We start from the raw sequence: 71839 nt of genomic DNA, 5'->3' as shown, positions 1-71839 counted from the left end.
GTGTAAACAGTTGCTCTCTAAAAACCACACCACTGCTACCCCCATGCAACCATAGACTGAATTTGATTGTAAACATCACTCCCACTTGTGAGAATCAAATCTAAATTAAAACATCCTGAAGAACCAAGAAATAGTCTGTAAGGAAGGTCCAAAAGGAAGTGTTTTTTTGGTAGTACAAACATGCTTAACTAAATTATAACTATAATCAGTCTGGAATCAGAACATACCCAGGGTAAGTTCCAGATGATACAGACGTGCTCCTAGAAGAGACTTTTGTTTTTCTTTCTTTGTAATAGGGCATTACGTCTTTTTTTTTTTTGTCTTCAGAAATAATTTTAATCTCAAAAACTTTCTGAAGCTGTCCATTGTCCTAAAAGATGTCTATGTTAACTGTAGGAATGCTGCATTTCTAATAGTTTGCATACCACTATAAAGAATGTTAGGAAACACCCCGCGTGCTGCTGCCTTTGCTGTGTCGGGCTGCAGAACTCACGAGTAGTCTGATGCTTTTGAAGGCATAGGTTAACGGCTGCAGAAAAAGCTGTTGTCTTTTCCTCCCTCCACCTGTCTTGCTCGCCTGAGCTGTATGTTGCTGAGTAGGACAAAGACAGTTCTGCCTTTGCAAATGCTTCCACAGAGCAGAATTTTGAGGTCTAACAGAAATAGTACCTTTCCTTTAGATCCATTGTTTAGTAATCGGTAAAAGTGCAAGGCAGTGTGCATAATATTTAGTCTAGTGTGGTTTTTGCTTTTTCACTGGTTTACCATGATCTCAGAACCACTCTTTAAGCATTGACAAGGCTCAGTTGCTTTTTGAAACTTTCAAACTTCTTGAAACTTTTATGATTTAACTGTGATTAAAAAAAAAAAGTTAACTAAAAGCAAAACTAGCAATCTAGAGCCATCAGATTAGAAACAAATTTATCCAATAAAAGCAAAAAATCTGACACGTATATAGGAAGATCTTTTAGCTTTCAGGAATTGTCTGCTACCTTCTTAGAGCCTGTGCTTACCTTTCTCGTACGCCAGATGTTTCTCCTTCAGCATGCGATAGCCATCTCCACCAAAGAGCATATAGGACGGAAGAGTCACGTTGTATATTTCATCCATCTGCAGTGGGACGTAGGTTGGGACTCTGCAGGCTGTACAAAGCACTTCTATGCTAATAACTCTGTTTCCTGGGTCTCTGGAGAGATCATAGACTACGTGGATGCCTACAAAAAGATGCCTATTATGGATAATAAGCACTGTCCTGAAGGAAAGAAAGCTAAGCTAGGACTGAATGTTGTGGCTTCTACTCGCTGTAGAAGAATCAACATTTTTCACTGTGAACCTTCCTCGTTAAAAGCCCAGGGAGGGGTAGGCCCTGGGAACAGCACTGCCAAGAATTTGCTGCTCAGGAAGCCGCTAAAGCTAGCCCCAAGCACAGCGTCTCTTCCAACTTTGGCTCTCCTCCTCTGCATCTCCTGTCCTGAACCCCTTCCAGAGCTACTAGGTGTCTTGTCTTCTTTCTTTCTTTCTTTCTATGAGAAGGCAGCAGAGGGGCTGCTGCCGCTGCTTTATCTTAGTAACTTGCTGGTGAGAGCACTCGCTGCATGTGAGACGTGGGCTGGGTCCTTGGCAGGTGGGGTTCTGGATCTTGCAGGGGATAAAGTGCTCCCATCACCAGGCTACGTGGGGGGAGGCATGGATGGGGAAATCACTGAGCCCCTGCCCGCAGAGCCTAGCTTTTCTGCTAGATAAACAGAGGAACCCGCACAGCATCACAGGGAGAGCAGGAATAAACATGACTGTAGCCTAGCACACATCTGGATAAATATCTGGGGAGCTGTGATTCAAGAAACGTGTATGTTTTTAATATTAACTGTTCATCCCTAAACTATTTAGAAATTCACTGGAGCAATTCCATAGCCCTCTCAGACTAACTCTGAACACATCTCCAGCCGTTAGGCAATGGCACAAACTGATTTTGATAAACTGGAAATTGGTAACGACTTGGCAGGGAAGCCTGGTCTGGGATTTCAGGCAGGCTTTCAGCGAAGAACTGAAAACAGGAGCTTGCTGCAGCAATAACTTACAGCTCTACTTGACCGTCTCTTCCTGTAGATAATTAAACTGCTACCAATCATGGGTTACTGAAACAACTGGGAATCCCGTCTCTGCCGAAGGAAACAGTGATGGCCTGTGTGCTGCAAGCGCTCCCGTGGCTCAGCAAAAACATATTCAGGATAAATAGTGTCAGCTGGCACGCGTGAGGCACAGAGCTGGGATGCGTTGCCAGCTTGCCTTCCATTCTTAAGGAGGCAACGCAAATGCCTTCCAGGTGTCATGCAAGCAAGGCCCACGGAGGGGCTGGCTGTTTTGGAAAACCAAAATGAGGAAGGAAGACAGCATACCTCCAACCTGCAGCAGCTCTCCTGTTCCTTTTCCGTACCTGTGCACACTGTGCTCAAAAGCTTCTTTCAGCGTGGAGCCTTTCAGCTTTACCAAATCGAAACGACCTCCAAATGGCAAAACAGAGAGCAAATCTTCCATAGTAATGCTACCTGGGGGAATGAGACTTTATTTACATTCATTAAAAACAAAACAAAAAAAACCATGAAGTTCCCAGTACGATTTTAGGACTGTTTAGCAGTATGTTTTTGACAAGGGAAATGGCAAATGCAGTGTGAGAAACTGAGCACCAGTGTGCAGGTGAGGATCACGCGTATTGTCCCAGTCAATGAACCTTTGTCATTGTCATCCAGCTGCACAAGACAAATAAACCTGAGTGTGATGTAACTGCACATATTGTGTGCAATATTGTGTTCAAATACCTCTGCTAAAAGAGACTACAAACCACCAACCTAAGATGAAGAAAACCAGAAATTCATACTACAAGTCAGGCAGTTTTTCCAATCGTTTAAGATTTACTCATGTAGTCCTAGAGACGGATTTTGCTAAAAGGAAAAAATGTGTTTGTTTTTAGTTTTCATTTGTCTGATATCAGGCGAATAAGAACTGTAAAACCTTAGCATTCAGAAGAAAAACAAATTCACTTATTCTGTGGCAGACTATAGAAAGCTTCTAGCCATTGTAGCGTATGCCACTCTACAAAAGGAGGTAAAGAATAGCCACTGTCTTTCTTTGTTCCACAGCAGCAAGGAGAGGGAACAAAATGTTAAAAAGCGTTATGTACAACCAATAGTAAAAAATTCTAAGAATGTCAGCCTGAGTGCCATTGCGCTCCTATGATGGATAACTATTTCAGAGAGTTTGAAATAGCTGCCAAACACGATGCAAATCCCATCAAAACAAGCCCATACCTAACGCTGCGTTCACGCTTGCATGATAACTTGATTGCTCCTTCCTGATAAAGTTGTCTTTCAGCAGGCAACTTTACATACCATTAGCTCTCTGTTCATCAATGGACGACCGTATCCCACCTCCATTCAGGATGCACATCGAAACATGGTTCCACGACTTCCTATCTGGATGTCTGACGTTCTCATAAAGCTGCCAAAGGAAAATGTTTAAATTGATTTTTTAATCTTCACTTACTCTAGGCTGTGGAAATTTACACACAGTACTGAGACTGAAAACAAAGATTTTCTCTCTTCTCTAATATTACCTTCACATCCAGTGTAAAATACTGATAAAAAAAAAAAAAAGCAAAACACATTAAAATATGTTTTTTTTTTTTTAACTTATAAGAAGAAAAAGTTTTGTCTTTTCCTGTAGAGAACTCTCAAACTTTCCCATAGTGTCTGTGTATATGACATTATCAGGGCAGGCCAGCTGAAAAAAGGATTTGTTTTTACTATTTGGAACGCTCTTGGCAAACTAGAAAGATGTAGGAAAGTGGAGGAATATCAAACAGGCATACTAGGTCAGTCCCCAATCTCTGCTTTGTGCAGGAATTGTGTCTCCAACAGTGTCCAAACTCTGACAAAAGCAAAATGCAAGGACAAAATAATATTTGCTTGAGACATGCTAAGTAGTAAAGAAAATGGAGGTGAGGGATTTACTCAGTCGCATAAGGATGATGAGCCTACAGTGTCAACCCACTGAAATAACTGAGTAGAACAGGAAAGGGTTCAGCGTAAGGAAATAAGGATAATGGAAGGGATGGGCTCGTTTCCATACAGGAATGGCTGTGGTTATGACTTGTCAGTCTCACAAAGAGAAAACTACAGGAAGGGCATGACAGAAACCAATAAAAATCAAGAAGAGCATGTGGAAGTTTGATAGGAATCAGTGTGTTTTCTCATCTCAAGAATAAAAAAAAAAAATCTAGAAAAATGCAGAGAGGGGTGACAAGGATGGTCAAAGACACAGGAAAGCATCTGATCATAGCACGTTGATGTAGGGTAGGACTCTGTTCTGGTAAAGAGAGGATGGAAGGAAAACATTTGACACCTATAAAATCATGAGTGGTGTGAAGAGGTAGGATAGGGACCGAGCATTCCAGCGCAAGGGTGACTCCCTGGCCTCCAGCAGCATCCAGCCAGGGCACAGCAGGATGCAAACTGAAGAACGAGCACGGACCCTGCAGGTCCCCCTGTTCCAGTTCAGCCCCTTCTCCCCTGCACTCCTAGGCTAAGGGTTTTCAGCTTCTAACTTGCAGGTGTGTAAATCCTTTGTGCGTCCAGCTTAGTGCTCACTGGTGTTCCCTGAGGCCAGATCCATTCTTGAGTTTGTAATTCTTGTTTAATGAATGGATTTTTTTTTCTGTTTGCTGATTTTTCAGTCTGAGCTATACCCTCTAATTTAGCAATTGTCCTGGAACAGACATCAGGATTACAAATTGTAATTCCCCGGTACCCCACAAAAATATGCTTACAATGTGCTCCTACACTCACTACTCTCCAGCCCTGAGCATGGAGGCAGTTTGGAAACAAAAGCTTGCACACTGCAGTTAACAAGTCAGCAGTTTCTTATCTGAGTTCCTTTAAATTCCTTTGTAAATGCCATCTGCTCCTGTCAACCTGTTATCCTGAGATTTCAGGCTCCTGTTGGAGAAGCTCCACTGAACATGGACACCTCTGTTTTGACTCAGCACAATTGTTCAGTCAATTTTTCACTTTTCTCAATCTCCAGATTTCCCAGCACAGCTCTAAACATTCAAACCCGTGGTACAGAAAGGTCTGTTTTTTCCTTTAATACCCCTGGATGCACAGCACCAGACAGGAAAGCATGCATATAACTGGTATTGCAAAGAAAATATAGGGTGGTCCATGTGGATTTATGATGAATGCAGACGGTTGTCTACAGATACCTACCTAACTAAAGTAGAATTCGACAGCCCAAGACAAAATGTGTATCAAGAAAGCCTACAAACTTATGAAGGACAACGAAGTGACTTTCTTTAAATTTAAAAAGTGAGGAAATATTTGATCACATTTTTTTTTTCCAAATAAACATTCAAGAGTGGCTAGCAGGAAGAAAAAGCAAGGCAGTGCCATTTTAGCAGAACCGAATGCAGAATTCCCAGATCTTAACCTAATCTGGAAATTAGCCCACGAACTAAGAATTATCATGAGGATTACAAGAAAAGCAGTAACATGGACTGGATAAACAGCTTTGGGGAAATATCTAAATGAAAGCTCATGATCATTAATTGGAGCTTGATTTAGTGGCAATGCCGGAGGACATTTATGGCAATTCTCATTTTCTGGAAAGAGTTGTGCTGGTAAACCTTTCTGCCCAGAGCATGCAGGGGGGATGGTGCTACAGCGGGATGGTAAAACAACCCAAACCATTTGTTTTTAAATGATAAGTGACTTCTCATGCAGAGATCTTCTGGTGTGATGTGACTGATGAAGCACCACGATGCCTGTCGGGGTGCAGTGGAGCTGGTAACTCCCTCCAGGCTGGGGTGCCGGGAGCACCGGTGTCTCCCCGTGGGGATCCATCAGAGCAGGGCCACCAGCCAGGTCCCATCTCACCACCCTGGCCAGGAGCGGGGCAGCTGGGGGCACTGGGGCAGCCCCAGACACCCGGCACCTCCCTGGGGATGGGCAGGGCTGTGGGGAGCTGGCAACTGGCCCTGGGGCTGATGTGGGGTCCTGGGGCAGGTGGGCAGGGACAGTGAGGGCTGGCGGTGCCCTCAGGCCCTGACAATACCCTAAGATATTCCAGCCCCTGGGTCCTGGCTCTGTTTCATGAAAAGTCCGTAAAAGGGCACTGCCAGCACTGGCTGAGACAAAAGCGTTGGGCACGCTCACTTGTCAGAGAGAGAAGCGGGGCAGCAGCCTCACAGGCGACAGAGTTTAAAACTGCAGCCTCAGCACCTGCAGGAGCCAGCTGTGAACAAGCAGTTCTCTGTACGAGGACCTGTGCAGAGAATAAACTGCTCCTCACTCTACAAAGCAAGACTTGCTGTAGCCTTGCTCCTGCCAGGCCTTTCTAAGGAATCACAAGATGTTATAGTGATGGAAAGCAGCAGAGAAGCTTACACAGAGCTAGTTCAGAGCCTGGGAGCCCTTCATCTGATAGCTCTTGAGTAATTATGTAGATGTGATTGCCACCTGTGGTGGCAACTCCTTACCACAGCATCACAGAGCAAGTTTCCCATGTTGCATTCTTGGAAGCGACACGCTTCGCTCGTACCGTTCAGGTAAACACTAGTTTTTCCAATCTCCTGAGAGTAATTCCCCAGGTTCTTCCTCCATTTTTCCACTTCTTCTTTAATGTGCTCATCTATAAAAAGTAGGATAAAAGTGTAAAATAAGCAGTGCGGTTATTTTTAATGTGCAAAGCTTAGGAAAAAGCATGCTCTTTATGCTTCTAAAATGTCACACTTTCCCTAAGGGCTTTTCCAACAAGCTGGCATCTACTCTCGCTTTAAACAAGGCTTAGAGAGGGAGCCAGCGGAACCACACAATCCAGTGAAAACAAACTATTCCCTTGCCACAGCAAGGCTATCTTTCTATTACTCTTAAACATATTTTTGCCCAGCCCCATTGTAATCTCTGACAGCTGGGGGGTTTCTAGCCTCTGCCTTGATAGATGACAGCTACTGTACAAGAATTTTTAAAATATAAGTGAGCCTGGTTTTTATTTGGCATCATCCCTCTTTTTTTTCCCCTCTAAATATAGCTTCCTAGCCTTTAACACAGTACGAAAAGGAATACTAGCTCAAATATCAATGCCAAGGGGAAAAAAAAGCACATTATAAGAATTAATTCTATATGCGCATCTGTGCAAATCTAGTTGAAAATAAACAGATACAAAAATACTTGCATATGCAGACAGATAACGTCACGACTGCTTTTTGTCAGCTATTAATTTTACACTATCTGCCAGGTAACTTTGTCAGCAACAGCAACATTTATAATGGTATAATGTTGTGTTCAAATAATACATTTATAAAATCAGAGCACATATATATCTGAATTTTCGCTCTTACTGACATCAGAGCGCAAAGTCTCTTAACATCGTCTCATTAAATTAATATATCACTGAGAATAACGTATGATATCTCTGAAAACGTAATTTTAAAAATATTTATTTTATTAATACTCTGGTAGAATCCAGAAAACCTGGTGAAAGATCAGAGCTTCATACAGTAAACACTAGTGAAGAAACAGAGAACAGAGCATCAGGAACAGGCAATTGCAGAGCAGACAAGAAGTATGTGACTCAGCCTGGGCAGAGTTACGGACAGAAAGCAGCAGAGGGACTCTCCTTCCAGCTCAAGTGTTCCAGAGCTTAAACATCGAGCACCCTCAGCGCTGACAACAAGAAGCTGTGGGTTTTGTACATTATATTAGCACATTGTCAGAGTATTCCATTTTTTTTTTCCAAAATACTTCAACATTTCTCTCCTGCCCTGAACTCTGTTCTGAAGAACCCAGTCATCACAATATTTAAAATCAGAATTACAGGGCTGCCTACCATGGGACCTGCTGAATGGTAAGGTATAGTATCACCTGACTTCCCACAAAGGGGCTATCAGTGACTTTAAACAGGCAAAGACACACACTGCATTTGTGCATATTCCAAGACTTCTATATTTCATTGTTTAGAAGAGGAAATATGTAAGACAATGGGTACAAGAGTTACACAACCTGAAACTTGCACCGAAGTGAGCTGCAAGTGCAGGAAGCAAGCTGAATTCTTCCGCAACGTTGTGCTACATGTTTAACACAACAGCACTTGAACTGGAGTAGAGGGTTGCAGGCAGATTCAAGTTTCTAACTCACGTACCTTCAGGAACACTGTTGTCCAGCAGAATAGGGTTTCCAACTGCTTCGACCACATTTCCTTTCTCGTCGAATGTAACATTTAAGTAACCGAGATATTTTCCATAAGCGTAAGCTTGTACGACTGGCACCTTCCTCCCATCGTCTGAGTCAACCATGAATGGATATGGGCCATCTGGCTGTTCAGTAGAGGGTGGGGTGCCTGCACGAAACAACCATGTAAAGAGGGTCTTCATCTTGTGTGACCTTCAAGGAATTTTTAGAATGACAATTCAAATGCCTCTCATCCTTAAAAAAAAAAAAATGACCAGGATATCAAACAGAACCAGCTACGAATGTATGAGAAGACAAGCACACATTTAGTTGTTTTATGTTAATTCATAAGAGAGGACGTTGTTTTCAGCTCCAATAACCACCACAGTGTTTTTTAAGTTGTGACAGCACACTCCTCCATGACATCATGTCACAATAGCAACAAAGGCACTTTTCATTCTGATTATTCCAATCTAAACCTCTAAGTAACGCACACATACAAGCCTCTGGCTGAAAAGCCCTCACACTACTTTATTGTGTATCAGATAGAAAACAAGAATGTTAGTAAAACATAGGGGAAAAAAGTGTGAACTTTTTTTTTTTTGATAATATGCAGTATAAGCAGTAAGAATATTTACAAACAGTTCTGTAAATTTTTATGTACACCCAACTGACTTTTTTTTTTTTTTTTAACTGTACCAGACTTAGCCTCCAAAATTTCAGGCAGGCTGTAAACCTTCTGCAAAAGCAAACTTAATTAGCAAGAGAGTTAAGTAGTCATGGATTTAAAACACTTATCAACCTGCGAAGTTTGAAGAGGGATTAGATGCAGGACTTGGAAACAGATACATTCAAGCAAGATATTTCCAGAGAAGAGAGGTATTGGCTCAGTCGGCATAGGCTTCCGCAGGATTTAGAAACTATAAAGAGGAGGAAAGTGGCAAAGGAATCTGTGCAGCTCTTGCCCCAGGGGTACAAGCCTCCTCTGTGCCCTTGATAACGTTATCTGAGAGGCATCATACCTCAGATATTCCCGTCAGCATTTCCACCCCTGTCAGCAAAGACCAAGGTCGGGCGGCTCTGAGAGGTCCTGCATGCCCCATGACAGAGCCCCACCAAATCCTGCAGCTCTTTTCCCATTTTCCTGTCCACGGGACTGTTGCAGTCTGATGGGCAAGAGCTGGGGTGCCCGTGGGCTGGGGCGGGTGAGAGCATGTGCAGAGGACGTGAACTGGGAGGAAAGCAGGATCCTGGCTTGCACTGCTCACCGCACAGCTGGTTTCCTCTCATTTAAGGTTGTTTATGTAACATGAAATCCAGGGATGATAAGCATGACAAATGTTCCTTCTAGAACACTAATGCAATTCATATTTATCTCTAATCCCTTCTCTTGTCCAGTGAGAATGGCTGTAACAAATGACAAACTGAACCAAACTCACCAGAGGACTATTTTTTTTCTACTTTCACCCCGGCCAACAGAGTTGGTTTCTTGGTAGTGCCCAGGCCTCTTCACTATGTGATGTTTATTTTGGGAAGAATTTAAGAAATCCTGCAACTATGCATGCAAACGTGACTTTGGGGTTTTGGATCTGAAAAAGGAATTGGTTTTGATCTCTTGCCCTTGTTTAGCCCTTGAATGAATGGAAACATTAGCAGGAGGAAGTTATGCTTTCTGGTCTTCATTTTAGTTTCTATCTATAGTTAGTTTCTATTCATTTCAGTTGTGAACAGTGACATTTTGACTACTATGGCAAAGATTTGTTAGTCAATGCCCGTAGAGAGCTCGTGTCTCAAAGTGATGGCGGTGGTGGTCAAAGCACCTCACTGAGTGTGCCTCAAAGAGGTGCCACTGGTCACAGCTTGGAACTGTGAGGTGCCCAAGGGGCTGAGATCTCCGGGTTCACATCCCATCTCCATCTATGAGAGTTCACAGGCACACCTCTTGTCATCCCAGGCAGTGCGCCACTATCAGACTATGACAGCTGCCATTTTGAGGCACAAACTCTACAGGCATTGGCTAAACAGAGCTCCTCTTTGCAGAGGAGTCCGTGTTCTAGAGTGTAAATCCATGATGAATGCACACTTTGAGTACTGTATACACCCTTTGTTTTTCCATCTCCCAAATAGCTGAATAAAACTGCCAAAAAATGCCACCAGCTGGAAGCAGGCTGCAAACGGGGGAAAAAAATAAAGAGCAAGGTCCCTGCAGGATGCACAGGTCAGTGCTGGAACACCCTGCCACCAAGTGCTGTGAATGCCAAAAGGCTGCAAGGATTCAAGGGGAGCTGGGGCAAGTTCAGGTAAGAGAAGTTCCAGCAGGGACTAGGAAACACAAAGATGCTGCTTCTGGCTTGGGAAGCCCCTGAGCTGCAAGCTGCTGGGAGCATATTAGAGTACAGCATCCCCACGGGCTTGCCCGTGTGTATGCCCTTCCCTCACCATCACAACTTGGTCACTCTTGAAGACAAGACGTTGAGATGGATGGTCCTTTTCTCTGCTACGCTTCAGCCACTTGTCTCCTGCACCCCTTCACTGGATGTTTTGCAACGTCTAACTTGTAGGTGAGTAAATCCTTTGTGGCTCCAGCTTAGTGATCAAAGTTATTCCTGGAGGCCAAATTCAAGATGTATTTTGAACCCTGTAATGTGTAACTGTAGCCTGCAATGATTTCTTTCTAGCAAATGGGATAATAAGAGGTGAGAGACTGAGGGAGACAAGATCTGCAGTAAACATGGGACAAATCTGCGTGAGAAAGTGAAAGGAGGTGAGTGGGCAGAGGAGGGGATGAAATAGTGCAAACTCTTTTATGTGGTGAAGTACCTGGGGTACATGGCACTACCCTATGACTGAGGCACAAGTGAAATTTTGCTGAAAATTATAGAAAATTCCAGTTATACTCTCAATCAGTTGATGAAGTTTCTGCTAAATTTAATGCTCTATCTTCTATGCTTTTAAAAAACAGTTTTTGTTGTTGTTGTTTTTCCAGTTGTGGTACAGAGAAGGAAGCAGCACTGGAGAAGGAACGAGCTGCTGATGGCAGGCTCTGCCTACAGTAGCAGAAGAAATTAAACCTTATTGACAGTGTTCATCTCTGGAACAATGTTTATCTCTAGGGGAGAGAAGCATAAAGTCACATGAAAAGAGAGACTGAACAAGATAGAGGAAACCTGGGAAAGGGGAGAAGTACAGGCATTTTTTAGTGGCAAGCCTAAGATAAACTTATGAATGCAGAATCAGGCTCCACATAAGATCAGTGTTGGTATCACTTTGGAAGTTTTATATGATTGATTTTCTTGGTTTTGTCACAAATAAGGCTAAATGTAAACATATTGTTTACTCTTTTATCTATCTAAACTTGAAACACATACAGTATGTGTGGCCATTATTTACCAGTATTACCACCTGTGTGCTGCTTTGTCTAGGTCACCTTGCACATCTGCAGCAGTAAGGAACATTTCAGTGAGTTAGGGCACTTCTTGCTCAGTGACTGTTTAAATATTAGTTTCTTCTGTGGGAGCTATGGAGTGGTACCAGCAATGAAACTGGCCCAGCACTGCCAGCAGTAAACTACATCTGTGAAAGTATTCTGAGCTTAAGGAGAAACAATCAGTTTCAGCTTTGATTTAGAAATAACATTTCAGTAAGTAGTAAAATACCTGTATAGAGAAATGTGTTTGTATGTCCTCCGACTACAACATCCACTCCTTTCACTTTTTGCGCGATATTTTGGTCCACAGTAAAACCAGAGTGTCCTAGTGCAATGATTTTGTTCACTCCCATCGCAGTAAGTTTGTTCACTTGTATTTGTAACGCTTCAATTTCATCTTCAAAGATTACATCATTACCTTAAAAAAAAAAAAAGGAAGAAGCATGAATGTATTGACAAAGTACCTTAATTACTAGTTTTTCCAACAAATACTATGTGATAGTGCTATTATTTTATATAACTAATGAAACTTTGAATAGCAGTGGCTTTCAAAAGTCCTTAGTTGGCTCAAGCTCCTAACCTGATCTGATGTTCTCCAGTCTCTCAAGAGTCCCTGGGTGCTTAGACAAATTCATTATTTTTTTTTCCACTGAAATGTGTATACTTGCATATACTAATTGTTATAACTCCATTAAAAATAAATCCAATTATGCTGATTGTGGCATCAAAAATTGAATGGCTTTTACTATTAATATGATGATGATTATGATTGTTATTAAGCTAGGAGAAAGGAGACTATATATGTCAGTAGGCGCTTGGATATAAACACTAGTATAACACTATAAAGTTTTTTTCTTCCCATATTATGTTTCTTTGAGATCTTCCACCTTCTCCTGGGTTCTCTCTCTCTGCTTGTACTGTAGACTCATCTCATTTTTCCCTCTCTTCTGAGTCTTTAAACATCAACTTCTTCAAAGTCCTGCACTACAGTCTGAACTGCCTTTTTATACAAATTATCTCACCTAATGAACCGCTGTCAGTAATACCAAATGGCAGCACAGAACACAACTGAGCTGCTGTCCCAAAATGAGAACATAAAGAATGGAAAGTCTGGAAAGGAGAAAGCTCCTCTGGACTACAATGTTGGGAAACTCACAGTCTTTCCGAAATGTTTCTGTGCCTGCTGAAGTTACTCTAACATGACAAACGGTTGCAAGAACGCTAGACAAACATGCACTTTCAACCTGGCCACAGTGTTTATGGTTGCGCAAAAGGACTTCCTATGTGAGAGGCTAATTTCTTCGACAAAGATTTAAGAACAAAGTTTAAGAACATAGTCAACAAACTGTAATCGCAAGCTCTCCAGTGAAGACAGCTGAAAAACTGTTTCTACCAATTCTCCGTCTACCTAATGCCCCTCCTGCCTGCAGAGTTTTTTGATCAAACAGTTTTGAAATACGCCTTTAAAGTCAAAAGATTTACATTATTTCATAACAAAGGGAGGAGTGAAACTAATTCATGATTCAATGCAAAACGTCTCAGGAAATGAAGAGGAAACTGCCACAATTGAAGAGAGAAAAGAGGGTTATATAAATTGGTTAACCACCACACCCACTGAATAGTTCTACAACTGCCAGAGGGAATCTCTGTACTGCACATTGCGGAGTAAATTGTGTAGAGCATCCCCACATTTTCTTCCTGTGGACCTCTTCTTAGGATCAAAGAGTCATAAACTAATTGAGGTTGGAAGGGACCTCCGGGGGCCATCAACTCCAAAACCCACTCGAAGCAGGAACTCAAAGCCAGATGAGGCTGCTCACGGCCCTGTCCAAGCCAGCTGAAAATCCGCAGACTCACTGGGCAACCTGTTTCAGGGCTTAACCGCTCTGACCGTGACAAATCTTTTCCCTACGTCCCGCCATAATTTCCTGTGGTGCTACTTGAGCCCATTGTCTTTTGTCCTTTCTCTGGGCCCTTCTCAAAAGAGTGTCTTCCTGTCTTCTCAAAGACAGTGAAAGACTGCAATTAGATCCCCCCCTCAGCCTTTCTTCTCCAGGCCGCCAGCTTCAGCCCCTTTGTATGTCCTTGTGGTTGACAGAAGCTGGGCCTAGTTGATGGCTCCTGACAGAAAACAAAGTGCAAGAAGCACGCCTTGAGCGTAGGCCCGTCAAGGTGCTCATCTCACCACCTGTGGCCATGCACATCACGGTGTGGGGATCAGTTCTGTAAAGACAGCTGAGATCTCCAAACAAAGGGCCGAACACAGACTAGCTGTGACAGCAGGCAATTCTTTGAACCTCTCCTCACCCTCAAAAAGGGATTCCTACTTTGAGGATGCCGGGACTGCCCTCATACCTTCCCCTTGACCTAGTCATAGCATGCCACACAACTTGGTGTCTCTGCCATTGCAGCACCTCATCAAACTTAGCTGAAATTGGCCAGCAGGTTCAAAAAATGTACAGTGAAGGACCACAAGAGCAATTTAATTCCTCATTTCTCTAGAAATCAGGCAGAAAACAACATACGGCCTAGTACTCCATTGCCCATTTTTCTAAAACGTCTGAATTGAAATATAGGCCTTAAATAAGAGTTACCTGTTGCTTGTGTCAGTATTTCACTTCTCTCTCAACTTATTAAATTGAGGTGACATCCTCTTCTCTTTCTAGCTGGAGGTAGAGTTTCAGATAAAACATCCAAACAGAGCAAGAAAAAAGAACTGGCTGCACATTAAAAATGTTACGCAAGCCAGCCAGAACAAAGTGGGATAAATGGAATTTCAAATTCCATTTTAAGAAAACTGGCCAAGTTGATATTTTTAGTAAATATTTTGCTGCCCGTAGGGTTTTAGAGTAAGCTGCTTTGGGTTTCTACCTTACACAAAAAGACAGTGGACAAATCGAGATGTATTATTTCACAGCACCAAACACGTACGGGCACCTCTCAGGACAGATAAATATTTGCTATTTTGGGGGTTTACAGCATAATGTCAGAACAAAAGCAAGTGAGCCAGTAGCAGCAAATATGAGAAAGACAGTCTTGGGAGGGATTACCAGTGCAAAGCAAGCACATAGACAACTCTGTCAGTGTACCAAGGTATGAACAGCTCTCGCAGGACACGTGGCTGGGCGTTCAGCTGAGATAGTTGTATACAGCAACACAGAGGGGAACTTTAGAGAAACTGCCAATTGGCAGTAATCTATAAATTGTGCTAAGTGTTCCTCATCCCTATGGTTTCCAAACAGTAACATTAACAGTACCTTCAGCGGAGATTAATTTTTCCTTCATAATGGGAACACTGAGATTTAAGGACTTTTTAATTTTAGTATGTTGATAGATATTTTACACTATGAAAAGTACAAGCTGTAATTTCATAATTGTGTTGTAGTAATTGGGACTTAACAATGGAAGAAATCACACTCTCAAAAAAATTTCCATGGAAAGTAGTCATGTAGGAATTCACGTTTCAGCAACTTCAAGCTTCCTATTTTGAAGCCCTGAAAATGCCCTAAGAGCGTACAGCATGCCAAAGCAATTATTGCAGAGGCTGAGCAAACTGAATCATCTGGAAGAAGTGTGTAGAGATAACCAAGGTGCTGAGCTTAAAATTCATTGAATATCTTATTCATTGGACTGAGGAATTAGGTTGACAATTATTTTGCCACTGACCCACCTCTGCCATGATTTTATCCATCTGAATAACTGCTGGATCCTGGTGATATACCGTCTCTGAGCTACACTAACATGTCCTGAACTCACATTTTCAAAGCTTCCAAATGTTCCTCCACACACAATGAGTAGGCAAAACAGAACGTTATAAAAACCCTGATTGCTATAAATGGTAGCTGTTAGATTTTGCCCTGCTGTTCAGTTACGCTGTGGAATAGAAGTATTCCACTTAGCTTAGGGCTGCTTTAGCTGCGTATATGGAGATAACCAGCCTTCCCTTCTAATACTGTTTCTTCTAGTTGTGGCCACTGTTAAAACATCTCAGCATATTGAGACATTCAATATAATATTTAGATCTTACTGGAAGAGTATTTAAATGCTTCAGAAGATCACTCCAACACTATCTGGATTTTGCTCTAGTATAGTTATTTGCAAGAAAGCTAACCTGATGATCTCGCGGCACCAGCACAATTGTTTGGAAGAAGAGCCAAGATCTACTTTATTAACTCTTAGTGAAGAACAATACTGGACAAAATTGGCTATACATTCATTTCTCAAACTCAGCATGATGTCAGATGACACACTGCCATGCACAGGTGAAATTCTGTTGCCTACACAAAACGCCAATCGATTTTCTTTTTCACTGGGGGACAAATAAGACAGGACTCCCCAAAACACAGCATTGTAAAATAGGAGTCAGATACAGAAGTCTGTTCTGACCTCCGACACCCACTTCCTAATAATTTAAACAAACAGGAATTAAACAGAACAGAAGGAACAGTTTTACATCATAACACCTCCTGTAAGTACTGAATATTCCTTTTCTCAGGAACATTATACATTACTTATTTATTACCATGCAATGGAAAGAGATGTAATAATATGAAGTTCTTTTTCAGTCTGGAAAATGTTTTAAATCAATGTTTAGGGCACTCCAGTTTCTTTTAGAACCTACTGCAAAAAAAGCAGGAAAGAAAGTCTGATTTTCTCAGAGGGGCACTGAACTGTGAGCAGGCAGTGACTCAGATCTGCTATGGTTGATTTAAATGTTTTCATTTCATTTTATTTATAATTATTTGTTTCCATTTCATTTTATTGAAAACAAAAACCCTTAAATGTTGGAATAAATAGTCAAAAATGGACAAGTCTCTTCCTCATCAACTCTAATTTTACTCATGAATGAAGCAATTGTCGTAAAAGTTGAATGGGTGTTCCTTCTGTAGTCTAAATTCTGGAAATATCCGAGAGGCCAAAATCATCTTGGGCAACTTCTGCTTCAAAAACACAGAAGCAGCTCTCCTTGCTTTTACTGGTGCTTAAGCACAGATGCATCCACGAGCAAAATTTCAACACAGTGATGTCTTTGTTTCAACACACATCACTCTAAAGGTAAGCTGTATTCATGACTTAAAACTTATTTAAATGGATAAATAGCAGAATGAATATAAATTAGAAACAAAAACACCAATAACACTCCCAAAGCACCCCCCCCGCCCAGGTTTCCCACAATCTAACTGGCCTTCTAAGAATATATTCTTAGATAATTCAGTGACGCTAGATAATTCAGCTCTGTATGAAAAGATCTGTGACAACAAGCCTTCACCAGTTTAATTTCAGGCAGTTAAAAGCCTCAATCATACAGGGATATCCTGAGAAAACAACAAATTTTCAACTGAAACCATTCATCATCTTTTGATTCAGTCAAATAGGTAAGTAATACAATAGCAATAAAGGGTATAGACTTATATACTAAAGAAAACATACCTGGCTGTGAAAGAAAGGAAGTTTCTTTTGTTGTATAGCCAACGATGCCTATTTTTTCAGAGCCAATATGTATTATTTTATAAGGATAAACATATTTCATCATTTCATTTCCTAATGGGGTGTTTCCCTTAATGTTTGCACTCAGGATTGTAAAATTAGCATTTCGAAGTAGAGGATCCAATAATCCACTCACACCTTCATCAAACTCATGGTTGCCCAAAGCCTGTGGAAAAGCAAGAAGAAAATCTAAGACCCTACCTCCAATACTCAGTGTAAGTACTGTCATAGATGACATACGAGGTATGTTTGAGAAAACAAAGTCTGGGTTCTACTGAAGAATCACAGAATGCTTTGTGTTGGAAGGGACCTTAAAGCCCATCCAGTTCCACTCCCCTGCCATGGGCAGGGACACCTCCCACCAGCCCAGGTTGCCCAAAGCCCCATCCAGCCTGGCCTTGAACACCCCCAGGGATGGGGCATCCACAGCTTCTCTGGGCAACCTGTGCCAGTGCCTCACCACCCTCCGAGTGAAGAATTTCCTCCTAACTGCTAATCCAAATCTCCCCTCTTTTAGTTTAAAACCATTCCCCCTTGTCCTGTCATTATCTGCCTGAGTAAAAAGTTGCTCTTCAAGAACACCATAGCTTGTTAAAAACAGAACATTCCTGTTTCTCACAAACACAGAAACGTTACTTTTTTTAGGTTTTTACTTTTCAGATGCTCTTATATCAATACAGATGTGAAATTCAGAATGTAGAACTATCTAAACACAGGTCTGTATTCATACACCAAATTAGAACCCAGCGGTTTTTCATCCTGTAACTGCAAGAGGGAGGTTTAACAATAACCATCAAGGAAAACATGCATTTTGCATAAGGAAAACACATTGAAGAAAAGAAAAGAAAAGAAAAGAAAAGAAAAGAAAAGAAAAGAAAAGAAAAGAAAAGAAAAGAAAAGAAAAGAAAAGAAAAGAAAAGAAAAGAAAAGAAAAGAAAAGAAAAGAAAAGAAAAGAAAAGAAAAGAAAAAAGAAAAGAAAAAAAAGAAAGTGCTACATGCCAATGACAATATATTTTATCTCTAAATAAAACATGTATTATAAGAGCTTGTGCTTGGAGCACAGTTTATATTTACACTAACATTTAGCAAGAGTTTTTGTGCTCTAACACAACAGGAAAATGTAATTTTCTAGCTATCATCCATATGCAGAAGCTCTAACATGCAGAAGAAGATCTAATATCAGGCAGTGAGGGTCTCCGTAGGCAATCTGCAGTAGATGTGTGTGCATACAGGTTTAGCGTCCTCAACACTGTGAAGTCTGAAGAGTATCACAGAAAATGAGCAGCCCAGTTTCTTCAGTAGCAAGATAATACTACTGAGAAGAGGATGTTCTGTTGGGTTAGGTTGCCAAACAGAAAATAATGGACTTACCTTAAAAGACCACAGAATCGCTCATCCCCGCCCTGTTTTCGTGCTCAGCCCAAGTTGCCGCATGCCTGTGACTGCAAGTTTGGCAACAGCCAGCAAATCCCTGCAGAGAGCAGCTACGCAGAAGCTCAACACACACAAGAGCCTTGCAGCACATTTTGGTGTGAGGAAAGAAAAGGCTTTCTCTATGGAAATGTGGTCATGGAGTAAGTTGGCACATGTAACGATTTCCAGGTGGGAACTGGAGCAGAGCACGAAAGGGGTGCTAGAGTCAATTAGCCAGCTCTTCTAAACAAAAGCTTGCTTGTAATTTCATCCCGAAGATTAAGTTGGGAAAGCTGTATTCATCATCTAAGAAGACTGATATACCTCTCTGCTCTACTTAGACACAAAATCCATGTGTTTGTTCCAGTTTTTAGTCCCCAAACAGACTACATCGCGTGGCAGCCCAGGAAGCCCCTGAAGCCACTACAAGCACGAAAGGCCAGCAATTTTGATCACTGGTGTCTTTCTTTCAGGGGAGACAAAAACAAAACAAAACAAACAAACAAAAAAAAACAACAACCAACCAACCAACGAAAAACCAGAAGGAATAAAAAAAGGAACTGAACCCTACAGAAACTTGTTTCAATGCCAGTTGATGTTCCCAAAGGATGGCCACAGACTGATCGAGCGTCTCGGTACTGTAACAAGCCATTTTCTTTTGGCTGCTGCATATACCTCCCGTTCCTCCTAAATACACAATTATACCCCAAAACAACTGGTTGCAAATTAAGTAAGAATTTGAATTGTATGTAACTGCAATTAGCTCATCATGGAAAAAAAAGAAACATGCTTATGAAACCTTGTTTCTCTTGGCTTTGTAGCTTGGGTTTGGACTATTTCATGTGCATTAGGATAAAAGCTTTGATCAAAACTTTTCCCATGGTAGGGGTGGTTATAAAGTCTCTTGTTCATGAGAAATCACTGGTGTCTAATAATATTTTTGATGAGGCTTTTCCTCTGGGGAGGAGGACACGGATCATTTGGGGTTTCTTTACCCAACCACCCTTATGCACAGAGCTTCTGTGACTTTGTATCTTCGCGATAAACCTTCACCAAATCCAATTACACTGGCCAATGTGAGTGTAAATCACAACAGGGAATAAACAGAAACATGCAGGCACACAGCATGTGGTCATTTGATCCTCCTTTTCACAAGAAATCAGGCTAAAAATATTTCAGAAAATCACAATACAATTTAACATGATGATGAGAATTAACAGTAAAACTAGAACGCTTCTCTCATCCCACCAGTTACTGTCTTTGTTGTATTTACTGTGATGATTTTGGTGTGATTAACCCCAAAAGGCAAAGCTAGTGACAAGAAGATTTGGAAGGGGATGCCTAGCTAAACAGGAGAAAATAGGTTTGATGGAAAAACAGGCATAAATGGGAAAAGGAGAAACCTAAAAAAGGAAGTATGCCCACTTGTGGAGCAGACCTCTGATAACATTGCCAGGCTGCTCCAGACCCTCCCATGGCTCTCCTGGCCTCATCCTGTAACAACCTCTGTGACTCATGTTCCCTCCTTCATCCTGTTGGCAATCCTACTCCAGTGTTTTAGCTTCTAACCATTTCGGTAATCCCCACCACTTCTTCTACAGCTGTGGCTTCCCAAATTCTGCTTAAAGAAACACTAGCTCATCTCTCCACAGCACAGCTCTTACCTCGCTCCTTGTGCAAGTGGTCGACTACTTCTCCTAAGGCATTAGCATCCAGCACAAGCCTCTGGATGTCCAGTAAGGTCTGGATTTATTTTTGTTTATTTGTTTTTTAATTTTATTATGACGAAAAAGCAAATGGGACCTCCTAACCAAACTGCTGATGCTTCTTCCTACATAACATACTCCTAAAACTGGGCACTAGCTGGACACTGATGATTTTGCCTAAAGGAATTTCTTCTTGTGATATGACCAGGAACCAAACAAGGTCCTGGGTCATCCATGAGCCAGTCAAGCCAGCAAATTTTAAGGCTGAGAAAGAGCAGCCAGCAGCAAGCTTTGGGATGAAAGGTGAGCAAAACCATCCTGAGCTCTCTCTCTGCGCTGCAGAACCCCAAAGCACTTCCCAGCTCTCAGGAAAGACAAGTCCTGCAGGCACACATTCCTCCCCATCACCAGTGGGAGGAAAACCCCTGGTGATGTTAGTTTTAGGATTAGGAAAAGGTTCATCAGGCCAAGCAAACAGAGCAGCATCCTACCCAGAGCCGCCCATCTGGCATGAGGTGTGTTTAGCCCAGGAGAGCGTGCTGGGACAACACTTTCCCTTCTGTAGCTGCTCTGGGCCAGAGGGAAGAAGCGGCTGAAGCCATTTTTGCTGGAAAAGGAAAGTACAGTCCTTTCCTGAGAAAGCAAAAAGATAAAGACAGAGGACATGATACGCCCAGAACAAGATTTTTCCCTCAAGCTCTCAGCCTGGATGAAATAAATACGCAGCCACTCTCAAATGTAAGTTCCATCTCTCTCCTCCTTTCTGGGGTTGTACAGAAGCAAAACAAGCCACAGTAATTCTTTACACAGGAATAGGCTCAGAAGCAGAGAGAAAGGACTTAAGCATGCCCCAGTCTCAGTCCCAAATTCCTCAGTCTTTCTCTCAGCACTCAGTAGAGCAGAAGAGGCAGCGTGAGGGCGCAGCACCCTAGCACCCTCTGAAGTACACTGTTATGGTCACCGGGCTGTTCACACCCTACTGCAGCCACAGCCACCTCATGCCCAGACCCTCACATCTCCAAGCCTGGTGGCACCGGCCACAAGCACTGGCTTAAAGCCCCAAACCTTTTGGAACAGCACCACCACTGCGTACCACCTGTCCCTTCCCACAGGACTGAAGCCGGCTGGGCTGCCAGCCGCGAGCCCCCTTGGCACGGCTTTGAACCCTTGGCAGGGCTTTGACCCTTCAGCAAGGCTTTGACCCCCCTGGTGCAGTCCAGGCTCCTCACCCGGTGCTGCTGGCCCCGCCGCTGTCCCTCCACCAGCACCCCGCTCCTCTCATCCCCTCAACACCACGGGAGCGAGGAAGGCAATCCCCCACCACCCCCAGGAGCGGGATAACCCCCCCCTCCCCTCCGCTCTGCTCGCCGCCCCTCTTTACCATGGCGTCGTAGCGCAGCAGGTTCATGAAGTGGACGGCCTCCCGGCCCTTGTAGCGGGAGAACCACACGGTGCCCTGGTACTGGTCCCCGGCGTCCAGCAGCAGCACCGCGCCTCCTCCCCTCGCCGCCCGCTCGGCCGCCACCCGCGCCGCCCGCCTCGCCACGCCGCCCTCCGCGCAGCCCCGCGGGCCCCCCGCGCAGCCCCGCGCCTCCACCCGCGCGTGGACGTCGTTGGTGTGCAGCACCGTGAGCCGCAGCCCCGCCGAGGACGGGCGGAGGGACAGGGACAGCCACAGGGACAGCCACAGCGCGGCCACCCGCCGCCCCATCCCCTCCCCGCAGTCCCCTCAGTCCCCCCCCGGTCCCCTCCCGGTGCCCCCCGGTACTCCCCGGAGCCCCCCGGAGCCCCCCGGTTCTCCCTCCGAGCTCGCAGCCGGCTGCCCGAAGTGGTGGCACGGGAGGCAAAAAGTCAGCCGGCGGCGAGGGGACAAACTCCGGGAGGGCGCCTCGGTGAATGTAACGTTAGCGTGCTGGAAGGGCTTTCTCAACCTTCGCGTGGAAGCGGTGGCTCTCAGCGTCCCACCCAGCCTTTCCCCTCCTCTTTCTCCGGCGGTGCTGAAAATAAAGAGCGCTGTTTCAGCCCCCGGGATGACTTAGGCAGCTTTAAAAGCTGGTTTAATTATAGTTTTAGTGTTTTCAGGGTAGGCTCGTGAATCGCTTTTGAGAGTATTTCCGTGGTTAAACGCTAAGCTTACGGTTGCGGTTTGGCATATGCTTGCTGAGGGGAAAAAATAGGAACGCTGATCCCTTAAATAAACAACTCGCGAGGGGTCCTGTGCCATTTCGGTACATCAAAGCGGCCCCCACCTGCCCCTTTAATCTGTGAACCCACGATGTGTTCTGCTACTAATAAACAACCAAATTATCCAGAGAATTAAACTTTGGAAAGTGAGCTTTTGATATGCTTTACCTTCCCAATAATTCCCTGCAACCTTTGGACAATCTCACGCTGTAAGCAGTGACCCACTGATCGATTTTTCACTTTTATTTATTTATTTTTTCTTAAAAGCAGAAGTTTCCCCATTGCAAGAGAAAGTGACGGTTTCCTACAGCATTATAGAGGCTGCACGAGTTGCTCTCTCCTTTCCGCCGGGTGATGTCATGCCACGGTTTCCTGGGCACCCAAAGTCCGTGGGATGGAATCTGAACTCATTTGGTCTGTTTGTTTCCTCAGATGCTGGAAAGCGAATGAACCTGTATTTTCTTCCATGATGGCTCCACTCCGCTGTCCCCATGCTCCCATGCGTGACGTGAATTGAAATAGCTCTGTGGTATCTTCTCATTTCCTTGGATGACTGTGCTGTGCCGTGCCTATCCCGTCCCAGGAAAATCCTTAATGGCATGAGCCACGTTGGCAAAACCTGGAGTCGTACTTCCTCTCCTCCTTTTCACATCCCCCTCCCCTAGCTCTTGCAGACAGCCTGGCTGGGAGCCAGTTCAAAGCCAAGACATTTACACGTAAGTGTCCACAAGTAGGTGCCTACACCTGCTCCAGTTTGGCTGAACTTTCACTGTGGCCAATGGAAATCTGGTCAGGACAGTCACTGGTGCATAGGGAGTGTTCCAGTTGCCCTACAGCAGATGCACCAGCTGGGATTCATTACCTAAACAAAGGTGCTGCTGGTGGTTGGTGGTCTCCAGGTGTCCCTCTGGAAAGGATCATAGATCATGGTTTGGGTTGGAAGGGACCTGTAAGGATCATCCAGTTCCAACCCTCTGCCACAGGCAGGGACACCTCCCACCAGACCAGGTTGCTCAAAGCCCCATCCAACCTGGCTTTGGACACCTGCAGGATGATCTCAGGTAGGTCTTGTGTCATATCGGCCAGCCTCATGTGTCTGTCTTGGATGTTTCGATGTCCCTGTTTGGGCAACTGAGTGCCCTGTTGTGGCTGGTCTGCTGTATTGCCCTTTAGGGTGCATTCCCTGTAGCGACTACATCTCCACTGAGATGTAGCTAGTCACTCTCCTGGATGGCCAGGCTTGCATGCATGTGTGCACCTAACACCATTTTGTTTGTTGGCACCTTATCGTTCTTCACCAGTCATCATTCACAGCCACGTTATTTTTAAACAAATGCCTATTCTGCCCACCACAGCTATGTGCAAACATGGAAACACAGGAAAAAATAATAATAATAAAAAAAAAAGAGGTGGGGAGCAGAACATCCTTGCACGCACAATATTGTCTTTGACTTGCCCAGCCCAGCCCAGTTCAACCACAAACTCCACCGACCTCTTCCGTGTCTGGAACAGGCATGCTTTAGTCTGGTCTGGGAGAGCACGTCAGAAACAGCCCGGGATGTCCTAGGGCACTGCTCCTTGTGTTTCAGGGGTGGACTGTGGAGTGCTCATGGAGGGCCACCCTGCCTCTTGTGCCTGCTGGCTATGGCCATCCACAATGTCCCCCTTATCCAGCTTTCCTCTCTGATTCTGCAAGGGTCTCAGCTCTTGTAAGATTCACGTATGGGATGGTTAGACACCCAGTAGGCATCCTCTTGCTGTGGGAAGGGCTCTCTGATGACAGTGCCTTTATCTTGAAAAACATCTTATTAGACATGAACTAAGGCAAGAAGAGGGAGCAGGTGGGGGACCAGCCTTGTGCTGAAAACTTCTACTCCAGAGCTATGCCTGGATGTGCAGAGCGGGGATATCTGAGTTAAGGGACATGTTACTGAAACAGGATGTCCACTAGATACCTTGTCCATCTGCTCTTACCACAGTCTCTCCAGCCTATCACTGATGTTTTAAGGAAAAGCATAATGTTGTGAAAATGCACAGAAGTGCATTTGACTTGGAGCTGGAGAAGACAAAATGTGTACCAGAAAACATGTGTTTATGAGGAAGAGAGAAGGGTTAAAGGGAGGAAAAAAAAGTGTTGTGTGCATAACTGTTAGTTGACTCCTTTCTTTTTCCACTTCTGCTCCTCTGAAATAGGTGTGCTCTAGGATGAGTCAGTGGTGCATCCTGTGACACTGGAGATTGGTCTTTGTATTCAGCACAGACATATGTCCCCAGAAAGCTCTTCCAGAGCTCCTTTAATCATTTCTCACCCAGGAGAAATGGCTCTGACACAGGCTAAAGATACTCACCACAAATGTCGCAAACCTTGGTTGAGCAAGGGTGAATTCCACACGCAGCCAGCAGTACCTCGAGAGAGCATGGGCATTGTCTCTCCTTCGCTGTGGTTTCTCTCTAGGAAGTGGGTTGCTCTGTGTTGTTCCCCTAGGTCAGGCAACAAGCTCTTGGTCTTACTGTGGAAGCCAGCACTGAACAAAGGACAATGCATATGTAACAACTTTGGGGATTAGACGTTACTAGAAGTAATTCCTGGAGCTTTTGACACTGTATTTCTTCCATGGCATCTCTGTCACAGGGCCCCAGCAGCTCACAGCAGACATTGCAACACAGTTGGTTTCAAAATATTCTGCAAGTGCCAAGAACGGGACGCCACTCAGCTGCACCGGATGGCTTCTAGAAGGAGTCCTTACACTGAGGCCAAAGCAACCCTCTCTTCAGGGACTGGCTTGGAGGTGACTAAGCGCTGTCAGATGCTGGCAGCCAGCAGGGTACACATCCCGCGTGGGCAGACCTTCTCATGCTTTGCCACAAACCTTCCAGGCTTGCATGGCTGAGCAATCAACCGAGCTGCAAGGAACGGTGTTTTCTGGTATTCCTCTGTTTAGAGGTGTTACAGGAACAGCCAGACTTCTCTTTGGCCTTTACGTAGAAAGGGACTTTTTTTGTTACCCTACCTGTTTGTTTGCAAGGCTGTAAACTGAGGTCAGCCGCTTCTTACCCAAGAGTGAGAGCCCAGAAACAATGAGCTGCCTCAGAGGAGCTCAGAAAACTGTCAGTGTCATAAAAAATGTTGTTTTCTCACAAAGCTCATCACCTCCATGCATGGCTTCATTTTGTCCCAGATCACATAATCTGAGAGGCATCCTCTCATCGATTCTCCAGGGCTGAACAAAACACACTTCCTTCTTGGGTACAATCCCACAGCTGTGGTGTTATCTCTGCCTCCCATGTCTTACAAGTCTGAATTTTCATTGCTATGCTCAGTCCAAACAGACTCAGTCTCTTTTGATGCTACTATCTTTCTCTCTTTTCATGTTATCAGTAGTTGTTGTTGGAGTCATGGCACGAACCCAAGTAATCTACCACTTTATCTCTGGAGTGGAGTGATTTTACGTTAGTAAAATCAGAAGGAGAAGTGTTTTGCTTTCATAGAGAAGAATTCACTAACTGCTCTGTGCATGTCACTGAGGTGATGAGGAAAAGGAGACAGTGGCTACCCACCACCTATTAGTTTTGTAGAGGGAGTGTACACAGGGTTCTCAAGCAGTGTGGCCAGTCAGAAATGTGCAAAAACCCCTCTAGAAAAAAGGCTCCTTCCTTCTCACAGTACAGAAGAGGTGGAGTGGGATGGGGCTAGTGGCGAATACCACCCCTTCCAGCTGGGAAAGAGCAGTTGTTATGTTACTTCTTCCCTTGGAATGGAATAGCAACCTCATGTGGTTGTTTCAAGCCCCTGCAGATGCCGAAAGTGGATTTCAGTTCCTCGGTCTCTGTTCTCGTTCCCATGGTGTCTGCACGCCATGGTGCACTGTGGTTAAAGTGCATTTCACCAGTACTGTTTACACCTTCTGGACACAATGTCTGGGTTCAGCTATGTATTTTTGGCATATGATGCTTCATTTCTACTTTACTGGGAACTGTTATGACATTGGTATTATGAGTATTTATTGCCTGCTCTTTAGAAGCATGCAGATTCCAACCCCAGAAGTCTCTCAGATGTTAGGTGTTACTGAGACCAGACATAAAGAAGCCTTAGGCCAGAGTTTACAGTCCAGATTAAGAGTACATGGAGCAGGCTGTTAAGCTAAGAACTAGATACATGGGTAGGGAAAAGTATCAGATGGAAAAAAGGTCTGGGAAAGATAATGTATAAATCTAAAATAAAAGTTTTGAGATCATAGTTGGATTTTACTTATGCATTTATTGTTTGGTCAGAAAACACAGTTTGGAAATCTAATCCACTGACTAGTTTGGTCTCCTCTTGCCTGACCTGTTAAACTGTGTAGTTGTATATTTTGTGCCTTCCATTAATAAAGGAGGTTGGTTGTTACTAGTAGTGTGAAATATCACCATATTTTTTAAGCTATGATGCATGATATCTAGTTCTTAAAAATATTTCCCATAAGGAAACAGCTACCAAGACTGGGTCTCACAGTAGTCAGTGTGAAGAGAGAGGCATCCTGCCTTTCATGGTCACCTACTTTAGAATAAAATTTCTACTGATGGGATCAAGTCTAGATGACTTTTGTTACGTCAAATGAATCCCATGTGCACACAAGTTATAAACATACAGTCACAATTTTATACACGCATAAAACACATCAGGGTGATGTATGAAATTAAGATGAAGATAGATGTAAGATATTTTTAAAAGAAAGAATAACTCAGAGCCAGCATTGGCCATACAGTTTTAATTTGTTTTCATGTACATACGCATTATGGTAGGGTTTTAATTATAAGATCATACAATATGCTTCTCGGTTGGACTTCTGATTCATGTACTGTGCAGGATGGACTACGGAAGCCTTCACTACCGTACCTGAACATTACCAGAATGTTACTTAATTTCTAGAACGCCTCTTTGAGGCAAAGTAACGATGTCATCGCTGTTTTACAAATCAGAGGTTTATGATGCACAGAAGTTAAGATGAGAAGTGTCACCTCCCTCAGTCTCCTGAGACATGGCCTTTCAGAGCACTCGGGTGGGTATAGTCCTTTTCACAAGCATGGTATAACTTCAGTTGTAGCTTTTGGTAGTCCTACACATTGCAGACCAGAGATCCTCAAGTCATGTGTACAGATGATACGATCACCACTCATAAAACAAAAGTGAGTGGCGACTGTCTAGCAAAAGTTTCACCAAGTGAATCCCCAAATATCATGGTGAACCTACAACAGTGCAAAGGTGTTGAAGTAAAGCACTGTTCTTTCTTCAGGGTTTGTCCAGTGGCTTTAACCATGACAACATTCTTTTTCTACAAACCTGTTCCTCATGCCTTTTGTCATTTGTACCTCTGCAACAGATGAGGTCTGAGGGAGGAAACAAATGAGGCCAGAAGGAGGAAAAACACCTTCCATCACTGTATAAACTTGATCATCTCCAAAACATTTTTTTTTCCATAAAAAGCATGAAAATGTCAGTGGACACATAGTAGGTGGCCATATACTTTAAGATGCTGTCATTACTACATGGGGCTGCAGAAAAACAATTTTAATGCTGGTATTGCCTGATTTATCTATATTTGACCTGGAGACCTTAACAATTTTTTTTTTTTTAAACAGTTTTCCTGCAATTCTGTAGGGTTTTTAAAAAGAAAATTTAAACAAAAATAAAACCCTCTTCCTGCTGTCTTCGGCCAAAATGACAGACAACAATGGCATGTTTTCAGTCTTCATGGTACAATATTGTAGTTGGTCAGACAAGGGGTTTCATAGAGACTTGCAGGAAGCAGTACAGTGTCACATATACATCCCAAGGCCTGTAGAGAGAGATGGTCTTTACTGATAACAATACGCTCTTTCTGCTTGTTCCCTCCCTGTTTGAGTCCTCCTGTCTCATCTCTTCCATTATTTATTTTATTTTATTTTATTTTATTTTATTTTATTTTATTTTATTTTATTTTATTTTTTAACTATTTTTTATTTTTTTTTCTAACTCTGGCTCCAGGTACTAGTCCCATTCTCTTTGCTTGTACTACTGCTTATTTCACTTTCTGGCCCATCAATCCTACAAGTTCATTTGATTTCAATGCCCTGCACTGTCACCAGCTTACCAGTCAACTTACTACTTCTGGCTTGGGTTTTCCTGGCTCCCACTTCCACTTCACTTGCACCGTAAATCCCAGATACTTTCTCCTTTCTATCCCCAAAACATGTATGTTGAAAAATATAATTCATCACTTTGGAGTATCCAAGTATTATTCAAAATGCATAAACAGAAAGGTATCATTCTTTTTCTGGGCGTATTTCTTGTTTGCACCTGACACATTTAATCAGTGGGAAAACAGTTCGCTGCCGTTGCGCCCATGCACTGCTCGTCTAGTGTGATGCTGCACTCTGCTGGCTGTGGCTTGTACTGTCACTTGCATTTTTCAGTCTACTCCTCTTTTTCTACAATTAGTTTGTATTCATCAATTTTCAGTATAAATGCAGGTTTAGCACAAATCATTCCTACTTCGCAGCACTGGTTTTCATGAAAGTTGATGGACAACCTTCTTTCTGATTTGGCTTCCATTATGCTCAAGTCTTACAAAAAAACAATTAGAAGAAGAAAAGATGAAGAAGTGGAAAAATGGCCGATCATCCAGGTGTTTCCTACATGTTTGCCAGACCTCAGTTTTGCAGGTGCCATCTCTTGTGAGAAAGGTCTCCATAGTCCATGCCCCTTTGACCAAACATCCCAACTATGATAGGCTCCAGGCATCTTTCTGTAGCTCCTCTTTCTTAGAAGCACCGCTAAGGAAAAGTCTGCATGAAATTTGCAAACAATCAAAGACTCAACTGGTCTAATTAAAACAGAATGTACTAAGAATGTACAGGAAAGCTGGAATGGACCAAAAGGAGCTGTGTGAGTAACTCAGTTTACTCAGCAAATGTCAGGCCAGGGAGGTACATCTTGGATTCATTACAAAGGAAGCAATATCTTACTTGTCCTCTGCTCCTATCCTCGGGCAGCTGTCAGCAAGACAATCTTTTCCTTCCTCTCCTTTCTGATCCTCTTGACTATAGTGTCTCAGAGACACAGCTTCGAGTGTCTGACGTTTCTCATCCCTACTGCTCCCGCAAACACTGTTCCTTTATAGCCTGTGACCACTTTTGATGTTCAAGTTGTGACAGATTTCATTACCTTATAAGATGGGCTGGTCGCAGTTTCGCAGTTATATTTCAACAACGAAATGTCTGCACCATCTGGGATAAGAGTCTCCTCTCTACAGTGGTTAACACCTTCTAACATGACCCTCATCCCTGCCCCCTCCAGCTAACTCCGGAGTTATATTTCCCAATTTCCTTTCTCAGAACTTGGCATTTCAAAAGCCTCTTTGATCTTGCCATCACCTCGGTATGCCTGAAGGGTAAAGATGTGTAGACCGTGGTTTGCATGTCAGTCTCCCCTCATTCAAGGTGTTGGACTGGCTAGGATGATTTGTCCAGAAAGCAGCAACACTGTTATTTTTGTACTTTTTTATTACTGATGCTTCTCCTCCATAACACTGATGAACTACTGACTCATTAAAGTCCATCCATCCCGGTGGCTAAGAATTCCTTGTACCTTTTGCTCCATGGAGTCCTGTTCTTGGGTATTTAATTCTGTATTTTTCATATCTCACGCATTTGATTCAAGTTTGATCTCAGTTGTCAGCAAAGCAAAAGAAGATTCCATCAGTGAAGTGAGGAGCAAAACTGAAGAATAATACTGTGCTGCTGACTCCTTTTGTATGGCAGAGACTGTGGTATCTGCACGGCCTCATCTATAAACAGGAAGTCCAGTCAAACTTTGGATTAAAAAGTTAAAACATGTTTCACAGAGGAATGGCATCATACTACCTGCCTGGTAATTTCCAGATTCCTTAGAAATGTAAGTGTCATAAATTTTGTTCCATCAATGCTATGTAGCAACAAAAGACATTACTTCATTCTTTACAAACCCATGACAATTTCAAGCTGTAAAGATTTCACTATAGGACAACTTGAAAACTCCGTAACTCTCTTTCATGAGCTCTAGCTCTGGTATTTTCCTTCTGATGTTGCCCATTTTAAAAGTATATGTTGATCCTCAAAGGCCATGCACACAGGAAGGACCCAGCAGACCCTGCTCTTTTGCCTTATTATTTTGCACACTCATAAACCAGCTGCTGTTTCTGAGCTACTCCTATACAACCGAGTACATCTGCCAGAAGGGTCCTCTTAGAAAGTCAGAAGTATTTCCCGTTAGCTCATCCCTTCACCATCCATCTCATGGAAACAGTTTTTATTAAGCAGCTATGTGATTATTCTGCCTGTTGAAATGTTATCACCATAGCTGAACAGCAACAGTAGCTACTGCCAACTGATAGCCGTAGACACTAGAGGCACCAGGATCTCAAAAGACAGAAGAGAGCTAGAATCGCTTGGTACTTATGACACCAAATAGTGTTAGTGACATATTGTTATTCCACTATACAAAGTTGATTTTTGGAACAGAATGCCATGTTAAAAGGATCTGTTCCCATTAATATCCTGACTGAAAAGTGTCAGTCTTTAAAAGGTGCAAAGTTACAAACATAACCTGCTTCTCTCTTTTTTTTTTTTTTTTTTTTTTTTTTTTTTTTTGTGTTGTATACCCATTTGGAATTTTAGCTCATTTATGCTGAAATGGGTGGAAAAGTGTTAAGGTCAAAATAAAGGTGTCTGTTACTTTTCTTTTCTTTTTTTTTTTTTTTTTTTTTCAATAGACCTAGTTTATTTTCTATTCAGATCATTGGCTCACAAACGTTTTTATAGCGTTGGCTTTTAGGATGGGTTGAGAGTAGGACTTCTTGTTTTACGCTAGAAATGTTTCCTGCACTGCTCCAGTGCCCCCCTCAAGGGATGGGTATTAAGCACCAAGACAACAGCAGGCCAAGGTCTCACAACCCGGCTTAGGACATGCACAAAGCAGAGTATGAAATAAATGTGGAGAAGCATTTAGGCTGTAAGGCTGGATGTGGACTCGTATGGATTTAGAGCGAGTCTTGTGAGGAGTCATTGCTTAAAGCCCGGAGGCTCGCCAGGACACCTCAGCTTCTTTAAAATGGCGGCGGTGGCAGTCCCGCCGTGGCTGCTTTCCCGCCTTTTCTACCGGGCTTCGTGGCCGGAGCCCAGCCTGTAATGGCGGCCTCCCCTGGCCCTGCTGCCTGCTGGTCACCGCACTGCTAGGGCTCGCCGCGAGAACCGACGCTGCCTCCGGCGTCCCCACACAGCTCACCGCCCTCCTCCGCCCCCTGCACGGCCTGGCGAAGCGCCGCGTCGCCATTCAAGGCAGTCGCTCCACAGCATGGGGCGCAGCGCAGCCCAGAGCCGGGGCAGGGCGGATGGAGCCGACCCCTCTGAGCGCCTTTCCCCCGGCCTCCATGAGAGGGGGCTCCGGCTCTGCTCATGGCTCGGCCGTCCGGCCTGCAGCCAGAGTGGTTAGGACGTGCTGACGGGCGGGAGCATTAGTGTGAAGCTTCATTAGGAAGTATTTGGCTAATTAGGGGAGCCCTGGCGCTCGCCGCACCGAAGAAGAGGGCTTCGGGTATGGAGCTGACAGACCCAGGCAGGAACGCACCATAGCAGGGTCTCTGCCATCTCCCACCCCGGCACACACTGTGCGCTCTTGGGACTCCTGCTTGGAGAAAGCCCACAGGTGCAAAAGGAGCGGTTTTTAAAACAGTTTTTTCCTTCAGAATGAGGTGAAACCAGCAACAGAATATCTGCTTCGAGACAGCCCTTGTGATAAGCAAAGGACAGTGGCAAGGCTACCTGAGTGGGGCAAAACCCCCTTGGAAGATGGCAGGCGTCTCCCCTCAGAAGATGGCAGGCCAGGGGTTAGGGCTAGGGAAGGTCCCCAGAGGGTGTGCTGTCATCTGGGGTTTGGGCTGCTTAGACACTGCACACAGTGGAGCCAGAGATCTCTTGGAGCAGATATTGCTGAGGAGATGTCTCATATGCCCTGTCACAGACAGGAGTGATGCAATGGCCTCTCTCTCCACCCTGGTAGTACTAGCTGAGCCTCAGTTGATGGTAATCCCAGGTGGAAAAGGATTACTCGAATAGTAATTCCTAAGTATTGCTGTGTTTCAAAATCATTGGGTTCTGCAGTAGACCTGGAACCAAAGTAAAGGGTGGCATGGAAGAGGCATGCCTCAGGTCTCTTTCGTCAGAAACTGTTATCTTCTACTTTCACTATCAGAGAGAAAACCTAACAATGACACTTGGTTCAGATTTAAAAAAAAAAAAAAAAAAAAAAAAAAAAAAAGATAAATTAGCCCTGGGAGAGTAGAGCTTTGCTAACAGTTAAGCAGATCTAGGTGCAAAATGGCTGCTGCCTTTGCCTATCAGCAGAGTTGATAGGGAAAGTGCACGCAGCTGTCTTCTCCCCAGCATCACCTCTTCCTTGATGCTATCCTTCTCCTCAAGCCTGAGAAATTGGTTTTGCTCTGAAATTTGTGGGTATTTGCATTTGTAACTTTGTATTTGCGATTCTTCATATATTGCCTGACTATTTTTAGGGGTCTTCAGGCAGTCAGACTAGTATTAAACACTAACATAAAATTTATGAATATTGCAAGGCTTTGGATATTACATAGTTACGTTTCTTTTTCCAGTGTATAGTGTGTGGTTGATACGAGTTTGGTGAGATTTTGTTTCACTAGAGATGTTAGCTCCACTCCTGCTACCTCTTCAACTGAAAGTCTTGCGTCTTTTTTTTTGTAGTGGTCATAGTGGCTGACTTAACAAAAAGCTCCAAGTATGTGACTCTATATCAGCTCTTAACTATGTTTTGAGAGGACAGTTGATATTCTAAATGATAAAATTGAAAATGGTAAATAAATGGTAAATAACACTGAGATGCTGAACAGCTGAAGGACAGGTAAAGTCAAAGGTGGGGGAAACAAGTAATTGATTTCCTGTTTTCTTACAGTTCTGTTCTGTATGTAATGTTCTAAGAATATGTGAAGCAGGGTTTGCTGAGAGAGTTAACGTGTTTTATTGGACTAGCTTATATAGCTGGAAAAATAAGTGCAAGCACTTGGGCACATAAGTGCTTCTTCAGAGAGCTTGCCTGTTTTTTCCAGTTGTATCCTGTTTTCTGACATTTAGCTGAATATCTGAGTTTCCAGGTGTCTGAATTTGTCAGAGTCTTTAAAGACCTTTTTCAGTGCCTACTATAGAAATTCTCTAATTTGTGTGAAACTTCTTTCAACTCATTTCTTTTAGAAGTGTATGCATAAATAGTTTTCTCATGCATCCCGAATGTGTGTGTACCCTTTAATATCAATATAAATAATTGAACTGGAAAGAGAAATCTACACAAAAAAAAAAAGGTTATTAAAACATTTAAGCATACAGAAGGCCGAAAATTTATAGTGCAGGAACTGAGAACACTTTGTATTGAATACACAATTTAGGATGTGCTACTTTCCATATTCAACTCTTCTGTCTCAATAATAGACAGTAACCATCAGAGGGCACTCCTGATCCTACAAAGAAATAATGTGGTTTGCTAGAACAATAGTGAACAGTCAGACTTTCCTAATCTGGAAACATGCTTTACATGATTTATATCCCATTGGCATCTGGATTATGAGTCAACAGATGATAAAGTCAGATATTTATGACACCTCCATTTACCACCCTTTACAGCACTGTGCTAAATACCGTATAACTGATGCACTTGATTTGAAAGTGACTTGCAGCATAGTAGTTCTAGTTATTTCTTAACAATTTAATATGGTGCTTAGCTAGGCTGCGAAGGAAGTTTGCTAAAAGAAATGATTAACAATAGGGTCTGTGTTTCTTTAGCAATGTCCTTAGCGTCCATATAAGGGTGTTATTTTGGGTCAAGATGCTGTCTGTGTCTGGTATAGTGTAGAATGTTCTAACTCACAGTTGCATAAGTATAGCTTATTTGGATATATGTGAGAGAAGAGGCAGTCAGATAGCTTAGGTGTGTGCTTAGCAGAGAAGTGTGGTAAGCTTTAATATTTCCTTTCATATGATCTTACACCTCTGCAAATTCTACCTTGTATGTCTTTTCGTAGTTGTCTTTTTTTTTTTTTTTTTTTCCCCTATGAGAAACACTTCTGAAGTACAAATTTCTTTGTTTTCATTGCGCTTCTATCTACTGGAAGGGAGCACTTTTTTCTCCTTGCAAAAGCAAAAACTTGAAAACAGTGCAATTTCTGAGTTTATAACAGAACACTCACAAAAAACAGCAAATCAACTACCAATTTTTTTTCCTGTTAGGAGCTTTGTATGTTTTCTAAAATTTTCTAAAAAGTTCTGATGGCAATCCCTGACTCTAAGACAGGCATGGAAAGTAGGAGTAACCTTGTCATACTTTTTTTTTTTTTTTTTCCAAGCCTCTGCGCCACAAGTTTATTAGTGTTTATTCCTTGAGAAGAGGGAACTTCATGCAATTGATTATAGGACTCCACTTGTAACACTATCAAGATCGCATGGAGAGAGATGCATGAAAAAGGAACATATCCAAGCCAAGGGAACAGCAGGCACTGCTACATGTATGCTCCAATACCTCAGGAGTAGGATTCTTGTTTGGTGTCTGGTCTGGGCTCCCTATTCTTCCCAGTGTTCCCATCTGTGTTTATCTTGCACTCCTTCCTGGGTTCATGCACCAGCATCAGTGACATTTTAACAGGTAGATAGATCCCTTTGCCTCTTTTTAGGGGAGACAGATTTGGACTGGGTGTGCTGTTCAGTTTAGCTCCAGTACGCTACTGTTAGAATGAGTTTCAGTGACCGTGTGAAATGGTTTCTGCGGTGTTGAAATTGCTCCATGCTTCTGTGTTGGTATGAACTCTGTTGACATCTAACTTGACCCAAAATCCCAAATCCCAGCCCTAATCTGTGGTTCTCCAGAAGAGTTCTGGGGAGAATTTGCTGTCCTTTGCCACTAATGTCCTGTGTCGGCTGATGGCTGAAAAGCTAACACGTGTAGGCAGTTTCAGAGATAGTCTAAGTTGCCTGCAGCACAAGAGGGAAGGTTGTTTCCTTTACATTGTCATAATAGGCATAAGTTTATTAATGTAGATTTTACTTTTCTAGAATTTGCCTGCATACTATTTGCAAGGGCAAATAAGACAAAAGACATTACTGTATCTCATATAGATGACAGAAATACCCAGATGACAGTAAAGATTTTTTTTAGACTACGACTCTCTTTTTTCTTGGATGCAGAGTGCTGTTGTGTACTTGGGGTTTTAGGAGGTACTGCTGAATATTGAGTCATTTCTCTGTTTACAATGTAGATTCAGAAATGCTTTTAACCAACCAAACGCATCCAGACCTTTTCTGTGGCTTGTTAAAATGTCTCCACTGATAGCAAAGAGTATGAAAACAAACTGTGGGTTGGGAGGATTCAAGTGAGGACATGCCAAAAGTTGATTTGTCTTCATCAGGTCAAATGTTTCTATGCTGGGAACAAGAAACATTTTTAATGGCCTGGCATACCCAGCAGGAACTGTCTGGCAAGAGGTTGTGTGGTGTATGTGATGTGCTCCTAAAGGTTTACGGGAAGCTTGTAGGCACAGATAGTCCCTTGGCTGGATATATGGTGCTGAGGTGAGCAGAGCTGAGCAGTTGTCACCTGCTGCAGGACATGTGGACACTCAGATACTTAAATCCCATCTCAGTCCCTTTGCCTAGCCTGTGGTGGAAGTTGGGCAGCGCTGGCAGCTTCTGGACAACAATCCAACGAACAAGACACTGAGCCTGGAACTACCTAAAGGAATAGGAAAGACAAGTTGCTTCCAGTCAATAGGAAACATTGAGTGAACGTTCCTACGCTCAGAGGACTGAGATTTGGGTGGAAATGAGGCTGTTAGAGTAAGGCTATTCCATTCTGTAATTCTCTCTGCCACCTTAAGAAGGGAAGTACACGCTGAACTAATGATGAAAAGGCCAAAACTGGTCATGCTCTTAAGAGGGTCAATAGCCACGTGTCTTAGGATCTTTGTGGTCAGAGGCCAAGAACCAATGTGGATCGTTAAGCGTTTTGTGTGCTTAGAAAAGCACAGCCCTCCTGTTTTGACGTCACTTCTAACCCTCCTGGAGGAGGACTGTACAGCAGGTTTTCTGGGGTTCAGACTAGCAGATTAGTACATATTTGTTTTTTGCCTTTTTTTTTTTCTTTTCTTACACATGGGAAATTATGACAGAGAACAATTGTAATTACTTGGCTAGAACATTGCTTTAAACTGTCTGGTGTTGACTGTCTGTTTCAAAAGTACTTTATCTTATCGGTGTCCCTTTTTTCATGTGCTCACACTTTCACAAGAACCATTAAATGCCCGCCTGCTGGAAAGACTTCTGCAGGGATTTTTGCTCCTCTTAAATCAAGGGCAGCAGTCATGCGGCTTACGCTGCATCTGATCATAGGACTGTTTTTCATATTTTCCTGAAATGATCTGTTCCTGGGGAAAAATGATGGAGTAATGAGATGCTGTGAAATTCAGAGATGGCATCTATCTGGAAATGGACTTCAAGGGGCTTAGGTATGGTGGCGGCAGGCTTTATAGCCCCGACTGTCTGCCACCTGCTGCGGCTGGAAGTGACTGCCCCCATGGTGAAGGAGATGAGAGAAGAGGGGTGTTGAGGCACCAGTTTCTGCCATCCCTGCCATGAGGGTGGTCACCTCTGGGACAGGGGAAGGCACACGGTGGGGTGCTGCTGTCTTAGGCTGGCCCAGCTCTGCCAGCTGATCCAGAGAGCCCAAGGAGAGGAAGGATTTGTTCTTGACAGTTTTAAGTGGCAAAACAAGGGGCTACAACAACAAATGGCTTAGGAGGTTAGAGTGGAAGTTAGGGAAAGCTTTTCTCTTTGGAGGGCAGTGCAGCACTGGAGCAGGCTGCCCAGGGAGCAGGTGCAATACCTCCCTGGAGATTTTCAGGACTTGGTTAAACAAAACCATGGCTGACTTGATCTGGTGCTGGTAGTAGTCCTGCTCTGGGCAGGCAGTTGGATTATATGACCTCTAGAAGCATTCCCAATAACATTTCTGTGATTATGTGAAAAAAATATAAAGATTTTGACTTCAAATAACATACAGTTTTCAAGCAGCTTAGAAGAGGTGATTTCTTTTTTTTCAAAATGATAGGCAAGAGTATTCACAGAAAGCTTTTACCACCACTTCTCAGTGTTTTATGCAATGCTAGTCCAGCTATAGGCTTTGCTTAAAAGTTATTTTTTCTATTTGAGCACTCTTAAAAATGAAGCTTGCGTCACTTAACTTGCACAAAATAAAGAACTCCTTTTCTTATCACCGAGTAAGCACTGTAGTTGATTAGGTACATCTCCTTATCCAGTATGAATAGCTGTTGCATGTGTGTGTGTGTGTGTGAGTATATATAGGATATCTCTAAGAGGGATAAATGCAAACATTTTTTCACTCAGCAGACTGCTAGCTCTCAGTTGTCACCTCATAACTATAAATAATAGTTTTGGAGCTAGGTATATTTCAGACAGAGGCACAGAAAGAGCAAGCAAATAGAGTTATTTTTTTCCATATCATTGGCACACCATTGTTCCGCTGTGGTCAGTGGTAGGATGTACAAACAGTATTTGAGATTCCATAGGAACCTGTTTTGTATTTATGCTAGGCCAGCATCATGTGGTATTCAACCAGCGGGAGGGATGGGAATGATAACCAGCAGCTTGCTTGGGCAAGAAAGGAGAGGTGCTCTTCCATAGTTAATGAAGAGGCAGAAACTCGAAACGAAGTTGCGCTAACGTGCATGGGCTTAGAATGCAAATTCACCTATGTCAGCTAAGTTTTGTCATGGCAAATGTGCAAAGAGGAATGTGGGAACGCTTTCACCAGGTTGTCTTCATCTGAAAAAACAAAGCAAAAACGTGAGCAAATTTTAACCAGAAATTGAATGTTAGCCGCTTTTGTGAGTCTTTCAAATGCTAACATCCATGGAAGAAATACTATATTGCTGTGGCTTTTCCTCAGTGTTTTTGCAGGAAATGCCAAATGGCAATGCTCTCCAGTTTAAAACATGACACAAGGAAGACGCACGTGCAAAGCTGATTACCAGACTTTTACAGTATCTTTTCTGCCTGCTTTAATAAATTTTAATGAGGAAGTTGGCCTTTTGGGGTTGTTGAAGTCAGCTTTTTGTTACGATGGAGGCGGGGAGGTAACTGCTACTGTAGCAACGCTGGGTTGCACTCAGCAGTACTCTGGCCCAGTCCAGCCGCTCAAATGCACCCCAGTTTGCTCCTGTCACATGAAGGGTGCTTTAAAAACGGCCATCGCTTACAGATTCCACCTACAGGAGTTTTCAGCTGGCCCTATAGCACGTCTTTATGACCATTTCCTTCACTGCTTATTTATCCTCAGAGAATTGTGAAATGTAGAGACCAAGTGGTTGTTCAGGTTCACTGAAATGCACAGGAAGGATTTTTACTGATCATTTCAAATCCTCTATTTAGCTGCATGGAAAAAATACTTAATATCATTAGTAATCTAACCATATAAACCCCCTTGCCACTTTAAGGTATACTTTCATGCAGTTTTAAAGAAGGAGAAAGAAAGAGAAGCCATGTTAGAATCTAATATCTAAAATTTGTGGAGATTCCTTCATAATTCTATTCTGTCATCTCAGGTTCAGGGAACAACTGTTGCATATTTATAAATCTGCATCAGCGCAGATTAATGCTTTGCAATCTGCCTTCATAAAACTGGCTTGGCAAAGAAGCAGTGTGGCTGTTTAATTGTACAGTGATGCCCAGCCAGCTAAGCAATTTTTAAGTGGGCTATTCAGGCAGTGAAGGTCACAAGGAAATACATATCCATCGGTTGAAACAAAAATTAAAAAACAGAAATTAATCATTTGATTCAGTTTTATCTTTAAATTCATTCCTGTGGAAGTTTTCTGACATCAGTAATGGAAATACTAAATGACTTTCTCCAAAGTTGCATTTCTGTTTATTTTATGCTTTCATTTTTATCACTAAGAGAATTATTTGGGCAAATTACAATAAAAGTTACTGGCATTTTATAAGTTTATCTGTACTCTACTATTTATTTCAGTACCAAAGGGCCAATGGCAGTTATGTACAGTAATGCAAGTTCTTACGCGTTTAAGTCTGGTCCTGCGAGTATAATAAATGAGATCTACTCTGAAGAATTTGGAAAGCCAGGAGGTTGCAGGGTTAGCCTGCAATGAAATACCAGGGGACTGAGGCCCTGATCCCCAGTCCATTCTTATTTGTAAAAGCACTTCAGCACACATGTATCTCTAGGCATGTGTTTAAGACCCATTGACATCAATGAGACTTTAGCTGATGCTTAACCTCTGAGCATATGCTTAAGTTTCCTGCTGAATAAGGAGGGCCTTGAGCATATGCTTAAAAATACCCTGCTGAATTGCTGATCTCTCTCAGGCCTCTAGCCTGCCCTAAATACAAACCTTTACTTGCTTCTCTAGGTCACTTGTTTTGGCTCGGACTTCAGATTTTTTCTTCTTTAGCATTTCCTTTTCACTCAGCTGGCCAGATCTATTTTCTGCAGACCCCATTATCGCACACACATGGTGTTCATTATCACTCCACATTGCTCCACATTACAAAGTTGAGTACCCCGTTGGCTAATTTAATGCTTTCAGTGAAAGTGCTATCTATTTATAATTTTCTGCAAATTTAAAATCGTGTATGGGGAAGCTGTTGTCAGTTAAACAAACACGTTGTTTATATTCAGGTGCTGTCGGGATACAGCCCTTTCACCGTAATCCTTTCACACTCTTTCGCTGTACAACATTATTACTGTATTCGCTGGGATATTTAAAAGGTTCCAAAATTCACTGTAGCTCTCACAGACTTTTGGAAAAGTTGTAATTGCTGTTGGCCACAGTATTTAGCGCAGAATATTTTCTCACCAAAAATGCTGTTTTGTTGAAGCTGAATTTTTATAGCGTTATTTCCACTGGAAAATTTCAATTTCCCTGCAACAAATTACATCTAATGGCGTTTTTCATGTCGAATCAATGTGTCCGAATTAAATATTTTTTGAATTATTTTAATTTAGTAAATTATTTTAATTTATTTTTTGATTTTTTTTTGGTGTAAAAAGAATAAAACACTCCTTTAAAATTGTTAAGAATTTAAAACATTTAAAACCTACAGTTTCAAAGGAAAATGCAAATAAAGGTTTTCTTCCATAGAACACTTCCCACATGAAAAAGAGGCTTTCCATTTAGTTCTAGTTAATAATGTAGAATTTACCTGGCATCTTTTATTACTACCATGAGAAGCATGTGAAAGAATTACCTCAGTGTAGGCTCACTGCTCTGAACCTTCGTTGCAGTGTTCGTTGTGCTAGAAAACTGACTGTGCTGATCCAAGTAATGGATGTGGAAACCCCCCCAGATTCAATGGTCACAACGTAAATGTTTTTCTGGTTTAGTAACACAAACGATAGTTCTTGAAAGTGCCTACAACTGCTGGATTTCTGTTAGAACGTAAAATAATCTTAGTAGATACCTAGCCACATGTGAAAGGATAAGCATCTTCCAGATACAATGTCCACCTCTTTGGAAATTATAAAGAGCTGCTTAAATGTTGGTTTTATTATCCGATGCCCACTTCCAGACGTTTGCCATTGAAGGTTCATGACTGAAAAGGGTTTCCGCTGCACATGCTGTTTAAATACATTTCTTGGACTAATCCAAGAAACCACCAATCAGTGAACTGAAACTCAAGCTTATACTCGTCAAGAGATTCGAGATCCTCATGTTACACCAAAACATAACAGACTGTTAAGACTATTTCATGCTTTGTTGGCATCAAATAAACCAGAAGTACGCAGGAAAAGGTTTCCTCCAACTTTGATTTGTCTGAATTTGCCAAAATTGAGATGTTCCGCATGCTTTGCTCTTTGCTTCAATCACTGCATCATACTGGTAGGGTGGTGGATTTTGCTTTCTCTGCAGGTAAGGAACAGAAACAACATTTTTTTCACTGAGGCATTATGGTTCGGGCACGAGGGGGCATTTTTTATTTTACTGTCAATGCAGGACTGCATCTTGAGCTTGCAAGGTGTTGCTGGTGGGTGATGGATCCCCGTTCCTCCTTGCAGGGTGGAGGTTGCAACATCGCTGTAGGCTCACGGGTCCCATGCAAGTGTCAGTAGCTGGCACAACCAGCGCGATGATCCCCTGGGGCCATTGGAATCCAGTGCGTATTTTAAGATTTGAGGACAGACCAGATTCTTAATTCAATGAGAAATTCCTTTTTGCTTCCTTTTTTTGCTGACTCAGCATATTGTTTGCAGCTGGACCAGAATGTGAATGCCTCTGTAGAAGAGTTATATGACTTTCTGGCAAAACTAACTAGTATGGAACTAATTGCAGCCCACCCAAACCTAGCAGGAGGCAGGGTTTTCCTTTCAATTAAAAGCATTCTGCTAGAAGGCAGCGCACAAGATGTAATATGTGTGTTCAGATGAACATTTAATAATAGCTTTCGTGGGCTTTTTTGGAAAAAAAAAAAAAAAAAAGAAAAAAATGTATTCAGGAATGAAAACAGGCCGTGGAATTTAAAGAAAAATATTAACTACAGGGTCCAACTCAAAACCAAAACCTGGGAGTATCTTTCCTGACAAATATTTCTCATCTACTAAAGGGATAGATCTGAAAGAATAATTAGAAAGGCCAGTATTAATTGGACTGATCTCATTTGTTCAAGTGGTACCAGTCTTCTTCGCAACCCCTCTCATCAGCAAATTTAGAACGCTCTGGTTCTTGCAGTGTCCTGTCTGTTTGGCAGGTGTAAGGTACTGACTCCATCCTGGTTGTAAGGAGGGGAGGCAGTTAGCTCCAAAACAAGGGGAGCTGTGATTTAGGACAGCAATTTAACCTCAGGAGCAGCTTAACTCAGTTGACATTTATGTTTGTGCTCTTAGTGCTCAAACTACCCACAAAACCAACTTATCCCCAGAAGGCTAAAGGGTCTGGATTAAATATGGTGGAGGGACACTCTTCAAAGCAAGCTGCCTTGCCTGCCAGGGGCTAAAAATGAGGTTTCGAGCTGCCTGCTCTATAGAAAGAATTGTGAGCAGGGAAGAAGGGAATGGAAATGAAGCTGTGGAAGAGCAGGGGGAGGTGACTTCATCTCTAGTGATGGATAGGCTAGAGACAGTGCTGACTGGGTTATTTACTTACATGAAGTAGTACAGGGATCTTTCAGAAAGTGGCAGAGGAAAGGGAAGGGTAAGAAGGGCTGAGGGAATCTGAGTAGAGCTGGCCTCTGATGGGAAAGGAGCTAAGGAAGGCCCACAGTGCTATGAGGTGCTATGGGGGAAGAGCACGGGCCACATGCACAATGCTGGCCAGGCTGAAAGCTAAGGTGTGAGGAGTCCTGGTGCCAGGGGTTTGGGGGAGGGAGGCAGAAGTGGTGAGGGCCAGAGGCAATGAGGTGTTCCCTGGTTCCTCTTTTCCCTCTGTCTGTGGTGAGATGCTACTCAAAAGTAGGTAACAGGAGAAGAAAGGGGCCTGTATTCAGGGAAAGGACAGCAGGAACCTGGTGATAGGTTAAAGACAGAGGCCCACAGAACTACTGCTGGTCAGGAGGGTGGTGGGGAAGGGAACCCAGGAGAAGGCTTTGGATCCTACTGTATTTTTTGTGGTCCCTCTGGAAGTAGCTGGGCTATTCTGCCATCATATAAAGTCACTCACCTGTTCCTATGTCACTCATTATTTGGGGCATTGCATGGAGAATCCTTCCCCCTCTTTTAGAAATTTACCCAGTAGTTTTCTTTTTTTCCAATGTTTTTGGGTGCTAACTGAAAACACCCTGTTATCTGCTAGGGACCTCTGGCTGCCTGTCTTTGAAGATCACTATTTGAATGAAGACTGTTTTCCATCCAGGAATAATGGAGAAAGACGTGGTCTTGGTATTGTGGCACAAGTTGCAAAAATAATTTCTGCTTGCTTGGTAACTTCATCCTTTGAAGTATCCAGATGCTCTCAAGGGTGTATGTGACCTCACCTTCTAGTTACCAAACTTTTCCAAATGTCGGATTACACTCAACACCAGATTAGGAATGTGCTTGACATTTCTTTATAAAGTGCAGGAAAATATCTGGGTAGAGATGAAAGCAAATACAAGTGTAACTGGGATACTGGAATAAATTATATATTGCTACTATTACACTTCTCTTCCTGTGCTTCAGCCTACCTTCATGCTGGAGCTTTGGCTACCATTCAGTTGTCTACATACTTTCTGAGAACTCATGAAAAATTGGTTCATGTTAAGTCCAAATCACCTCGGCAAAGGAGCTGCAGCAGTGCGCTCTGTAGCATTTATATTCAGAAACAATCTGACAGTCTACTTTTACACCCTTGACTACTTACATCCACGTCTTAAATTATAGGACACAAAAACCTGCCATTGCTGGTCCAATAGAGTTGGCAGTTACATGATCATGGACTAATGGAAATGCCAGTACATTGTTTGATCCTGCTGCTATTTGTATCCAGAATTTATGTGCAGAAAGCCATAGACCAGCACCTGAAAATGTTTCAAAACAATTTTGTTATAAAAGCATAAATATGATGAATATTTTACAGATGAGTGAAAGACTGTTCATATAACTCAGGAAGATGCATCATCTGTCTTTTATGGATAAACATTTTAAAAATACTGAGACAAAGCTTCACAATTTGGAATAGGAAAGAAACAGAAATTTGCTGGGAGGTACGCGGGGATATTCCATAGGAATGTTCAGCTCTGGTCATGACATGAATAATAGAGGCATCAGCAAGATAGCAATCTCTGAGCATTCAATATTTCTTATTCATTCTTATTCAATAGCATTCCTATGGAGCATTCAGTATTCTTTTGGCATGGTTTATGTTAATACATTGTTGGTTTTCTTAGGCAGAATGGGTCTTAGTATTTATCATGATTTTAACTTGTGTAAATTAGTTCAAATCAATGTGTAGAAAAATAAACTAGGTGTGTCTGGTCTATTTGCTTTTCTCAGTATGTTTTAAACCTATTTACTGCTTTTACTTTTTCCTTGAACAGTCATCCATTTCCAGCTGACTTTTCTTGGGGATAAAATGACCATTTCATTCATCTCTTGCTTCTTGACCTCTCTTCCTTATGTCATCTTTAGTTCTGGCACTAAGAAAAAGGGCCATTGCCTGTACCTTCTCTTCACCAAGTGCTGCTCCACTCTTCTCTCTTAGCAAGTTCCTGTTCTCTGGCCACTATCTCAGTACTTTCAGAAAGCCATCACTCCTGATTTTCACACTGCTGTTTATACAGAGCAAGGCCTGTGTTCTCTCTGCCATTCTCAGGCTCCTTTTTCCTTTTCTTATGTTATGGAAGGGTTGTCTGATTGTGAGCAGGTATGCTGTTGAGAATAATGTCTTACTGAGAATTAATGTCCCTGTGTGGGTGAGTTTGTATCTGCCCATTTGCTCGGTTCTGTCACAGTTCTTGAATTGCTGCATCCCTCTACCAGGCCTCAAAGTCCAGTGGTCTGCCTTGGCTTGAAACTGCTTTGTATCTCTCAGGGAAGACCTCATGGTCCGTGGACTTCTTTGACTCTTCAGAGAACTTTGTTGCTTACTTCTCAATCATTACACTCCCCACTGGTATATTCAGAGCCCTTCTTGCCCTCCAGCAGACTAGGGGCGATGTTATGGCAAATCAGCTGTATTCTGTTTGTGGCCTTGTCTTATCGCTTCATCTGCTGCTGCTCACCCAGGGACTCCCAGCGTGGTGGTTTACAAGGCAGAATGATGGAGAGAACCTGAAGCTGAATAACACCGTGATATGAAAGGCTGAGCAGTACTTTTGATTTGAATGTTAACTCTTCATGTTAACTTATTTTGAAACCTGCATGTTTCTTTGGATTGCTTTGTGCTATACTACATACCATGAGGCTTTAGATAGAATCTTGATTTCTGAACCGGGGCTTGTTTGGGCAAGGGGTTCCCTAGAGCTTCTTAGCAAGTGAAAGCAATTTATGAAATGAACAGGTGGCCACGGTGTTTTTTCTCTAATTTGATTTTAGGGGAAGTGATGGGGGTTGCATGTGTGCATCTGAGATTCAGGCAGCGCCTGTGCTCTCACCCTGAATGACCTCTGTCACGTGTCAGTCAGTCCTGCACATGCCATAGGGACTGAAGCATGTGCACAGGATAGGAGCAGGAGAAAGGGTTTGCAGCCAGTCCACTCTTAGGAAAGTTGGTGGCTCAGGGGCATGTTCTGTGGTCACTGAACCCGCAAGCAACTCGTACAGTGAAAGCTGAACCCTGTCCCTGGCAGAAACCTGAGAGTGGCTGTGGGCCTGTTGTTATTGTTGACCTCTGTCTGTCAGAGATCATCTTTTGTTTTGTTTTGTTTTTACTATTGGGCGATGTGCCCTATTAATCTATACCTAATTTAGAAGAGACTCTGAGGCTTTTTTGGAAGGCGAAGAGACCACATGTTTTCTGTGCAAGTATTTGAGAATTACTGCTGGCTTGTGGCTACTTTTCAAACCTGTGGGAATGTTGCAGAGAGCACCAGTATCTGCCAATCAGTTAATGCTGATTAAAAAAATTGGAGACGAAGGACACTTGTGATACTGTAATTGCACTTTCTGAATAATGGATCTGGCTGTAATTAAGGCCATGGCATTCCTCATACACAACCCTGCCAGTCTGAGAGGTTTTGTAAAAATTCTTGATAAATTGCTCTGGTTCAGAACTAGGAAATACAGAGCAAGGATAACAGTGAGAAGGAATGTGAATTTGTATGGGATTCACAGGCTGAGGTCTGGCATTTGAAGAGATAAGGAAGGGGAGATCATAAGCGTATTGGAAGGAGCATGAAGCTATTTATAGCAGTAGTGGAGAGATCAGGATGTATATGCTCAGCTTTGGGGAACTATTGGGACTATCCACGAGTTAAGCTAGTGAGGCTACTCTTGTTCTGAATCTGCCTCTAAAGGAGCTGTTCTCTACTGACAATGGAGAGAGTCAAGAGAAATTAACATCTCTAGGCTAAAATTACCCTTCTTTAGTTGTGAAGTAAGACTGCTATGGGAAATGACTGAAAGAGCTCATCTACTCCAGGCAATTATATACAAACGTTCATTGCAGGCATTGATTCTTTTCTTAAAATTCTCTGTTAATAGATTGGGACTGTTGAGTTTCCACTGCACCGCCTCACCAACCTTGCCAGAGAAAGAAGTCTGTAACATCTGAAAAACTAAACCTCCTGTAAATACAGAACATTCTTGGCCAATTCAAAATGAGCTGTTCGTGATAACTGGTTAATTTCTTTACTTTGTGCTACCTTATCTTTAAAGAACTGCCATGATTTTGCAGATCAGTCTGTTCTTTTCTAGACATCAATAACTTGAGGTCCTTCAATATTTCCTCATTTTCCTCCTATTTCTAGACTTCTTCTCCAGACTCCCTGAAGGCTGCTCACATCTTTACTGAAGGTCTATGCCACCATCTGATGATGAGACATGGAGTGGAAGAATTACTGCAGATGTAGAGATGCTTTTTGATAGTGTCCTTGTCATTGCTTCTTTAAAGGGCTGCCAGTTCTACAGGACTCTTTTTATTTTCCTTATCTGTTAAAATGGCATTTCTTGATGGCCATTTCCCTGAAGTTTTTTATGCACTTTGCCTCTTCTTCTAAAGAATCCACAGTCAAAATTACACTCCTTTCTTCCTTATCTTGTTCCTCCCTACTCCTTGGAGTGGAGTCCAGACAACTTCTCTCCTTTTCATCCCAGGGCAGACACGTTCCAAGAACTTCCTGGGGAGGAGTCTGCTCACGTATTGTAGACATCGAGACACTCAGTGCCCAGGCCAGATGTCCAGGCTATCTCTCTGGTCAGGGAGCCACATCCAGGAATGATCCACTCCATTCTATGATATCAGTCTTGGATTAATAGCTCTTGCCAAGAACTTATGTCTCTTCAGTGAGTATGGAAGTATTGAGTATTTGACTAACATAGATGAGACAGGTCTTGTAATATTCCTTTTTCAACTAAAGCTTGGGAAATAAAAGTCTCCTGCTAGCACTAAATTGTACAGGTGAGGTCATTTTGATTACGATCACCTCAAGGCTTGCCATGTGGATTTCCCTATGTCATATTATGCTGTGTTCTAATCAAGGGCAGCCCCACTAGCCCTCTATCCTTTTTAACATTGTCTGAAGACCTTAAAGCAACAGATCTCTCTCTGTTTGGATCTTGCAGAAAGTATATATGTGCTTCCCTGTCCATTTTGCTTGAACAAACTACAGCCTCCTATAAATATGTCAATTCTCTTATGCCAATGAAGTCATAAGTCTGATCTTACGATAAGACTTCCAACATAGTGTTCTTTTTCCCATTACTTCCTTCCTGGAAAAGACACAATTCATTGACCACCATCCTACTTTAGCCTTCTAAAACCTTATTGCAGTTTTATCTTTGATGATTTTAAGCCTCTCCTGCTGGTTGTTCTTGCTTAATGCTTCCTTGAGGACTTCAACTTCTGGTCTCCACCAGTTCTGATTTAAAACTCTCGTTACATTAGCAAGCCAGTGTGCGAAGATATTCATCTTTGTTAATAGAAAGCTTAGGATGTGAGGAAAGATACTGGAATGGTGGACTACTGGGGAGAAAGCCTGTGGAAACAGTCGAAACACAAAACTAAACTCATTTGATTTGAAATTTATCACCATAAATTTGAAAGATAGAATTAAAAATCTGTTTTCTAGTTTGTAGTTCTGGCAAAACTCCTCAATAAGGTAAAGTATTTTTTAGTTTTTAAAATGTTAGTCAGCTCACAGGAATAATAATAGAAACAGGATCAACTTCATTTTAGCAAAACTTTTTTTTTTTTTTTTTGTGTAGCATGTTCCCATTTTCTTTCACAGTGCATTGATGCTTTGAGAACTTGACTTAGTGTAGCACTGAGGAGCTTGAAATTGTATGTGGAGTATAAAAGAAGTATAAAAGAGGAAAGTAGAAGATTTTCACTGGAAATTCTGTACTGCAGATTAGTGTGAAGCAGGCTTTTTCTTCATTCTAAAATTAGTTTGAGTATGAGAGATCTTTTAAGAACAAGCTCGCATGCTTGGCAGTGATCTACGTGATTTCCATCCTGCTCCAGTGTGAAATGTCACATTCTAGATGGGCAATGAAGTTCCCTAATGTGCTCATTTTTTCCACTGGCCACAGAAAAATAGCAAACCTGGTTGTGATTGTACTTTGTTTAATAAAATAGCTGCTAAACAGTGTTTCAATATATTTCAGTCAATATCCAGTTACTAGAGAACTGGCCCCACCTAATGCATCCCATCAAACTTAAACAGCTTAGCAGGTTTAGCGTTCGGCATCAATTTCAGATTTTCCAGAATACCAGAATTGCAAGTAAGATATTTGACTATAGGGTACTCAGCCTCTTCTTGCAAAGAAGCAAGAGCCATTTGGAGCAGTAGCCTAAATATCACGTCAAGCTCTTTGTTCCTGTTTATGTTGCTTTCCGAGTTCTTTTAGAGATGATCCATCGTACTACACAAACCAGGTCTAAACTCAGATTGTGAGTGCCTTTCACTCAAGACTCCTGGTGGATATGCTGCTGGTCTCTGTTGACAGAATAATGATTTGCCATAACTTCTCTACCCTGTAATGGTGGTGGCCAGGGTGTTCTAGACCCTCTCTATGCCTGAAAAATTGCTGGACCTGCTGAGAAATTCTGCCAGTGGTTTGGTACAATGCAAAGAATGGGGTGTGTATATATGTGGCAAGGACGGAGAGGTTACTGATGGCAATTGTAAAGTGATGAAGCTATTTGTTTAAGAAATGAACTTTTAAGAACCCAAATTCATGTGTACAAAGTAACAGTGCTTCAGAAAGTAAAGTAAAAGTTCACACATTGGTTTCCATGCTCCAGATGTTATTGTTGTGTCTCTGTAATTTGTGGATGTCAGATTTGTGGATATTCAAACATGAAGTCTAGTCTTTGTGTGAGGATACTTCTACAGAGTGGTCTTCTACAGATCTTGGCTGATTATTTTGTGAAGCAAGAAAACATATTATTTCATACAGATAGTCCATAGGTTTATTCTCTAGTCACAGGATAGCAAAGAGTGGTCATTTTTGTGAACTGGGGGAGGTTAGACTTCTTGAAGAACAAGCCCTGATTTGAAACTAGGACTCCAAATAAAGCTCCTTAAAAGAGTTAACTCTAGGAGCATGAGGACTGGATCCTCTGCAAATTTGAAAGGTAAGTTAGCATGGCTTCACTGATGTCAGAGAAACTGCATCCATTTATACCAGTTGAGGATGACAAATTTCCAGGGTCTGTATTAATGAGAGGCCTGAAAGTGGGTGGAGGCATGAAATTACTTCAGTATTATTACTTCAGCAAGGCATTCTGCACATGTTCCTACCATGGGACCACCATGGAGCATTTGTCTGAGGAGAAGTTTTGTCACATCAAACTAAATGAGTTTCTGTTTCTGCTCTCAGCACTCATTCCCATCAAGGGCCCTCACATGGCTATTCCAGCACACAAGAATGCGTTCAGGAAGGAGCTGTGATCAAAGCTTCCTGGCTCCACTGAAAATTGGAGGCTCACAACAGGACCAAAGCACTTCTGCAGAGCAACACACCACTGGTGTGTGCTCGCTAAGGTGAGCAAAAAACAGCAGGCAGGCGTGGATTTCAGTTCTGCTCCAAGTCGCATGTCTTGGCTTACATTTCTTCAGTGGGAAGTTATGTTTATATGTATTTACTTTAATGATTTACTCTAATTTGTCTTTCCCTAATAGACTTTATAGAAAAAAAACTATTCTGTATATCAAAGAAAAAACCAAGCCAACTGAACTATATTGCCTGATGTTGGGTTTCCAAGAGTCAGTGACTGCCGTTAACTATAGCCGTGGCTTTAGTTCATTTTTCAGGTTTTGCTGGGGCTAGAGGTAGATCCTGGGTTGTCTTCTACTTGCAGGTTTGCAGCAGATGTCTCAGCTGAAATAAGCTCGCCTCTCCCCAGAAGTGGAGCTTCTCAAACATGGATTGGCAGCTGAGCAACCAGCTTCATGAGAGAAAAGGGTAGGTGCTCCCAGAAGAGTGGTCTCACTCCCTGTTTCCATGCTCCAGCCACTTATTTTGGCTTGGCTGTGGGACTGAGACCCCTGTGGGAGCTGACTCAACTCGCTAAAGTGGCAGAAAACGAGCCCAGCAAAGAAGCGTGTGATTTTCTGCTTTGTTGTGAGCAGTGGCACACAAACAAGGGTCCCAGGAACATCACAATGCATGGCTGGGAGTAAGAGAGGAGGGAGGAGGAATGAGACACCCTCTCTAACTCCTTTTGGGAGTGAACATATGACTGTAAATTAGTTGTCTGGGGAGTCTTCGGGCGGAGGAGGGAAGTGCCTGACGAATTGAGGCGCCTAAAAGGTTAGGCTGCTCTGGAAAGCAGGCGAAGCGGATCACTGCTGGTGTACGTCGGGTTTAGATGCTGAAGTTCCATCTTTGGCAGTGTTTGAGCAAGAAGGATTTGCTTATAAAACAAACAAACAAAAGAGTTGTTCTGTGTTTTTCACTGGAATGCCACTAACTGTGTTAATGACAATGGGGACCACCAATAGTGTGAACTCCCTGTTCTAATGCAATACTTCCAGGCTTCTTTAAACTGCATTTTATAAGAAGCATCAAAGGAGAAAAAAATTCTGCATTAGCTCTATGGGAGCTGCGTGCATACATCAGAGGGCAAATTTGGCCGCCAGTGTTCTCCCTGCAGTGAATTTGAGTCTCTGATAGCATCAGTGCAAGAAGAATAGAGCAGTAGCTTAGGAGGCATGTGGCATTTCCTGGCTGGGTGCAATGGATTCCCCAGCTGAAACCAATAAAAATCAGTTCAGGAAGAATTTTTCAGAAAATCAGTGGTGAAATTGACAGTCTTGAAATGCTCACACAATTCTTGCAGCTGTGGAGTCCTTAAAGTCAATGAGTTCCAGGAAAAATGACAATAGTTCTGGAAACTTTCCCATGACTGCCTCTGGGCAAGCATTCAGAATAGCTCGTTTACTCAACGATGCTAATTCATTAATCATTAGAGATACTTTTGTTCAGTTTCCTTTGAAGTTAGCCACAACTTTTCTTTTCTCCTAAGATGAAATGTGGTCAATTATATCCATACATAGATTTAACACGGGGCAGGTTCTTCTCTCTGACAAATTATTTACTTGCTTTGTCAACCCAGACTTCTAGCTCTCTGATGTTTCTCGGTTGTATATACTGATCAGAAAATGTTGCAACTCTTCCAGTTTTACCGCATTAGATTGGCTTTCCTTTTGGCTCAGCCCTTAATGCCCTCAACGGCTGTGGCAAACTTTGATGTGATTGCTCCTTAATTTTCTTATTGCAGGACAAATCAGTTTTGTGTTCACTGCCAGCTACAGCATCATTATCCTTTAAAAGACATGACTTGTCCAGCTCCTTCTCCAGGAACTGATTTTTGGCAACCTCCTTGCCTTTCCTGCCCTTCCTTCCATGTCTGAGCTGGTGGGTGATCAGACTTGAAGCCAGTTCGTGTCTCAGCCTTCCTCTGGGCAGGCTTATTCTCAATCAGTTCTTTTCTGGTGGCCTGGGCCCTCCAGCACTGCAGCAAGACTGGAAAGAGCCCACGCTATCTCCCCTGCTCCTCTAGTTTATCTGGCCTCTGACAGGCTTTCTCCTCTCCTGCGGGTGAGGTTTCATGAGGCGGGTGAGTCAGCCCACGAGCTTGCTGCTGGTGAAAGGGGCAAGCCTGTTCCTGGGCACATGCTCCATTTGTCTCCCTTCTGTCATCTCTGGGATGTGTCTGATCCATTAGTTCACTTAAGTGGTGAAAACTATTCACTTTTTCTTGATTTGTTTTGTTTTGTTGGGTTAGGTTTCTGCCAGTTTAGTGAGCTAAATTCACTTTCTAAAGGGGTCAAATGAATGCCAGAGCTGGTGAAAGGGAAGGGTAGGTCTCCGTAGCTGGCAGCAAGAGGGGCGGCGGGAATGCTCTTGGTTAAACAGAGCTGTTTTGAAAGAGGATGGCAGCTGCTGCTGCATTTTTAGATTTTTTGAGAGCACTTGCTGGATTGAGTTGTCTCTGGAGAGATTGACAAGCGGTGCTTGGTTTGTGAATCTGCACAGGGTTCAGGCCTAAGGTGGATGTTGAGCTGCTCAGGCTCTTCATCCTGGGCTGCTACCCAGGGCTTGTCCAGAAATGAAGTCTAGAGGACACAGGGGACTGTGGATTTTGGGGATGGGGTCTCAGTGGGGAAGTAAGCATGCGTGGGGATGGGCACAAAGTACTACATGTTGCAATTTTGGATATTAGTGCCTAAATTTTACCTGAGCTCTCTTTTGGCTGTGTGCATCTCTTCTTTCTGTTTTGCCAAGAAAATTGTGGTGGTGATGACGACTGTTACTGTAGGACATCCTACTGGTAGGTGGAGGCTATATTTGGGCTTGCAGTTTCAGCATGTAGTGCTGAAAATTATCTAGAAGGGATACTCAACAACTTCTGCAGTAGGCAAGGGAGCTCTCTGCTGTTGCTCTGAAATATGGCAGAGCAGATGAGCCAACTTTCACCTTGCTGTAATGTTAGAGATGTCAGAGCAGGACTTGCTGCCCACTGCTTTGGAGGAGGTAGGAAAATGGCAGTGGGAGCTCCAAGAAAACATGCCATCGGATGGTGTCCTAAGCTCTGAAGATGTCTGCATTGTGGTTTCAGGTGGTTCTAGATGCCTGCATCCCAACTAGTCACTCTAAGTCAAGGTTGCATGAGTCATTCCTTATTTTAAGTGCTTATCCTACAAGAGATTTTGCCCAAGAAATACTTGCTTTTCTCCAGTGTCTAGAAAACCTAGCTTGGACATAAAATTTCCGTATAGATGCCCACATCTAATCAGCTGAATCGGAGTTTGGGTAACCACACTGAACTGTCATCATCAGCAAGGGCAGTACTGTCATCAGTTTCTGTATGATCAACAGTGTTCTCTACATGTATAGGACTGCTATTTGTGTGTCGGATGACTGTACTCAGCTGATTTCTGGGCAAATTTGTGGCTGTAGGAAAGCTGTTTCAGTCCTCACCTGAGTAGAAGGGATGAGAGTCTGGAGAGAGCTACAGGCAACCAAAGCCATGCCAGAATTACAGTCTGAAGAGGACACTTAACTGAGGAGGAAACACAGAGATCTGTAGCAGATAAAAAAAAGCAGCAATAGGTCATATTTTCAGTAATCTGCCCTGGAAGAAGTCACACACATTCATTTACTTTAAACCCTTTAGATGAGCAGTTGAAATGCCAAAGCTTTCTCTCCTGAAACAACATCTTTCTCTAGGGAACCTGCTTTTCTCTAGGGAACCTGCTCTGGAAGGGGGGTTGGACCCAATGATCTCTTGAGGTCCCTTCCAACCTCTACAATTCTGCGATTTCTGTGATTCTGTGATCTTCAGGACTAAAAAGCTACTGAATTCTGACTGATTTGTGCAAGGGAAGGTTTGCGACCTAATAGTTTTTCAGAGTTTGTAGACTCAGGAATTAGCTATATAGTTAAGTCTAGTAAGTCCTAATATCTGTTTTCTTTCTTAATTTTGCCAATTAAATTGAGGTCCAGACTTGCACCTGTGGAAGGTTTGACATTTCTTGATAGGATATATCAGTTATACTTTGCTATTTACATCTCTTTTAATTTATGGGAAGATGCAAGGTTAATTCCTGTATAAGTCCTGGTGAATTGCTAATACTGTAAGTGAACAGGAATTCCTTTGTCTTTCTGGAGTCCTGCCCTGTTCTTTTCCAGAAGGTGGATTTTTTTTTTCACTTTTTTTTTTTTTTTTCATAGTCTTTTAACACAGCACGAACTGCTGAACAAACTGAATTGGTGGTCACTTTGTCTTCTGGATGCATGACTGCTAATTATGATAATACACAGATCTGTCAGAATGACACATGTATAAAACTTATAGTGCCAAGTATGCTTCTCAACATTCATATAATACAGAGAGCTAAGAACCTTCCACTTGTCCCAGTGTTAAATAGACCCTGTGAAGACATTGGCCAAATACAAGTCCTGAGTAGGCAAATGCAGTTCTGCTAAATGTCTCTCACATTATTTGAGTGGAGTGGATGTTGTGAAACTTTTGTGGAAGAATGAGCAGCTCTGCTGGACATTAACATATAAAAATATGTGACACACATTTGGTGGTGGGTGGAGAGGGAAAGGAAGTAAGCAAGAAGTACCAGGCAGAGAGTGAAAGAGAAAGCAGGCCTCTTTTGTATGTATTTTGAAGTCATGGGATACTTGAGCCTCTTGGGGACCATATTTATGCACCTGATGCAATCAGCCACTCCTACTGCTGTCTTCAAGTCTGAGAGTTACACCCATCTACATCAGGGGATGGGAATGTTCCTCAAAGAATGCTTGACTCTTTGGGGTTTTGACCTTTAAGCTACTTCGTTATTTGTTTTCTGACCTATCCCATAGCTGTGATTTAATTCTAACTGCTGTTCAACTTGGCTTGTAGTCTACAGAACCACAGAGACAAAGCAGAGGTAACTGTGAAACTAATTATTTAAGGAAGCAACTCTTTTAGTTACAAAATCAAGCTGATTTTGCTCCAAATCTTAATTCTGAGCTTCCCATGTTATTTCTAACTGATAAAATAGCACAGGCAAGCTTTTGGGCATACAAGCTCTCTTTCAGAAATGAAGCAGAAAGAGTAAACTTCAAGTTAAGGGCATAATTTATTGCATGCTTCTCGAGAGTCTGTGCCCCATGCCATGAACACTCGTGCTTCAGGCCAGTCTGCTGACTCCTGTGTTATGCTGACAGATCATGAAAACAGTACAGGTGAGAAATGGCTGTGTTTCGCATACTTATTTTTCAGCCAGATGAGCTCTTAGGTGCATTGCTGCCTCAATGCTTGTGTTGGCACAAGGGAGAGGAGAACTGAGAGTGGAGAAAAGAGGTTGATGCTGGGCAAGGGCAGGGTCTGGGTAGGCCACCTCTTAGCATTCGGCTGTGCTCAACACAAAATGAGGATTTATCAACGTGATGCAGAACTTGAATTTAGGAATACTGATCTCAGCTTATATTAGAATGTAAACATGTCCTTTGAAACTATTTTCTGTCTCCCCTCTCTGTTTCTGTTCAACCTACTTATACTGGCAATTTCAGATGTCTGTGTTATGATACATCCCCTGTATCCTAGTTGTCCTTTCCCCTCTGTTTCCAGTCTGTCATGCATGTTTTTATGAGGTACCACCATATTGAGAACTTGGAAATGCATGTATCTCACCATTCTTGCCTTACTATTGCTCTAAGTCATTTCTCATTGCTTTTGCACATTATCTGCCATTCCATCCATACCTCTTAAAATTCTTTTCCATTCTCTGCAGAAATTTCTTCTTGAGTTACTCTTCTGCAGATTCTTTCTGTGATATCAACCTATGTCTCCCATTGATTCTAAGAGGACCTGAGGTTATTCAGACCTTTTGAAAACACCAGGACATTTTAAAGTAGATACTTGAAAATGGATTTAAGTCAAGGTGAGAAAAACTTGTTGAAAAACTTGTTTAATGAACAACTCGGCACAGTGGTCACTATCTCCACCTCAGTGTCCTGTCACAAACTCAAAGGGCTATTGCATAAAGAATGAGAGCTGTGGTGTGATAGAATTTATCCCTGTGCAGTAATTCTCAGTTTAATTGTGTCCCTATCTCTAAAATGATGCAAAGTATATTCCCAGGAATTATGTTCCTGAGAAATAGCAGCAGCACAAAATGGCATGTAGCTCTATGCTGCACTGCAGAGAGTGACCCTTTGAAATAAAATGAATGTTCTCTGACATTCTTTCTCTCTTCGTTGTAGCTTAACTGGCATCAATACAAAGGTTTACATCTGTATTAAAGATGTTGGTGATTGCTGAATGCATGATACATGGATGGCCATTATCATCTGCAGAGAGTTAGTGTACTATGCATATAATCAATCAGTTTCTGTTCTTGTCAGGAGCTGGCCAGCTTGTTACAGCCCGTATCACATTAACCCTTGCAGTGAAGTGATAGAAAGCAGAAATATTGTGGAACATACCATGAGCCCCAAGTAGTGAGCCAGCCTACCTGCTTCTTGCTCGCCAATCCCATAGGTATGTAGATTCGTTAGACACCAGCCCAGCTAGCCACTCTTGTCTAGTCTGAGCCTATTTCTGACCAATGAGAGAGTTTATTTCCTGCTTAGAATTGGGCTGATACCCAACTTCTACACAGATTGGTACTGGCTGAAGCCTCCAAGATGGGTTTGAAAACTAGATCTGGCCAGGAAAGCAACTGCCATCATCTGACATGCTGAGATTTGCCTTTTGCAAGGTGGACAAGAGGGAAAAGCCTGGGAGTTTGGAGGTGCTGAGCAGGAGGCAGGAAGTTCCTGACTCTGGTGCTGTACTGCACACTGTGCCCAGACCGAGGGCAGAATTTGGATTGCAGACCGTGGTCCCAGGCCTCTGTTGTTTTATCCAATGGCAAATCATTGAATTAAAGTACAAAACACAATTGACAACATGGCCTGAAAGGCCAGGTTTGTAATGTGCACATTCCAGGAAAATGAGCTAGTAAAATAATAGAGGAAATAATGCACTTGCTGGAAGAGATAAATAACTCTAATAAAGCCAGTTCAGCTGCAAGATATATAGATTTAAGGACATTTATTGGCTGTATTTAAAGGAAATCAGATAATCTATCTGGCCTCATAATCTAGGAAAAGCCTTGATCCCTGGCTTTGCTGCTCTACTGATGCTTTATGGCCATGATGCTGGCTTAACTGGCCATAGCAAGCGTGGGGTGAGAGAGAGAGCTTCAACAACAGCTGGAGGGAGATTAGCTATCTGGAAATCAGTCATTTAGCCATGACCTTTTCAAGGAACAGGAAAAAAACAGCTCAAAAAAGAACCTCATGTTTCAACCATTGTGGCAGAGTTAGGTTAGCATGACTTCGGCTTTCTATGCTCAAGTAATTGCTAATTTCCACGATGACTCTCAGGCTTTACAGGATGCTGAAGTTGCACTGAGGGACAGCCCAGCCCACATCTGAGAAGTCCAAAGATGTCCTCAGACGTGTGCTCCCACCTCTTGAAATGATTGTGCTGAGATCTGAAACCCTACAAACAGCCGGGGAACATCTTAAAATAGCCTGAGTGTTTGTAGTGAGATGATGACATCCTTGAAACTGTAGTCAGGCTTTGAAATAGACAGTAGCAAAACTGAATCTTCTGGAAATGCAGTCCCAGACCCTGGCACAGATGAATGCTCTTCACCCTGCATTGGTTTACAATCGTTGGCATAATTTTGGAGTCACTGGAATTTCAAGAATAAGAAATTCTTCTAATCTAAACAAGTAAAATAACACTATAAATAACATTTAATCTTCATTGTGACTAAATTAAGTGAAGCAAGAAGTTATTAAACATATTTCAATTCATTGCTATAGCTTCTCTTAAATTTTATGTGAAGCAGGAAGCTGCAGTTGAAAGCAGTGGAAGACGAAAGTCTCTGACTGAGCCAAGGATGTGGCACAGCTGGGAAAAATAGTAAATATAAATCTCAGGCAAGATACTGTTAGCAGAGGCATTAAATAAAAAAAAAAAAAAAGAGATTTTCTGTGTGGTACTGATATGACCTTAGCTGAATTCTTACACTATTTTATCTGCCTGTTTTCAAAAAACCCCAAACAATTCAAACTGGAACAGGTGCAGGGCATGATGACTAGACAACCAATGGAAGAGGAACCTGGTTTGAGGGGAGAAGACTCAAAAAAAATGGTATTTAGCCTTACTGATAAAGGTCGAGAAGGGATGTGAAAAGCTTTTACAAATACATTTTGTGGGTTATGAGAATGACAGTAAACATGAGTGGGTGTCTAACTCTGGAAAGCAAGCACAGCTCAAAACTGATACAGCTATTTAGGCTGTATCTATGGCATCTATATCATTAAAGTACCAAAACTGTGGTTATTTTGTTCTTTTTCTTTCAGGGCTAATGCCTAGCCATAACCAGGGTCAAATCTTCGCCAATTGGGAATGAGACCAAAAAAAAAAAACCAACCAACCAACCAACCAACAACAAAAAACAACAAATCAGCCAGCCAACCAAACAAAAAAAAAAAAAAAGGAAACAGAAGGAGAAGAATTAAGTCAGGAGGAGATCTGATGAAAGATGGAAGGATGTGGTGTGAGCATTGCGAAGGAGGTCACTGAGGGGCGAGGTGGGGGGCACTGAGTGCCCAGGGCACTGGTGGGTGCTGCCTGGTGTGCTGGGCTCTGCTCAGAAATGGGAGCAGAGGAGGGAGTGGACATGTTGCCCTCTGCCCTCTGTGCTTCTGGGACCCTCCTTGCTATCATGTATCCTCCTCCTGGGGACATGGGAGGCCAGCTTGACCAGGTCCGGGAGGATACTGTTGAGGAGAGGTCCCATGACTTGGTGGAAACCACCTCCTGGTAGGGTCCCCAGAGGAGAAAAAATAAGATTTAAGTTGGGACCTTTCTATACAGGTATACTTTCTTAAATAAAAAGGTCAGAGAAAAATAACTCTTCTTCCAGTCAGCAATGTGACTGCTACAATCTGAAGCCTTGCTTTGCCTCACTGATTAACTATGCATATGGTTTGTTAGAAACCTGCTGAGTAGCATTACCCTGCAATTATATCTTTGGGAAAACTAAGTCTCTTTTTGTATATATATGTATTTCCTAATCTTTTCTAGAGAAGTATGTCAAAAAGCTTCACGTTTTGTATCAAAGTCCAATCGCAGTAATGAGGCTGAGCAGGGCTGGTTGTAATGACAGCTGCCTGTGTGATATTTACATTCAGCAGGGTTTGTGCACAGGGTTCTTTTAACCTAAAAGTGGAAAAATGCTTCTCGGATTAATGTTTTTACATGTCAGTATTCCATTCACTGTGCAGAGATGGATGAGAGAAAAGACAGTCTTGATGATGTTATGTGCCAGAATCTGTCTTGTAAAGACATCTTTCAAACACTTGGCGTTGCAAAGCTTTTAATGTCTCTAAGAATCAGATAAGAATAGAGAGAAACTGAGGACATTGCAGCAAGAGCCAAATGCAAAATTGCTGAGGTTACTTCAGTAGGAGTGGAAAAGAAATGATTTCCCACTTTCTTTGGGAAACTTCATAGTTCACAACAGATTCATACTGTACATAATTCCAACAGCATTCCTCAAAGATGTTTTATAATTACCCTTTTATCTTTCCTTCCCAGCTCTACAGCTACTTCCAGTCCCTGTGAATTTACTGGAAAAATGAATGCTGCTATAGCTACAGCAGCTTACATGTCCTGAGGATCTCTTGTAGTTTTCTCACCAAAATTTCTTTAGATTCCAATTGATATGAAATAATTTATTGCTGTGATATGACAAAATAGCATATATTTAATATGCAAGTAGATACGTCATTGCTGTTGTTGGATGACCTTCTGGAAATAGTATGAGACACTGGAGAGACTCTGGTTTATCCCTGTTTTACCTGAACTGCTTTTTCGAGCCCTAGTCGTTAAAAAACTTGTTGTATATCCTTGGGAAGGCACAGTTACACGTAGAATAACCCAGAGTGAAAGTGATAATTTTAAATGAGCTTTTAGCTACCAATTATTCAAAAAAGGAAAGCTAAGAAAGCCACTTGGAACTCTCCAAACCCAACCCTTGTTTAAACTTTTGCATTTTAACTGCCCAAGGAAAAAGCTCATCAATACTGTGAAAATAAAATAATGCTCAGAGTATAAGGTGCAGTACCATGACTCAGTATCAGAAATGATTTAGACGTAGCCACCTTTGCTAACTACAGTGCAGAAACTTGTATTCAGTCCTGAAAGAAGGCAGTTCTCGGAAGGGCAAGAAAGACAGCAGCAGTAATAGCAGAGCAAAAGGACAGGACAGTGCGTCCCCTCTCTCTCACTGTGCCCTAAATCAGCTAATTGTGCCGCAGTACTTCAGACTCCTGAATCTTAAGGGCTTCTAGTTCTGCAGTCTCTCTGGGAACATTTTTCTAACTCTTCACTGCCTGTCTTTACTATTGGAAGGGTTTTCATTTTTGTATTTGCCTTACTGTTATTCTCTTCCTGTCCTAACACTCCCAGAGATGGAGAACAGATTTGCTTTCCCCTCTGCCTTCTACCTGTTTGAACACTTACTTGTATGGTTAAGAGTGACTAAAGGTAAATTCCAGTCTCTTGCTCTGCATCTTTTACACCCAGTGAATGTGCTGTTAAGGTGCTCAGGTAGCTTCAGCTATCATGTGGAGCAGACATTGAGGAAGACAGCACCTGGGAGACTTTCTTTACAAGCATATAAGCTGAGTGACATACAGTGTGGTAACAATTGGGGCTGACTACAGGAACTGACACTGTGAAGCATGGAGCAACTCAGGAAAAATGGCTGTAATGATGTCTGCTGGGACAGCAAGTTTCATGGGGCTGTCTTAAGTCTGCAGTCTCTAATGAATGTTTCTCTGACATAAACGTAAATAGTACTAATCTGCATTGACCAGAGGTCACACCAGTTATGGAATAGCGCTCCTCCTGAGTTGGAAGTTCAGTGTTTTCTCTACCCTGTTTTGCTCATTGTCTCTTTCAACACTGCCCTTTTTACAATAGAACTTCTGGACAAGTGTTGAAGCATATTTTGTCTCCATCTTCTTTTATAGTGTTGCAATTATATAAAACATATGCTTTTTGATATTAGTTAAATACAAAGCTTATAATTTTATAATGCTGCAAAGCCCTTTCTTCCAAGAAATAATGACCAAGCAATGCACGTAAAAGAAGTACTTTGGTGTCAGAAAGTCTTGTTGGCTTTGATTCATTTTTATATGGTTTGTCTGGCACTATTAAAAAGACTGTCCTCCTTTTGACTGGGATTTATCTCACCTGAATTTAAGTGTTCGACATACAAATTCAACAAAGAGTTTAGTCTAGGCTGCCTCTAGCACTTGGACAGGCACTGCCATGATTCATCTTGCTTGTTCAAAGCAGCAGGTCTAGGGTGAGATGTCCCACCATCGGAAGCACTTCCCTCCCTCCTTTCACCACACCTACGATTTAAGATGAGCTTTGAATAAGTATTTCACTTCTGAATGATCACCTTGAGATGTCTGAATGAATCTGCAGTGTTCAGATTAAGGTAATTTTAACTCCAAGATGTTCGAATGCTGTGATGTATTTAGTGTTAGCTATGGCTAGGCCTATGTTAAGTAACAAGCTTTAATAATGATGCTCTCCATAATTAATATTTTACTTACTGGTGTTGCAGGTTTCATTACTTGCTCATGAGAAATCAGTGTTTCTTTTCTCTTGCTCAACAGTCTGTGTTGATAGGCCATTTAGAAGTATTTGCTTAGCTTGTATTAGTTATGGTATCTCTTGGACGCCATTCGCTTGAGATAAATAAAATGTGGGCAGTTTACACAGATTAAAAACATGTGATTTGAAACAAACATGCATTTAAGGAAAGGAAACATTTGGAACTTGTTAGCTTTGTGAGCATTTCTTGCAAATAGATGTAATTCTAATGGTCCTGAGGATCTATGCAAGGAAAAGAAGGACTTTATCTTCCTTGACCTCTGAAGCAGAATGATTGGCAAGTATTGGGACTTAATTTGTTGGAAAACAAGTGATCTCATGGTTTAAATGACTTTGTCAGTGAGTGCAGTAAGAATTATGAAGACGCAAATCACAGGATATGAAAGAAATTTGGTTCCACATTGTTTCGTTATCATGAGTGTTTTCAGTAATGCATGTACTCTAGCATTCTCTGTGCTGATGTACAGTAACATCTGTTAGTCAGAGAAGTCCAATTTTTAATAATTGTCTTGACAAGGCACAAAAAGATCAAGTAGCTTGCTCAAGGTCACACAGAGAGTGAGATTTAGTTTGTGTTTGCAAAGAAATATTGCCTGGATCCCAGCCTTTTTTTTTTTTTTTTTTTTTTTTAAGCTGGCAGAGCTCATTCTCCTTAATATTTAGAACTTGTTCCATATAGCACATGATTAAAGCACTTACGGCTACAGCTTCGAGAGATGCTGTTATTTGAGTTGGAACCTAAAGCACTTCTATTCAGAGTGCCAATTAAAGATATGAGATAGAAAAGTAAACAATGCATGATTTGGTAATATATAGCTCTAATCATATGGAAAAGCTAAACTTGCAGAGGACAGTGCAGCTGCTAGCAGCATAATAACTAATATGCAGTATTTTAATCCATCGTTTTCACATTTCTTTCATTCAACCTGGAACAGAAAAAAAGCCTGTTCTTATGTATCTGTTATTTAACACACCGAGCTGGTGATGTTTAAAACATGATACTTCTCATTTCTTAAATTTGCTCTTTACTTATAGAAGGACGTTTCACTTTGAGGTCTTTTGGTAATTAAAATAAATGTTCTCTTAAAGGAAAGTTTTGGGATTTTTTTTTTTTTTTAAAGTAGAATCTTAAAAATGTGATAGAATCTTCCATGGGAATAGTAACAATTTCAGTCTTCTAATGAAAATTTAGGCATGTGACACTGCAGAATCTAAAACTTGTTGGGTGTTCATTCCCATTGCAAGTCCTTTGGCAAGATCACTGCTCAGGAGTCCAGCAGGTTGAAACAAATTTGTAACACCTGTGGTCACTTCAGAAAAGCCTTAGAATGGTGGTTGTAGTTCAGATTAAGGGTCCCTTTTACCATCTCCCAGCCCCAACAGTGGCCGAAAGCAGATGCTAGGGCTTAGCAAGAGCAGGACAAGCCCGTGTTGATACAGCCCCAACACCTCTGTACTCTCCCAGCTCCCCTGTCAGCTCAGGAGCTACTCTATTTTGTGATCTTCAGCGGATGTCTCCAGTGAGTATGTGGCACACCTTCCCTTGTGATGATGCATGCAGACCTCATCTGCAACACCACTTGGCAAGGAGCTGCACAAGTTTAGTGGCTGCCACCACCTCCGTCTTCATGCTGAATGTGGCTCTTCCTTGCTTCGTGTGATGGCTCCTGGCTCTGCGTAGTGGAAGAGACTGTGCGTAGTTGATCCTGTCATCATGTTATGCAGAATTATAGTGTCACCAAAAGTTTTCGGGATAAATGGTCCTAACCTAGCCTGCAAATCTCTGCAATGATGCCCAGTTTTCCTCAGGGTGTATTTCAAAATGTTATTTACGGTCTTATCCCGGAGATCATTTCATGCTTTCTGGCTTGCACTGTTTTCAGTGTTTCACAACCCAGCTTTCCACCCTTCAGGTCTGTCTAGAGTTATTTCCATTTGGAAGCCCTACAATGCACTGGAGTTTGCTGCCTATGTAGTAATCTCTAGGCTATGTCAGCAGGAAGATTCAATTTGAATTATATTTGATTAACTGATTTTCATTGTTTTAGTGTCCATAATTTAATCTTATGTTGAATCTCCTTAACTAAAAGGAAGTATACTATGAATATAAAAACTTGCGTCCTCAAATATTACAGTGACAGGACTGAAAAAGTGTAGATATTTTTAGTAAGCTACTATTCCAAATACAAACAATTGTAGTTCCTTGCTGTATTTCTGTGCGCCGTATCAATTCCTGTTCCCTACAATTGGAGCAGATACATCTGAAAAATTAAATTACAGTGGAAGTTCCAATGACAAAGAATCTATTACAGTCATAAATCTTATCATGTGTGAATCACTTATTTCCTCAATATTCAGCTTTGTGACGTTTCAGGCTGCGGGGAGGCATTTGGCTCCAGTGCCAAATAAGTTGGCAGAAACAGCCCCTAAGTGACCTTGGGCGTTCATCGTCGCATTGTGTCTGGGCACCAGGCTGACTGATATGCTTCTCCATGAGTAGAAGCAGAGAGCACTGTTACAGGATGGGGCATGTAGGAGAGGGTGAGTGAGAGAGGGGTGGCTTAATCCAGCACTGCCACTGAAGAGATGCTTGTAGATGTGTAAATGTGACCTTGGCATTGCAGAACATGCGTTTATAAATGTTTAAAAATGTTGCCTGCTTAACTTTATCCATTTGTACGCTTGGATGCTGAAGAAAAAATGGAAAAGGACTGGGAATACTGTGTAAGAGCCTCTTACATCAGAAAGGAAGAGAAGGGAAGAAGGTATGTTGATAATTAAGTGCTGCTAGGGAAGGTGATTGGCTCAAGCAGTGCAATGCAAGATGACTCTTGTCCAGAACTCTCCTGAGATGGTCAGCTGGCCAAAAAGAAAATTGTTGTACTTTGTTGTTTGAAAATGCGTTGTGCTTTTGGTAACAAATAGTACTGCCAATCTGAAGCATTCCAAAATTGTGAATCAGGCTCCAGAAATCACAAGATTAAGAGGAAAAGGAGAATTTTTAGAAACAGTATGTAGCTGGAGCTCTTTGTTTCCTGTTTTTTGAATCTTTACTGTGCATTACGGACATATTTTCAGATTTCTTCCACATCCTTGAGGAATAACAGGTACCCTTAAAAACTGAGATTTTCTTCATATAACATGACTTGAAGAACTTGGGCTTTGTGGAAACTACTGGATATCAGAAACCTTGATAATACATTCAAAAGGTTTAACAATAATGAATAAAAGAAAGCAGAAAGGCCTCAGAAAGATTATACTGCCTGTCTTAGTGAGTTGACTCACATTGTTACTGAAATTAAAGTGAAGCTAGCCAGATGAGAAGAGATTGCAAAGATTTTATTGATTAACCTTTTGCAGGGAATATACATTTCATTTTTCCTGGTAAAACAGAACAGGCTCCAAAGACTGAAATGTGGTGATTTTGAAAACGCTCAAAGGAGAAACAATGACAGGATTTATGGCATTCCTAAAAATGCAGAAAATAACAAAAATGTGGGAATGTTGCCTCTGTCACTTACACAATACTTGCATTTTAATAGTGTTATATAAAGAACTTATAGGGTAGGAGCACAAAATTCCCCAGATCCAGCTAAGATACATAGTTTTCTGTTTCCAGAATTATCAAACTCAGCAATATTTCTTACAGACAGCCTGGCAGAACAATGAAGAGCTGTATAAGAATAAAATTATCTATTTTTATGACAATTACTACCCTGAAGTTCAGAAAATTTGGAGGCACGTTGGAGCTGAGCAAAACCAGCTTAGGAAAAGGGGTAAGGTCCTTCATTTCATAATCCTCACAACTAAGATGGGTATTATTCTATAAGAACAAAAGGTTCTGGGGAAGTATTGCCAACACTTGACAGTTCAGGCATTGTAATCCTTGAAACAGAAGCAGCAGAAAGATTAAACATCCCATTAGACTTCTAATGTTAAAGCAAATTCACCTGTATTTTGCAAAAAGGCAGGATGCTTGAGGTACCTCAGGACTGCAGAAAGGGAGAAGCAGAAAGAAATGAAATACAAAGTCTGGATACTCCACTGTGTCTGAGGAACAAAAAAAGGACACCCAGAGGAGGGTATGTAAAGCTGCTTTTTTCTAGGATGCAGTGTTTCTGCATCCAGACCCTTGGAGGAACTTCCAGCAAACTTCAGGCTGTTTGGGGTTACGTATTATCTGGCGATAGACTCAAGGGACCACTTAAGCAGCTGGGGATCAGCTCAGAGAAATACTATCTCCTGGGGAAGCAGTAAGAAGAAGGGGAGATTCTTAACCCAAATTCTCATTTTCTAGTGAGTACAAGAGCACTTCTTTATAGCCATACTATTTCCTTGCAGGCTGGCTATGTTGGGCTTAAAAGCAAAATCTTTGGGTCATGGAGCCACGCTGGAAATGTGGGCAAAAAGCCTTACAAACATGATGTTCTTCATTGTGCTACCACAGCAGGTTTAATAGCCAGATGTTAGGGAGGAGTATTATGGATAGTAGGAAGGGAAATAACCGACAGGGTGAAGGTATTAAAAAGACAAGGCTGTATTTTGGGTAAAATGTGCAAGGAGCTACTGATAGAAGGGGAAAGAGGCATAGGAAAATAGGGGGTGGATAAATCAACCCCAGCTATTTCAGATTTGCCTTCTTCTTCCCCCTTTAGTTCTTATTTTGAAAAACAGAGGAGAAAACATCAGCAAAAAAATATAAAATATATTGCAACATTCTGAGCTGTTTTCTTTTCCCTTCATATTCTTTTACTACGAAGCAAAACTTGTTCAGGGAACTTTCTGGGAAGGCAATTCTTTGCCTACTTTACTGTCAAAAATAGTAGTTGCAGCTCTCAGCCTACTAATCTCTCTGAAGCCAGAGAGATTTTCTGCTCAAATGAATTTTAGCTCATGAACAAGTGATTTAAGTTACTTGTTGATCCTAGCTGAGAGTTTTCACCAGGTCTGGATGGCTCCATATCTGGAAAAAAAACCCACAGCCCTTCCGTCCTTCATGTGGGAAAGCAGTTATGGTGCTTTATGTCCTTTAAATTAGTTTATTTTAGGGAATGTTAATATGAATATATAGATTTGTAGAAGATTTTGTGACTCAATAATGAAACAAGTATTGATCATTAAAAAGAGTGGACTTAAATCTTTGTAGGGCTATGGTGAAAGAAGCTGTGGATAGTATTCACATACAAACAATTTAAAGGGCTGAACATCATAGAGCAGCTACAAGATTAAGTGCTGATTAACCTCTCCAGGTGTGGACTTCTAAAACTCAGATGCCAGGAAAGAGGAAAAATGCATGAGATTTAGGCAGCAGGTTGTGGGCTAAAACTTCTGAAAATCCTCAGCCATGCTGTAACTATTTACAGTGGTATGAATGCCAAATTAGCTATGCACTGAGCTTAAGACACAGCCAAGCAGCCATAGGGACTTTAGGGCTGAATAGATTCGGCTTTGTTCAAATATAGCTAATACAAGCAACACATCTGTTGATGGTTAAGGAAGCCTCAATGTGGCTGGAAGACAATATATTGTAAATTGTATGAGCAAATTATTGTTGGCTCTATTTGTTACTATGACAGTAATGGTGTGTAAAATATGAAGCTATATCCAAGGTCAGGATGGACGGTATCTCGCTAAGATACTAAGGTTTAACTTTCAGTGTCATTCTGTCCAAATATAAATTCATGCTTACTGCATTGCTTAATGTGGCACAGTTTAGGTCTCTGAAGACAGAACAGAAAATCATGCTGTGTTTAATTCTCAGTTGATTTATTTGAAGATAAGAATAGATGCAAGTAGCCCTGTATAGACAACAGTTTCGTATGGAATATTTACCTCTGCTCTGTATGATCTTGACATAACAGTGCAAAATGTTCAGAGGCATTCTGCTTATGTGAATTTAATAGATGACATAACTTATTGATGCTAAGATTCACTTGTATCTGAACTGTCAGAAATATGAGATCATCCTTCTTTCTTACTTAAGTTGACCTTTTCCTCTAGAAACTATTTTAATCATAATTTCCATTACAGTTCTGCTTTAGGCATTATGTACATGCACGAAAAAGAACATCTCAAAAGAAGTATTCTCATCTCCTTTCCAAACCCGAAAACACCACATATCCTGGGACACGTCAGGTGGAAAAGTAAAGAAAGAAGTGGGAACGAGGTAAGCTGGCAACTGGTTGTGAACACTGTAATAAGTAACAGTCTTAGCACCCCAACTGAGAATTGTCAAGCATACTTGACCTAACTTGCTTCATAAATTATTGACCTTACTTTGGAAGATATGCTCAGTTGCTTTTAATTTCACTACCACAGCCTAACAGTTGTTTCAGTTTATTTTCAACTGTAATATGTTTGGTAACACATCCAAGGAAACCAAAGCAGAAGGGTGAAAGTTTGAACAACTTGATCACATAAACATGTTTTCATTTTGAAGCTATTATTTATGGAAATCCAGGGAATATTTTGGGTGCCATATTCACCCTTCATGGGACTTCCTTGAAGTTCACAGAGTTGCATGAGAAGGGGATGAATTTGGCAGTAGTTCTGTGCAGGGACTTTCATTGCAGGCTCTGGTTAACCTCCTTCCTCAGAAGGGGGACACAAATAAAGACAACAACAACAACGAACACCAACGAAGAGTGTAATAAAACGCTCCCTATAAGGAGGAACTATTGTGTTATATATGTTCAAGGCAGCCTCCTTCAGTCTCACCTTGGGAGGAGCTCAGTACTGAGATGAGATTTCACCAGATAGTGAAAAACAGCTTGTAAAGAAGACTGGGATCCTTTGGGGCAGAGGATACTAGAAGTAGCTCAAATTGGAAATTGCTGAATCTTGTATCTGAATTCTAGAATGATGATTTAAAACAATCTACACAAACCCATTCCTGGAGCAACCTGAGTAACTTTGGAGCAGCTTTGCCAGCACTGAGCACACAAAGACTAAGCCAGGGCCTGAAAAATGAAGGGTTCACAGTATGAATGTCGGGATTACTATTTCACAGTGTGATTGTGGGGATTACTACCTGGTTCTTTCATGTAGCTTTACAATAATTAATTTTCCAGGTTGAGTATCCTAGTGACTTTGTCAAAAAGCTGCATTCTTAGTATAGCAAAGCATAGGATCCACTCTCCTTGAGGGGGGCTAGCAGTCCTACAGGACTCCGTGGCAGATACTGTCCACCATCCGCTTTTTTAGCCTCAGAACAATACCTTGGATAGTTAAACTGTTCCATACCCAATTAAATGCCGAAGGCCTGCATGAACCCAGCCTTATGCTCACTGCTTGTCAAGGCTCGTCCTTCCTTTGTGGTCTCAAAAGGAGTTTCTAATGTCTTTTCCCACTTTGGACTTCAAGCTCATGTGCAAACTTGCTACAATCTGTTGTTTATGCTTATTTTCGCCCTTCTACTTTCTGCTGTCTTTTCTGGCTGCTCCCTCTCTTTCATCCCTTGCCCCCACACTTCTCTTGATCTCCTCCTGCAGATGAATGCCCTTTTTCCTGAGGTGCCAAGGCAGGATGTTAGAAAAGGCTTTTAGTTTCCTTCTGTTCCTCTGATCCACTGGCACCTGTAGTCCCTGTGGGCCAAAATGGTGAGCACCAGAGCTGGGCTCTAATCCATTCTTTTAGTGCTGTTTATGCTATTTTACCCTAAACTAGAAGCCCTAATGGACAGGGTATAAAACACTTCTCTGTAGTATTTTCTGTGGGCTTCCCAGTATGGTCCCTGTTACCAGTCTAATCTTCACCTGCCTGACAGTCCTGTGCACAGCGTAGAGAGCACTGATGAACCAGTGTTCCTAAGGGTGGTTCCATCTTCTCTTCAGAAAGGGAAAATGCCCCTCTCTTCACCTTTGTAGCTCTGCCCTGTCAGCAGCTTCTGCTCTTTGCTTGGATTTGGCTCAAACATCCTCAGTCTCCAGGTGGTTTGTCCAGCCCGGTGATGGAATCACCAGGCAGGCTAGGGCATGTGTGACGTACTGAGCGGTATCTCAAGAGCTAGCAAATACGGGCTTGTTTATTCAAAGGAAATGAAATACAAGATAATGAATAAAATTCATTGGTTTTCGCTTACGAAAATACGCCTGGTAAGATTTATTTGAAGACTAGATTTTTGTCTGTGTTGTTGTTTAAAAAAGTGCATGGATGCCAGAGTTCCAGGTATTTTTTTAGGATAAGTTCATGAATTCTTCAGATGCGTCTTTGAAGCTTTTCCCAAACTTTTGAAAGCATAAGTAATAAAATTGGGTGGGTTCGGTGCCTCAGATGGAATCTCCTAGACGTAAAATCCATCTACTAAGGTGTTTCATATTTTCTAAAAGCCAAAACCGTGCAAACTGCAGCCCAAACTACGAGGTGCTTGTTAAGTGTAGGCAGAAAACAGTGTCAAATGTTCTTTAGGCTGCCTTTCATAATCACTTGTTGGCTCCACTCCTGCAGGACCTCCTACAAGGAGGTCTTGGCCATGTTCTAAAATAATACATTTATCCATAGGCAGCAAAGACTACAGCTGCAGCCTGCTGTTTGTGTGAGATTTAGACACAAATGGAAAGGTCTTTTAACTTCTCTGAATTCCTCATTAAACTGCTGGTGTGATTTTCTGCAGCCACCTCAGCTGAGAGTAGCAGTCCAACAAAGAAGTGCTGGATGAGTCTGGCATCGTATGCTTCTCTATGAAATATGGCAAACCGGGAATAAACTGGGATCCCCCAGAAAGAAAAAGCTGGAAAAGTGTTTTCAAGCTGCTGTGCGGCAGGGATTTTTTGTGGAGGGGGCTCTCCAGCAAGAGGCCGATGGTGAGAAGTTCATGGAAAAACTGTAGCCTCAAAACACTGCATGTTTTGTGGAAGCTGTTGACTTAAAAAAAAATATATATAAAACAAAATTGTTTGTATTGAAGTCTTATTCCCTAGCTGGGCTTTCCCCTCTTCAGATCTCTGTTTCCCCCGTTCGGATCTCTGGGAGCTCAGAGAACATAGGATAGGAATGTCAGGGCTGGATATCTACGAGTATGATTACGAACAGGTTTATTTGTCCAAGGAATAATGAAAACCAATGGCCTGAAACTGAAGCCAGACAAAGTCATGTTGGAAATAAGACACAAGTCTTTAACAGGGGAAAGATTAGCCTTTGGAAAATAGCTGCTGTGGGGAATGTTAGTGTCTCCATCTCTGGACATCTTCAAACGAGAAGAGAGCCCTGGCACTAGGGCTGTGTGCTGTCTGGCACTGCCGGCCTCAGCAGAGCCCGGTGCAGGCACCTCAGCCAAGCACAACCTCCTGGACCCAGCACAGGAGTGCCTGGGTGCGATTTAGAGCAGGTCAGGCTATGTCATCAGTTATGAAACTATTTGAGAGTGTCCAGAGGAGGGCCACTAAGATGGTGAAGGGCCTAGAGGGAAAGACGTACGAGGAATGGCTGAGGTCACTTGGCCTGTTCAGCCTGGAAAAGAGGAGGCTGAGGGAAGGCCTCATCACAGCCTACAGCTTCCTCATGAGGGGGAGTGGAGGGGCAGGTGCTGATCTATTCTCTTCAGTGACCCGCGATAGGACCTGAGGGAATGGCGTCAAGCTGCAACAAGGGAAGTTCAGGCTGGATATCAGGAAGAGGTTTTTCACTGAGAGGGTTGTCACACACTGGAACAGGATCCTCAGGGACGTAGTCATGGCACCAAGCCTGTCAGAGTTTAAGAAGTGTCTGGCCTGTGCTCTTAGTTGTATGGTCTGATTTTTTGGGTAACCCTGTGTGGTGCCAGGAGTTGGACTCGATGATCCTTATGGGTCCCTTCCAACTTGGGATATTCTATGAGTCTATGATTCTATGATCAGTTGGAAGTGCATCCTCCTAGCCTTCCGAACGTGGGATGCTTCATAAGGAAAGTAAGAGCATTGAACTTCAGTCCAACTTGAGACTGACAGGCTTACCGCTATGACATGGTTGCTTTCACTAGATGTGTAATGGCATAG

General features: G+C 42.2%; 1 protein-coding gene and 2 long non-coding RNA genes across 4 annotated transcripts in view; 2 read left to right on the top strand and 1 right to left on the bottom strand.

Annotated features, from left to right (window-relative positions):
* The window catches only part of NT5E (5'-nucleotidase ecto), a 24019-nt gene extending 2036 nt beyond the window's left edge, over nt 1–21983 (bottom strand). Inside the window, exons 1-8 of the mRNA XM_040553644.1 lie at nt 21635–21983; nt 17077–17299; nt 11876–12064; nt 8191–8388; nt 6530–6681; nt 3387–3495; nt 2397–2546; nt 1014–1214 (exon numbers count right to left, since the gene is read on the bottom strand). Coding sequence (XP_040409578.1) covers nt 1014–1214; nt 2397–2546; nt 3387–3495; nt 6530–6681; nt 8191–8388; nt 11876–12064; nt 17077–17299; nt 21635–21964 — 1552 coding nt within the window. The 5' untranslated portion in view covers nt 21965–21983. The remainder of the gene's footprint in view (nt 1–1013; nt 1215–2396; nt 2547–3386; nt 3496–6529; nt 6682–8190; nt 8389–11875; nt 12065–17076; nt 17300–21634) is intronic.
* LOC121068456 lies at nt 10404–11829 on the top strand. The gene is made up of 3 exons (XR_005818892.1): nt 10404–10519; nt 10684–10780; nt 10898–11829. It is a non-coding gene; the product is annotated as an uncharacterized LOC121068456 (long non-coding RNA).
* Nucleotides 21984–54552: 32569 nt separating the features above from the next.
* Nucleotides 54553–70712, top strand: LOC121068546. 2 transcript variants are annotated; one of them, XR_005818949.1, is made up of 4 exons: nt 54553–55357; nt 65518–65644; nt 67899–68034; nt 70480–70712. It is a non-coding gene; the product is annotated as an uncharacterized LOC121068546 (long non-coding RNA). The 2 variants fall into 2 exon arrangements; XR_005818948.1 differs by lacking the exon at nt 54553–55357 and adding an exon at nt 64898–64975.
* The last annotated feature ends 1127 nt before the right edge of the window (nt 70713–71839 follow it).

Source organism: Cygnus olor, chromosome 3, assembly GCF_009769625.2.
Source record: "Cygnus olor isolate bCygOlo1 chromosome 3, bCygOlo1.pri.v2, whole genome shotgun sequence".
In the NCBI taxonomy this organism is placed as follows: domain Eukaryota; kingdom Metazoa; phylum Chordata; class Aves; order Anseriformes; family Anatidae; genus Cygnus; species Cygnus olor.
Note: the sequence above shows the minus strand (reverse complement) of the source record. Positions and strands in the feature narration are given on the sequence as shown.